Below are 72089 nucleotides of genomic sequence, written 5' to 3' on the forward strand. Positions count from 1 at the left end.
CCTTCCCGATCCTGACGGAGCTTTTCGTGTTGTTCAACGTCAGTTTACACAGCCGTATTAGTTTTGCGGGGATACCAAATTCAGACATCGCGGCATAAAGGCAGCTCCGTTTCGTGCTGTCGAAAGCAGCTTTGAAATCGACGAAGAGGTGGTGTGTGTCGATTCTCCTTTCACAGGTCTTTTCCAAGATTTGGCGCATGGTGAATATCTGGTCGGTTGTTGATTTTCCAGGTCTGAAGCCACACTGATACGGTCCAATCAGTTTGTTGACGGTGGGCTTTAATCTTTCACACAATACGCTCGATAAAACCTTATATGCGATGTTGAGGAGGCTAATCCCACGGTAGTTGGCGCAGATTGTGGGGTCTCCTTTTTTATGGATTGGGCATAGCACACTTAAATTCCAATCGTTGGGCATTCTCTCGTCCGACCATATTTTACAAAGAAGCTGATACATGCTCCCTATTAGTTCTTCACCGCCGTGTTTGAATAGCTCGGCCGGTAGTCCGTCGGCCCCTGCCGCTTTGTTGTTCTTGAGGCGGGCAATTGCTATTCGAACTTCTTCATGGTCGGGTAATGGAACGTCTGCTCCATCGTCATCGATTGGGGAATCGGGTTCTCCTTCTCCTGGTGTTGTGCGTTCACTGCCAATCAGCAGGCTGGAGAAGTGTTCCCTCCATAATTTAACTATGTTCTGGGCATCAGTGACTAGATCACCTTTGGGGGTTCTACAAAAGTATGCTCCGGTCTTGAAACCTTCTGTAAGCCGCCGCATTTTTTCGTAGAATTTTCGAGCATTACCACTGTCGGCCAGCTTATCAAGCTCTTCGTACTCACGCATTTCGGCCTCTTTCTTCTTCTGTCTGCAAATGCGTCTCGCTTCCCTCTTCAACTCTCGGTATCTATCCCATCCCGCACATGTAGTGGTCGATCGTAACGTTGCCAGGTAGGCAGCCTGTTTTCTCTCCGCTGCGACACGGCACTCCTCGTCGTACCAGCTGTTCTTTTGCTCTTTCCGAAAACCAATGGTTTCGGTTGCAGCTGTACGTAAGGAATTTGAAATGCCGTCCTACAGTTCCCTTATACCGAGTTGTTGACTAGTGCTCTCAGAGAGCAGGAGTGCAAGCCGAGTAGAAAATCGTTCGGCTATCTGTTGTGATTGCAGCTTCTCGACGTCGAACCTTCCTTGTGTTTATTGGCGTGCGTTTTTTGCTGCACAGAGGCGAGTGCGAATCTTAGCTGCAACAAGATAGTAGTCCGAGTCGATGTTAGGACCTCGGAGCGCACGCACATCTAAAACACTGGAGACGTGTCTTCCATCTATCACAACATGATCGATCTGGTTGGTAGTTTTTCGATCCGGAGACAGCCAGGTAGCTTGATGAATCTTCTTATGCTGGAATCTAGTACTACAAATAACCATATTTCGGGCCACGGCAAAGTCAATCAGCCTCAACCCATTTGGGGATGTTTCGTCGTGGAGGCTGAATTTACCGACCGTAGTGCCAAATATACCTTCTTTGCCCACCCTGGCGTTAAAGTCGCCAAGAACGATTTTGACATCGTGGCGGGGGCAGCTCTCATAAGCGTGCTCCAAGCGCTCATAGAAGGCATCTTTGGTCACATCGTCCTTCTCTTCCGTCGGGGCGTGGGCGCAAATCAGTGATACGTTGAAGAACCTCGCTTTAATGCCGATTGTGGCTAGACGTTCATTCACTGGAGTGAATGATAGTACTCGGCGACGGAGTCTCTCTCCCACCACGAATCCAATACCAAACTTGCGCTCCTTTATATGGCCACTGTAGTAAATGTCACAAGGACCTACTCGTCTCTGTCCTTGTCCCGTCTTTCTTGGACGGCGGTGATGTCAGCCTTTATTTTTGCGAGGACATCAACCAGCTGCGCAGCGGCACCTTCCCAATTAAGGGTCCGGACATTCCAGGTGCATGCCCTCAAATCGTAGTCCTTATTCCGTTTGCCATGGTCGTCATCAAAAGGGGGGTCTCTCATCCGAGGCTGTTTAAACTGTTTCATTGGTATTATTTTTTACGTGGCGGGTCCCAAGCCCAGCGCACAACCCTATGTAGGGAATGTTTCGCCTTCTCACATTAGCTCGCCTTCGAACGGATGTTCTTAGGCTACCCAGAGGATACTTGGTCAAAGACCGGAAGTAGTGAGCTGCTTGAGCCATGTATAAAAGAATCGTTTCTGGCCACTCCCAAGTGAATGGCGATCAGAGAACTTTCCTCACTTGCGTGAACTTCTACACATGACTCCATCCTCCCATTCCTGAGCATTGGCAAAGTATAATTCGCATAATTTCTGGTTTTTTTTGAGCGCAAATTATAGGAAGTCCATGTTTCTGCTATATTATGCTGCTTACGTATTCTAAGTGTGTTTGGATCGTCTCTAGAAATTTGTATCCACTTTGCAGTAGTTATTTTGCACAAAGGATTTCTATATAAATTTTTGACTAGCATCTCGAAGTTTTTAAATTCATATAGAGCCATTTGATGAATCTGGAATGGATCCGAAGGCCTTGCAAAATGAATCATATGACACACATCTGCTGGTATATAAAGTTGAGCTGTTTTTTTCTTTTTTTCGATAAGTGCAAAATCCCGGTCGCATGGCAGAAAGCTGTGCCCTGAAGTAAGAAATTTTTGATTCACTTCAGAAAAGTATTTGGTCAGAAGGCTGTGGCACAAAGCAATCATAGTCCAGTTGTTATTTTGTCCCACGCATCTATCGGACCATATAATCAATTTTCTAATTTGATCAGTTTCCAGAATACTGAATTTTGATGTAATGTGTTTCCAAATACATGAAGCTATTTTCAGCAGCTCCTCTTTTAGCAATCGTTTCGTGCCATGTGTACATATCGACCGTATTTTCTGCACACTCTCTCTCTTTTTCCGTTTGAAAGCACCAAAAATAAATAAATGTTGTATTTCGTATAGAACTCCCCTCTTCAACTCTTCTTCTTTTAGGCTCGCTCAATTCAAGAAGTGAGGATAGAAATAAACGTTGCTCGTTATAATTTTAGCTATAAAAGTTATCAAAAAGGTTCTTCATTTGTTCATTATCAAGTTTTGCACAATGGAAATTACAATGGCAATCAAAAACCTATTACAAAATAGTTCAAAATGTATATGAAATAAAAATTATGTACTTAAAACGTTTTTTCACTATACCTGCTTTGGGACATTTTTTGCTGGTATAACTTGTTTTTTTCTATTAATATAAGATTGCCCACTATTTCTTAGCTTTTTATTATTGAAATCTTTCCAATTTTCTAAATTTATTTTCCTTTTTGAGCCTCTAACACACTTATCAAGCACACGAGAACACTCACTTTTTGCAATTGTACACGCAATAAATAAGTCACTTGAAACGTTATTCCACTGAGTGCTTGTATTAAAATGCGATTTGAATACGAACAAGTGCAATGATATGCCTAATTTTGATTTGGATTGCTAAAAGAGAGCCATTATAACAGTAATCTGCAAAAAAACCGGTTTTGGAAAAATTGTCGCTTACAACGTTATTCGCGAACATGCTTCAATTGTTGGGTGTTTTAATTTAAAATGCTCAAAAATTCTTATTTTGATCGATCTGGCCATAATGGAAAATGTTATAAAAAACGCTTATTTTGCATTCAGCGATGAACATTAAGTTACGGAGAAATGTAATTGATTTTCTTCGCAACTTTTTATGCCCTTCCCTCCATAAACTGATATTCCCCTCATCTAGCCCTCGTGCGCACTTTGCTAACTTTGCGGGCTAAAAATGTGCCCATCCCTGTCTTAACGCGTTGCATGCGTTTACCATCTACCATAGTAAGTTGCAGTCTATGATTTATGAATATTTTTTTCTATTTTATTTTTAAATTACAACTCTTCTTCAACGGATAGTGTGGCGGCCTCCTTTTTAAATTGAATTCTGACTGACCTACATTGGCGTGTAGAAGATGATCTAGGATTTTTCCATATTATTTGGAGTTGCTCTCAGCTATGAGCTGAAGTGGGATATACTATGTTTCATATAGACACATCTCATCGTCATTACAGATTGTGTCCAGTACTGCCATCAAAACTCCATTTTATAAATAATGTTAAAGCTCCGTGCCATCAAGACAATTTTCAATTACAGTTTTTTGAATATCTTAAAGTCTTTAATTTGAGAATTTTCTCATAGCTTTGCTTGAAGCTTCACTATTTATGAATTCACGAATATGCAAGTATTGGTGTTTCGTTATTCGAGTCAACATTAAAAGCGATAATACGTTTTCGATATCTGCTTCGGATGACTTCAGTATCGGTGGAAAATCGAATGAGCGCAAAACATAAGTTGCAGACTCATCATGTTTTTCTAGCAGGGCTATCCGACGTTCGCCCTTTTTGAGGACTCAGCTCAATTTTGGGTCATCCACGCTCAGCACTTGAAACCTTTTGTTGGAGAGGTTCAATTATAATTGTTCCAATAGTATTCAGCTAATTGGTTTGATATTGTACAATTGAAATCTTAATGCGATTGTATGGGCTATAATTTTTTTCGCAAATGTAAGTAATACAATTCTTTAGTTTATTCATCCGAACTGGGTGGCCTTTGTTTTTAACCCTACAATACACGACTTTTTTTGTAATGAAATAAAAATATGTTGTCTGGTTCAAGTTGAGAAGGTAAGGAAAATAATAAAAAAAAAATCAAATTCAAATTGTTCATTAGAAAATTAACTTTTCATTTCTGTTCCACATGAGGTACATTGAGCGTAGACGCTACTTTTTGGCATAATGAGAAAATCAAATCATTTCAAATAATTTTACTTAGCATGATAAATTTATAAACATAATAATTATTGTTTATTGGTGAAAATTGCGGAAGCAATTGTTGCCTTTATTTAGGCAAAGCTCCACTTTGCATTTTTCGCAACTGATGAACCTGGGAATTTGCAGCGCTGCCGCTTTTGACCCCAAATGGGAAAATGTTCGTTGACATCACGAGGAGGTAATTTCGCTGCAATTGGATTTTTTCTTTTGTCTTCAATCTTTTCCTGCAATGATGATGGTCTACCTCTCTTCTTTGCAAACTGACAATTTGAAGTCTTTCAGTTTTAGTGGGGTTTGCGTTTGTTTTTGTTCTCCGACTCTCCTGTACAGCAACCAGCAATTTATAATAATAATATCTAGAAGATGATAAAATATACTTAGATACAATTTTCTAGTTCTAATTTTTATTTTATGTTTCCCCAGGAATGAGTCCAGCAAGTCGACTCTGCCAATATGTTGATTATACACCTTCACGATTTGAGGGCAATTTACGTGTACATATGTATAGTATTTGTTTTTTTCTTTCTTGCAATACCTCTTTACTAAATGAACTGGTTCTTATCCTACAAAAGAAGACAACAAAATGATAGGCTTGTTGTCGTACCACATTACAATCGCAATATCATTATCGTCATATCAACAGTGCAGAAAGTAGTTCAACACAAAGGAACTATGAACACCCCGGACCGACCGTGGTTATTTTTTTATCTTTATATCAAATAACATAAGATACAAAGAACATTTGTATTATTTTCTCTATATATGTTAAGCTTAGTACGCAGCTCTCAAGAAACGTAAAAACTTCATATATAAAAACGCTTAAGAAACGGTCAGGAAACTTTCCTGCGATAAATTTACTTGTGCTAGTACGCAGCTCTAAAGAAATCTAGTACTAATTTTTGATACTTTTTTTCAGTAAAATGTGAATATGGCAAACCTGATTTTGCGAAGAAACATGAAATCAACAATTGTTTCTTGAAGGAAATTCGAAATAATCGTCAAATTCATCCTAAATTAGTTGAAATCATTATTAAGAAGTATATTCCATTTTGAAATGTTGTATAAAACCTACCAATCATCAACAACATTTCTCAAATCTCAATGAAAATATTTATGTTTCCATACACATACACACATGCATATTACGTACAAAGTTTGTTTTCTTTGTTTATTCTCTCTTGCTCTTCTAATGTAGATCATTCACAATGCGTAACCAGCTGTCAAAATTACTTGAGAAATAATGTATTTTTTTTCTTGAGCAATTACTTGAGAGCTGCGTACGAACCTTTAAACAGAAAACTTGTTGATAATTTTTTCAAAACACAATATGTGGCAACACTGGTATTTGTCATGTCATGTAAAAAAAAAAAAAGGGAGCTGTCAGTTGACAGCTGGCAGATGTGGAGCATCGAAATTATTTTATACAAGTAATAGGTTAAAAAGTACAGATTATGACTGGAACTAAATATGGTACGCAATCAAAGAATACAATATTATGAATTTTTTGATATTTGATGACAGATGGTTTATTCAATAAACATTTATTTTCTTTATATACAAAATTTTATCCAAATATTTGTTTAAAATCACGTCAACTCAATTATATTCATTATTCATCAGTGACTTCCGTAATAGTTACATACATTCGAAGTTGCCTCTGACGATATTACTGTGACAATTGGTCGATGATAACTGAAGTTACAAATGTATTAGATATCACATTATCAAGATATCTAATAAATACAGCATTTATTGTTGTTCCATATCTAGTAGTACATTCTCTCGGATTGTTGTTTATTTCCAACTGAAATTCTTCTTGGAGGAACGATATTAATGGTATATACCCATATGTAGATATGAAAGTGTAAACACAATGACTGCGACAGACTGCAGCAGCACGACAGTGAACTGAAAACGTCGTTGTTCATCTTACTACATGTACATTTTGAGAAGCAACAACAACACAATGGCCGGCATGTACACAAAACAACGCAGTTGTCCATTTTGTATGTACACAATTTCGTTGTGGCCATACTAATTCCTTTCACTTCAATGAAATTTTAATATTTTGTTCAAAGTGAAATTTTGTATGCAAAAAATAAGTAAATGGGTCAATGTTTTTGCTTTAAATTATCAATTGTTATTACAAATGATATAATAGAGCTATAATATAGCTATTTTATGCTTTTATTTGTAAAATAACGTCAAGTTTGTTAGAGCTGTGAATAATTTTACATTTTACATATTAGTGGCATCACCACTCTACCTCCTCTTTCTATCTTCCATTCTACTGTCAACTCTACTGTGATAGTGAACCACATGTGTGGATACCAAATCTAGAGGAAAAGATAAGTACACATTGATTTTTTAATAACATAAATTTTCATTTGCACTTACCTTTCCGTTTTTTGGGCAAAATTTGGCAAATATAGCCTTTTCCCCTTCCAATAACGTGCATTTAATAATTTTTTGTTCTGCCGTTTTTTGTGTTGATCGATCAGCTGTTCCCCTCCTCGTGTTTTCGTTTTCCTTTTGGTTTGCAAATTGCCAACCATCGAAAACACAAATCAGCTGTTTTTTCTTTTGGTTTTGGCATTGCCAACCATCTTTTTTGTTTTTAATTTTTTTTTTAATTTTATTTAAGTAGTAAAGTTTGGGACAGAACATATATACCAAAGGGTGTTCCCAAACTATTCTTTCGCAGAGGATATGGCCTCTGAAAATAGTATTGGGCTAACACCGGAGAATCCTTTCCGAAGGAACTCCAAAATGATGAGAACGCCACCCAATGGTAAAAATGAGGAGTCCGCCGCTACTGGACCAAATAAGCGAGGAGATATTGCTGCCCAAGAAAGCAAAGGGGGCAAACCTGAGGAGTTTGAAAAAGATGAAACGGTTAGCATCTTTTGCAGCCTGAGTAAAAAAATTAAAGAACTAGAAATGATGATGGCCGGCCAAAGGCATATTAATCAAGCTATGCGCGAATTAGTAAGCAGCATAGTGATATTACATGCCAAAACGGAAAAATTGGGAAATCAAGCGAGAAGAGTTTTGATAGGGAAACCATCGCAAGTACCCACCAGTGGAAGAGATGAAAATACCCCTAAAAGAATGCGAGAGGCAACAGGCTATCTACCACCTACAAAAAAGCAAAAAAATGTAAACGAAAAGCCGCAATTGTTGTACAGTGGAGCAGCAAAATCAACCCAAGAGAATAATACGACTAGTCTAACCACAAGTGAAAGATGGGTAGACGTTGTAAAAAAGAAGAAACCTTTGGAAAGGAAAATCAGAACAAAACCAGATGCCATAATCATAACAAAGAAGGATGGTGCGTCATATGCAGATATTCTGCGAAAAATTAAAAGCGACAGCGGGCTTGAAGTACTGGGTTCAAATGTAACCCATATTCGTAAAACGCTAAAAGGAGATTTACTTATTGAACTAAAAAATCGTGCAGAGACGAAAGCCGAATCTTTCCAAAGCGCCCTGGAGGGGGTGGTTGGCGAAATGGCTAAGATACAGCCCAAGACCCACAACGTCACGATTACGTGCAAAGATCTCGATGAAATTACAACTCCTGAAGAAATCTGCGCAGCACTAAAAAGGGAGTGCGGAATCGAAAATCTGGAGATATCGAGTGTGAAAAGTCTGCGAAAAACGCGTAGTGGCACGCAAATAGCACTTGTATGCATGCGTGCTCAAGATGCCAAGGCCGCACTTAAAATAGGGAAAATAAAGATTGGGTGGTCGATCTGTCGGCTTCGAGAATATTCGCCTGTTCCCAGATGCTATAAGTGTTTCCACCTGGGTCACATGGCGCGAAATTGCTGCAGCTCGACAGACAGATCTTCCCATTGTACACGCTGTGGAACCGCGGGACATTTAGCGAAGGTATGCACAAACGTCCCGAGCTGCATGCTCTGCAAAGGGGAGCACTCAGTATTGAGCACGACTTGCCCAAAGTATCTCGAGATGATGAAGTCTCTAAGTAAATGAGGATACTACAGTTAAACCTTAACCATTGTGCAGCGGCCCAGGATTTGCTAGAACAGACAGTCATAGAAGAGAACATTGATGTCGCCATACTAAGTGAACAATACTCCCAGCGTCCGGAAAGCACATGGATTGCAGACAAATCTGGCAAAGCAGCAATATGGTCCTGCAAAGGTCAACCTTTTAAGACCTGCTCCAGAGAAGCTCATAACTGCTTCACATGGGCCAATATACATGGGATATATTTTGTAAGTTGCTATGCTCGTCCCAGCGCAGCAATCACCGAATTCGAAGATTTCCTTTTAAGACTTTCATTAGAAACCAGAGGCAAAACACCGATTATAATAGCGGGTGATTTTAATGCTTGGTCAACTGCATGGGGCAGCAGATGCACAAACCATCGAGGGCGGCTAATTCAAGAATACCTGAGTCAAACGCACCTAACAATAGTGAACACCGGAACACAAAATACGTACCAAAAAGGGAATAAAGGATCTATTATTGACATTATGTTTGCAAATGTTTCGCTTAGTAGGCACATTAAGTGGGCGGTGTCAAACATATACACAAACAGCGATCATATGGCAATTATGGCACAAATCTCGTACTCCCGAGAGCCCGAACTTCTTAGCAGAAACACTTTCCGAAAGCGAAGCTGGAAGCAACAGGAGTTCGACCCAGACTTGTTTGAGCTAGTCTGGAGTGCATCAAAAGTATCAGGTGACGACGCCGCCCACTTGGTATCGACAGTGCGAAAGGAACTGGTCGCAGCATGTGATGCAACAATGCGTAGAATCCCTGCGAACCACGGCTACCCGCTTGAGACAAAAATTCCAATACAACTACACATTTTTTCTCTATACACTAACACCAACGCACATTTTCGGGTTATTTTTTGTTTACCTAAATGCGATGAAAAAAAGTTTCTTTCATCTCTTGATTTATTTGAATGAGTGCGAAGGAGAAAACATTATTGGTGACAAAAGAAAATCCCAAAAAGGGTAATAAAAAAACGATTGAAAGAATGTCATTCGTGATCCATGCGTGAAGGTAATGAATGCTAAATAATTTGCAAATAATTACTTGATTTGTTTTTATAGCATTGGTAGCAGCAGCAATATCATCAGAAGCACCACATTTAAATTGTTAAGTAAGTATGTCAGAAAAAGTGTGTGTTGTTTGAAATTGAATTGCGCAGTTCAACATAATACGCAAAAATAATTACATACATATGTACATATGTAAGTATGTATTTTATGCGTTTAACGGCCTGCACAATCCAATATAATATGTGAAAACCAATGTTTGCCTTATATTTTAAATAATCAGATAATATTATTCTTTTATTTCAGATATTATGATTTTTATTTAATTATTCTTTCTTTTCAGATTTTATCACTATTTGTATTTAATATATTTTATTCTTCCAGATAATATTAATCTTTTTTTTCAGATATTATTATCATTTTATACAATTAATCTTTCTTCAATGTAATTATTATTTATTTTCAGGTATTAATAATCTTTATTTCATTTTCAGGTATTTGTCTTTTATAATATTTTTCCACTCTTTTATTTTCAGGTTTTAAAAGTTCTTTTCTTTATTTCATCTTTTTTTAAATATTAAATATTTTTTAAATTAAATATATTTTTATTTATATAAATTGTAATACATTTTTTGTAAACATATAAAAAATAAAATATAATAAAAATTTTGAAAATTAAAAAGTTTAGTTTGAAATTTTAAAAGTAGGAATCAAACAATGCAACCCTGCATCAGCTGTTTAAAATGCAACCCTGCATCAGCTATTTAAAAAGAGAAAATGCAACCCTGCATCAGCCGTCGATTGGGGATATTAGAGCAGGACAGATATCTGCTGAATGAGTCAAAGATGTATGATGTATACGTACGTGAGTAGGTAAAATATCTGCCAGCTTAAGAAACATTCTATATGCAACGTTTACCACCATGTTACCCGCTAATTATCTGGTGTTTTACCCGCTCATGGTTGGCAGGGATATCACATCGCAATAAGCGGCGGCCTGTGTATTGGTGGAATGAGGAAATTTCCACGCTGAGAAAGCTTTGTCACTAAGCCAGACGGCGTCTACAGCGTAACCGGAGTGAAGCGAACGAAAACCTCCTTAGAGATGAATATAAAAGCCACAAGAAGCTCCTAAAGTCGGCAATTACCCGGAGCAAAAAATCATGTTTTGAGAAGCTATGTGAGGAAGCAAACATTGACCCATGGGGAACTGCTTACAAAATCTGTATGTCGAGATTCAAAAATAAGCAGCAGCAACCTAAAGATGCCTCTTTTATGGGAAAAGTCGTCGAAACATTGTTCCCGAGACACGACCAGATTTCCTATGCTAAGCGACGAAACGAAGCTGCAGTTTCACCCCCGTTTGTCACGGAAGATGAGCTATTGGCCATAGCTAAGAAAATCAAAAACACCAAAGCGCCTGGGTTGGATGGGATACCCAACAGGGCCCTGAAGGAAGCTATAAGCTCAAAGCCTCAACTATTCGCTAAAATGTACAACGCATGCATAAAGGAAGAGATGTTCCCCGAGGCGTGGAAAATACAGCGATTGGTTCTGCTCCCAAAACCAAAGAAACCACCTGAAGAACCCTCATCGTACCGACCACTGTGTATGCTCGACACAATGGGTAAAGTGTACGAAAATATAATAAGAAACCGCTTGGAGTTAGCAATCCAGAAAGCCGGCGGACTATCAGAGAGACAATACGGCTTTATAAAAAAGAGATCCACTATTGACGCACTACGAGAAGTCGTTGATACTGCGAAATGTGCAGTAAGTGGCAAAAGATGGAAAGGTGGCACAAAAAAGTACTGCGCGCTGATTACCCTGGATGTCAAGAATGCGTTCAACTCGGCAAAATGGGCACACATAATCAAAGCCCTGGATGAAATACGCGCCCCTGAATACCTCATAAACATTATATTGAGCTATTTTAAAAACAGAAGGCTGCTTTTTGATACAGACGAAGGTACCAAGAGTTACTCTATCTCGAGTGGAGTACCTCAAGGGTCAGTGTTAGGCCCACTATTATGGAACCTCATGTATGACGGGGTGCTAAAAAGACAGCAACCAACAGACGTGAAGCTAATAGCGTATGCGGACGATCTCATGGTGGTAGCAGTGGCCAAACAATTAGCCGACCTAAGAAACAAATGCAATGAGTGCTTAAATGGTCTACGGCATTGGTTCTCTTCTGTGAGTCTGGAACTGGCGGAGCAAAAAACTGAAGTTTTGCTCATAAGCACCAGGAAGGTAGAAGAACAAATAGAGGTCACCATAGGGGAGTGCGAGATTACTTCGCAGCCGCAGCTGAAGTATCTGGGAGTAATATTAGATTCTAAATTAAAATTTAAAGAACACCTGGAGTATTCCTCCAGTAAAGCAAACAAAATTTACAATGCTCTATCGAGAATGATGACCAATACAGGCTGTGTGCGTTCCAGCCGGCGATTCTTAATAGCGAAAGCAATGAGCTCCGTAATACTGTACGCAGCACCAGTATGGATACAGGCAATGGATATAAAAGCGTATGCTAAACAAATAATTGCCGTGCATAGGCTTTCTGCAATTCGAGTAATAAGTGCTTTCCGGACAACATCAACCGACGCTGCTGAAGTATTAGCCAGCATGCCGCCCATTGACATCCAGGGAGATGAACTCGAGCGTTTATATCATCTATCAGCGCCTAAAACAGTATCGGCAAAGACAGAGGAGAGGAACAAAAGCATTAAAATGTGGCAGGAGCGGTGGAATTCCTCATCTAAAGGGCGTTGGACCCACCGACTGATACCGGACATCCACTCGTGGATAGACAGACGACATGGAGACCTAGACTTTTATCTGACTCAAATACTTAGTGGACATGGGTGCTTTAGAAGCTACCTTTTCAGATTCCACAATGACATTAGTCCGAACTGTCCGACATGTACAGAGCATATAGAAGACTCTGAGCATGTACTATTTTATTGCCCTCGATTTTCAAATACAAGGGAAAAACTAAAAACCACACTCGGTGGTGGTTTTACGGTCGATAATTTAACGACACTCATGTGTCAGTCGACTGATAATTGGAAAGCTGTCAGCGAAGCGTCAGCATCCATAATGACAAAACTGAGACTTTTTGAACAAATTAGGCGTCCGTCAGTCCGCACAATAGAGGAGACTTAAATGTCCTGTCCCTCCCACGAAGTAATCGAAAAGACGCTTGTGGGCAAAGGCTTGTACGGGAAGATGTGATAGTGTTTGTTTTTATGAATGAAGCAAACTTGCCTGTTGAAAGTGCGCTTTCGTTCATGAATGAAAATATTGTTGTTAGGTGTTTTTCTACATATTTGGGCATCGACTATTTGGCTGCCATATTGACTTGTGACGGTGCTGATGCTACTTGAAACGATTGTCGTTTTTGTAGAACAGTATTTGTAAATTTTGCGGATGACATATCTACATGTGAACGCATATAAGTATGTTGTTGTGTATGCATTATTTGTGTGGGAATGTCATACGCACATATTTACATGTGTACGCATATAAGTATGTATGATGCCATTTCAAACGATTGTTGTTTTTATAAAGCAATGTTTGTAGTTTTTGGGGGTGACATATTTGCATGCGTACACATATGTATACAAGTATGTTTTTTTTTGTGTTTTACGAGGAGGAAGCATCGAAAGCCTGGACCCCATGTCAGTGTGGAACTTTAATCCGAACTAAACCTCCTACCGTCCTGACCGTTTCCCCCGGTACCACCGTCAAGTATTACGTCGGGAGGATGGTTGAGTGACACTCATGCGTACGTAATGGTCAAAATGCATTCAGTTACAAGTTGCATTTACTTGGCCCCACCTCTGTTGGTCTAATAACCCCCCCTGTACATTGTTCGTCGCCAACCCTTCCCGTCACGTCAATGTTTGTGCGTTTGGGTCGGAGTTGTTCGTTGCATTTAACGGCTCTCTTCTCCGCCGCTGTTCGCTAGCACGTTGGGATTTCATAACCTTGGCTGCCACTTCGTAAGCAGCTTTCCACTTCTCTACAGATTCGACCATCTGGTTTACCAAGTTATCAGGAGTTGGGTCTACATCGAACGCATTTTTTAAGTGTTGCCTCTCATGATTTTATTTCGGGCAATAAAAGAATGTGTGTTCTACATTTTCGACGGTATCGCCTCCGCAATAATCGCATGTGTCGTTACTTTCGTGTCCGAATAGTTTCAGATATGCTTTGAACCAGCCATGCCCTGAGAGGATTTGAGTTAGGTGGAAATCTACCTCACTGTGCGGTCTGTTTAACCATGGTTCAACGTTGGGGATCAGTCGGAATGTCCACCGCCCATTTTCGCTTTCCTGCCAGCGTTTTTGCCAGTGATTCACTGTCTCTGCCCTTGCAATTTCTTTCCGTGTATTATGCCGTAAGCTGTCATTTGTAAGACATTGAATTCCTTTGGCCAAGAGGTTTAAAGGGTGTAGGCCCGAGATTATTAGGGCAGCATCTTCCGATACTGTACGGAACGCAGAGCATACTCTCAGCGCGCAAGTGGCATATATAGAAAAAAGGCCACGGCGATAAGATTTCATTTCGAGGGCTATTCCCCAAATCTGGACGCCGCACAGCGCGACTGTCTTCTAATTTGCTTTGACCCGCGGGTATTTAGCATTAACCGGGCAAGGCTCTGCACACTTTTGTAGCTTTTTCGCATGTGTACGCTAAGTGTTTCTTAAATGACATCCTTGCATCAAGGATGATTCCCAAGTACTTAATTGCCGGTTGTGTAGTGATGCTTACTCCCTTTGTGCTGAACGTGGCAACTTCTTTCTGCCAGTAATGAATACCGCCTCGGTCTTGCTCTCCGCTAAGTTCAGTCCGTTAGTTTCGAGCCAATCGCTTATTAACGTTATGGTCCTGTTGGTAATCGTAACTATATCGTGTATGTGCTTTGCTATAACCACCACAACAACCCACTGATGTGTACGTTTTCCGGTACTTTGAGTCGCAGTACTCCGTCATACATTATATTCCAGAGAAGGGGCCCGAGTACAGATCCCTGTGGCACTCCACCGGAGATTTTGTATTTTTTATCTTGCCTTCCTAAATCCAAATTGGTTTGGGGATAAACCGCCGGCGTCGTCAATGGCCTTACTTAGGCGTTGATAAATGATCCGCTCCAGAATTTTTCCCGCAGAGTCCAACATGCAGATAGGTCGGTAGTGGGACGGGTCTGTGAGAGGTTTGTTAGGTTTTGGCAGCAATATTAGGTGTTGCCTTTTCCATATTGTTGGGAAACAGCCATCCTGCATACATAAATTGAAAAGTGCTCTAAATGGGTATATGTTTTTGACGATCGCTGTTTTGAGCGCTATATTTGGGATGCCATCTGGCCCTGAGGCTTTACATGGGTCGAGCCGGTTGCATGCCTCTATAACCTCTTCGTTCGTTACTTCTGGTAACAACTCTCCTTGTTGCACCACCGTGATCTCTCGAGGTAGTTGGGGTCGGGTCGGGAAAAGGACTGAAACAATTCTGTCAAGGGTTGTAGAGGAAGTTGGCATTTGACCTCGAATGCGTAGTTTCCCCATTACGGTCTTGTATGCTAGCCCCCAGACATTGTTTTCAGCATCGTCACAGAGTTTCAGAAAACATTCCTGTTTACTTTTTTTGATAGTTCTTTTCGCAGTTTAGCATTAGAGTCATTCCACCAGTAAACGGAGGGATGATGATTGCGCCGTGGCAACTTCGACATTGATATGTCGCATGCACTCTTAATGCGGCTCATAATCAATGAAGTCGCCTGGTTGACCGACCGCAAGTTGTCAGGCAGAGTAGCGGGTCCAAAGGCTTCTTCGAAGAGGTCTGGGTCGAATGTTTTGGGTCGCCATGAACTTCTTGTTAGGGTCTGTAAGTGGAGCCATGTTTGCGGAGCATTTACCTCAAATATAATGGCATAGTGATCGCTGAAAGTGTACTGATCGCTAATTTGCCATTGCGATCTACGAACTAAGCTTGAGTTTACGAAAGTAAGGTCTATCACTGATTGTCGGCCGCCTTTGTTGAACCAGAGATCATAAAACGTAGAGAAGGTGCAGGTTCGACAGCGAACATTTGATAAAATTGCGACACGGAATCTCACCACACAAATACAGAACTCACGCTGTGAAATGTTAACATTTTTCACAGTTCTCCACATACTCAAACAGAGAATATGAAGAGAAATATATACGTACGGCTTATGAGGCCATAGCATGTATGCGCAATCAGGGAATATTGAAGAAAAATAAGTTCTTTGATATTCCATTTTTAACAGCGAAAAATGTGTACAAATACAGATCTTTCACATACTCAAGAATATGAAGAGACATAAATATGTATGCATGCTCCTTATGATACTCCCAACAACTTAAATTTTTGCTTTCGCAATGTATGCAAATATATATGTATGTATGCTTTTGCGTTTTGCCGTCGGCATTTACATATTGGCATGTAATAATTATCATATGAGTATAGTTTTGTATGAATGCATGCATAGTACTATTTACAGTCAATTTAGACTCGTATATTTAATAATTTAATTTGATTTTTACATAATATACTATACTAATAAATATTTTTGTATTATGTTTCTTAGTAATAGAAATTGAATTTATCTCAACAATATATAAATATATCGCCTATCATATTAATCTTATTGTCTGCCCATATGATTGCATGTACATATGTATACGCATGTGCGCATTCAGAAATTCAAATCATGATTTTATCACTTATCAATACACATTGTTACTTGTGCGCGGATTGATCTGCAAGTTCATATACATACATTCATTCATACTTATATGTACATATATTTGTATACACTTCCGAACAAATAATGCACAAGCTAAACATACATATGTATGCGTACACATTTGAATACGTCACCAACAAAAATTGAAGCATTGTTCTACAAAAACAACAATTGTCTAAATAGCAGAAGAGTCACAAGTCAATATGGAAGCCAATTGGCGAAGCCCAAATGTAGTAAATTTTACAACAAAAACGATTTCATTCATAAACGCAGGCGCAAATTCCACAAGCGACCTCGCTTCATTCATAAAAACAGACGCCGTAACATCTCCCCGAGCATGCCTTCGCCTACAAGCGTCTTTTCGCGATGATGGCAAAAGCTAAAAATCATAAATTGAACAACTTTCTGATGCTTCTTCACAGAAAGAAGTGACAAAAGTGGCAACTTAGCAGTTGTCGATTTACAATATTTGTCTAAAATATTTTTCCGTGACTCGCAAAAGTCTGCGTCGATATGTATTCATGCTAATACCCTGCCAACCATGAGCGGGTAAAAAACCAGATAATCAGTGGGTAAGAAAGTGGGTAATCCATAGGGTAATCATGTGTACTTTAAGATAGGCCGAGCGACAATTTTACCCAGTCACGTACGTATACATGTGATCATACATCTTTGTTGCGCTCATTCAGCAGTGTCATATAAAAAAGTATATCTGTCCTGCTCTAATATTCCCAATCGACGGCAGATGCAGGGTTGCATTTTCTCTTTTTAAATAGCTGATGCAGGGTTGCATTTTTTGATTCCTACTTTTAAAATTTCAAACTAAACCTTTTAATTTTCAAAATTTGTATTTTATTTTATTTTTTACATTTTTACATAAAATTTATTATAATTGATATACAAATAAATATATATTTAATTTAAAAAAATAATTAATATCTGAAAAGATTAATTAAAGAAAAGAATTATTACAACCTGAAAATAAAAGAGTGGAAAAATATTATAAAAGACAAATACCTGAAAATAAAATAAAGATTATTAATACGTGAAAATAAATAATAATTACATTGAAGAAAGATTAATTGTATAAAATGATAATAATATCTGAAAAGAAGATTAATATTATCTGAAAGAATAAATTATATTAAATACAAATAGGATTTACTCTGAAAGCAAGATTAATTAAATAAAAATAGTGTTAAAATCTGAAAAGATAGAATAATTAAATAAAAATCATAATAATATCTGAAATAAAAAAATAATATTATCTGATTATTTAAAATATAAGGCAAACATTTGTTTTCACATATTATTTTGGATTGTGCAGGCCGCCTTAAACGCATAAAATACATATGTACATATACGTATGCATGTATGTATTTATTTTTGCGTATTATATTGGACTGCGCAGTCCAATTTCAAAGTACACACACTTTTTTCACATACTTACTTAACAATTGATATTTGCCGCTTCTGATGATATAGCTGCTCTGCTACTTCCAATTTCCAATGCTATAAAAATAAATGAAGTAATTAGTTTCAAAATATTGTTAAAAAACCACATAAAATTCATTTACTTACCTTCTTGTCGTACGAGCCTCCTTTACGATGGTACGATCACGAACGACATGCGGCTATCAATCGTTTTTTTATTACCCTTTTTGGGATTTTCCATTGTCACTATTCACAATAATGTTTTCTCCTTCGCACTCATTCAAATAAATCAAGAGATGAAAGAAACTTTTTTTCATCGCATTTAGGTAAACAAAAAATAACCCGAAAATGTGCGTTGGTGTTAGTGTATAGAGAAAAAATGTGTAGTTGTATTGGAATATTTGTCTCAAGCGGGTAGCCGTGGTTGGCAGGGTACATATGTACGTATACATACATACATATTTGCGCTGGCTTGTAGGCGGAGCTGTACAGCGGCAAGGCAAGCGGTGACAATAGGCGGTCATTCGTTTATTTTTTTCGGCACAGCTTGGATTTATCATCACACAAGTGCTGAACACAATGAGCGCGACAGACTGCAAGCGACATTTGTCAAATATTAAAATACACACGTTCTTAGGGACACATTTATTGAGGCAGCTTCACAATTATATAAATGTGTCCATAAGAACGTGTGTATTCGCGCTCAATGTGTTCAGCACTTGACTCTTTGACAAAACGCCAGTTTCGGCCATTGGTTGACCGTGACAACGGAGATGCGAAAGATGCGTGCGACACTTGTTATTATGAATGTATGTACATATGTATGTGGCTCGCATTTGCTTTCGTAAACATACAGACAAATGTGCCAAAGAAATAATATATGTACATATGTATGTATATGCCATAGAAATTCTATTGGTACAAATATGGAAATGATAACGAAATAATGCGAATATGCATATTTCATGAAGGTCATCAATTTTCTTTGAAGAAATGAAGTTCATTTGATACATCTATACTTTGTAATAGTCGAAATAAATACAACTTTTCTGAAATAATTTAAAAATTAAAAAGTTTAATTAAATTATATTTTACCTAATTTATCACAATTTTGTAAATTTTGTTTTGTATTAAAATTTTTATCATTTTTCTGAAAAAAATGGTTCATATGATACAAGATAATCACGCATATGTGACTCAGAGAATGCTTCTTTACATTCTTTGTGTAAATTTGTACATTTTTCTTCTCTTTATTCATTCTCGTATGAATTCAGTCGCTTTACATATGTATATTTCTGCCATTGCACATGCTCAATTCTGCTAAATAGCAGCGAGAATGGTGAAATTCCGTGTCGCAATCTTATAAGCTCTGTTAGCCGTTCAATCGAACATCATACAGAATTCAATTTGCACCTTCTCTATGTTTTATGTTCTCTGGTTGAGGTCCTTTCCTTTTTTTAGTTGTAGAATCATTCAAATCATCTCGCGCTTGGTTCTGCATTTTAGCAGTTTCGCGAGCTAGAACTGTTGTTCCATAATTTACGAAATCTTTTCCTTTTTTGGTAAGATTAGGATTTGGCTCAACTAAAACATCTTTGCGCTTTTTCGGCAATTGTGTTGGTTTGTACAAAACTTGAACTTCTTCTTCCCTCTCATACGCTTCAGCATAATCTTCCAAAATGTGGTCGATTACTGCAGCTTCGTCCTTATCTTCAAACGATTTTACCTGGACTTCACCTTCCTACATTTCTTCAAAATGTGAGCCTGCCGGAAGAGATAAGTGCCAAGGTACCAATTCAGTTGGTTTTTTTTCAGTTATTGAAGGTTGATGTAATTCTTCAAAGAATTATTCTTCAATTTCATTTTCCTTTCTACCTTCCTCTATTACTTCTGTTATTTCTTCCTCAACAGAAGATAGAGGTGGTAATTGAACTGTTACGGATATAAGATTTTCGTCTTCTAGCTTTTGCACTTCATTGGTTAGGTTTGGTTTCATCGCAGTTGTAGATAATTTGGGAATAATTATTCTGTCCTCCAGCATTGTGAACATAATTCGCTGATCGTCATACTTTTGCATACTGCAGATTCATAATTTTTCGACGAAATTTGTAGATTCTGTATTACTTGTGCAGCTTCGCCTTTTAAGCATAGACGAAGACGCAGCATTTTTTCTGTGTTCGGCATCTGCTCGTTGTCATGTACCATAACTTGGAATACGTTGTAAAAATTGGCCCATTCTTTAATATCGGCATAAAATGTTGGTATTTTTATTATTTTTTTAATTCAAAGTTAGGGCGATAAGAAATTTTAGGCTCTTCTTTTTGTAACATTTTTCTTAAATTTTGAAGCTCTTCGTAATATTCGTCATTAATTTTTTGGAATAAGATTTCAATTTCTTCTTTGAAATCTCATTTGCTTTTTAGATTTTGAATATCTACGAATAAAAAGTTTAAACACTTTCAATGATCGTTGTTGATCATTAATTCAATAGTTAGATCATCCATTTTTCTTCAGTGGTTTTCAATTTTCCTCATGAATATAGAAGTTCTTCGATCTGGACTAATGTATGGTATTTGAACTGCTTCAATATTTGTTTTTCTTGATGGCTCTCCTGAGATAGTGTTGAACATATGTAACACCTTTTCGGAAAAATCCGCGTAGGCTTCAGGAATTTTCTTCCTGTTTATACCATGATTTTTTCGGCAACATTTATCGAATTTGTGTGACTGTTGGGTATTCTCCAAAAAAATCGTTGGAGGTATATTGATTTGGTCGCCTAGTTGACCTTGCTGTGCTATATGGTGCTCAGGCATGAACAATGACAACATCTGATAAGCGACGTTACGAGTTTTCGAAAGAAAGGTTCGGCGGATTGGTCACGGCAAATACCGCATTCGATGGAGCGATGAGCTGTATGAGATATACGACGACATTGACATAGCTCACCGAATTAAAAGACAGCGGCTACGCTGGATAGGTCATGTCGTCCGAATGGACGAAAACATTTCAATTCCGAAAGTGATCGGTGTAGCAGAGGAAGACCTCCACTCCATGGAAAAAAACAGGTGGAGAAGGACCTGGTTTCGTTTGGAATCGCCAACTGGCGCCACATTTCCAAAAGGAGAAAAGACTGGCGCGTTGCTGTTCACTCGGCTATAACCGCGTAGCGGCATAAAGTCAGCTCTTCGTGCTCTCAAAAGCTGCTTTAAAATCGACGAAGTGGTGCAAGTCTGGACTGCTACATTAGGAGATAATAAGTAATAAAAATTTGGTTGAGTTTTTTAACTAAATTTGTTTTGTGAACAAATTTTAATTGTTTTGGTTTTAATTTATAAAAAGAACTGTCGAATCTATAATAGTTGTATGCTTTTGTGGTAATTGTGCTAGTATATAAAAAATGTGGGTTAAACCACTTCTATGGATATCATATATTTTTTTATGAGGAAACAATGAATATAGTACAGAGTTGGAGTAATTTTTCACCTGGCTCATCATAATACACTACATTCCGGACTCTGTTGGAACAATTTGGGATATTATAGAAATTTTGTTATTGAAGAGATTACATTTTTACTAAGAATCCCTGATGGGTGAATGCAAATATGAGTGGTACTTATAACTTTTAGTTTTCCAGTATTGATTATTCTTATTCTCAGGCTATTCGCCGAAAATATGCGAAAGTAAAAATCAAAGGTGGAAATATTTGGAATTACAGTCTATAAAATGTCCGGTATAATCAATGAAAAATCTCGCTTCCGTTTCGAAAGTAATTCGCACGTAATAAGTAGAAACCATGATCCCGCCAAATACCCAGAAATTGGTATACATATAGCAAGGTTAGGAATGGCAAAACAATTTTTCAAAGTGTTGGATATTATTTTAATGGCATTTGTTAGAAAATTCGAAACTTAGTATGGCATAATTGAAAGGTGGAATAATTGTTAGTAATCAAATACGGCAAATAATAAAATAAACTGACTATCTTAAGGGTTTACTGTTCCGAAACATGAAGCTTGGAAAAGTTTTGCATTGATCGTTAACTGGAAAATTATAAAAGAGAAGCTCATCAAAGGCGTTTTATTGAAATATAATATATGTTTTCGACATTTGCTTTTCTGTTACTTATTTGCACCTTTATTTTTCAAAGCAAAACTAATATTTCGAAGATTACGGTTATTTTTCTTCATGTTTTCTGATTTTTGTAAAGTAAAATAAAAAACAAAGATTTGAAAGTAAACAAGAGCAAATATTGTAAAACCATTAATAAGTTTATGAACTTTGAGCATAAATATATCCAATACATATCTATCTTATACATAAGGTAACAAAACCACTGTAGATCAGTGTAATTAATATATTAGAAAAAGCTGTGATCGGGAAGCAATTAGCACTTGTAACAGTCACTGGCTATTGAAAATACTGAAAAATGACACTCTTCATTTGCTCTGTCGAATTATTTTCTGCTTTTAAACTTAATACGTTTCATTTCTTTAAATAATAATTAAAATATGGAATGTATGGAATTTTTGTTTACCAAAATAAAATACCTTTATTATCCAAGAATATTTTCTTTTAATTTCTTATGATGTTAAGATAATATATTACCTATAATTTGATCTATTAGTGTAATTTGAGAAATTATAAAGATATAATTATGAATTTATTACTGACTTATTGATTTTGAAGGAAATCCTTCTACATGTATAAATACTTCGTAGATACCTATAGACATGATCTTCTTTTAAGTTGAAATAATTTCTTTAAATTAAAAGTTTTAAAAATGTGTTGATTTGTGTCATCTTTAGGAAATATATTACTTGAGATTGAAAAAGTTGATTGACTATAGCTGCAGCTAAATGTAGAGTTAACTTATTTATTGTGTATTGATAACTTGTTTCTCTGAATTCCATCTAGGATCTTCAAGAAAGGCAGAAAGTTAAAAATATATTCATGATAATCGGTTTTAAAACTGGAGGCTAAAAACAATTCTTTAAATTCGGCTTTGGTAGTTGATGTTATAGTGTGTACTAATTCACTGTTGGCAACTATATTACCCATTACTTCCAATAAAGGACAATGAAATTTAATCCGCTCCATCCACACTTCTAAATTATAAATATTACAGTTATTAATCCTATGACAATATAAAAAACAATATAAAATAATACTGAAATCCAAATGGCAATTATGATCTAATATTAGAGTTCCCAACTCATTGAATAATGATAAAAAAAGATAAATTTTTAAAATGGTTACAGCTAAGGTCTAAAAAATGTTGTGTGTGCAGCAAATTTCGCTGCGATTAGTCGAGGTATTGTATGTAAATTTTCATATGCTAGAGATAGTCTTCCATTTTCATCGAAAATATTATCTCTCAAGTGATCGTTAACAAGGTAATTTGTTGATATATTTCCGCTGGCATTGAACTCATTAGATGAAATCATTTGTTTAGTAACATTTAAATTTATAGAATCATCGTCGTCATATCGCCATTGGTCCTCGTAAAATTCCAGGGTAAAACAATTTCCAATAAACTCAAATATTTTGTGGGTTTCACTAAAATTATAATACAAATATGAAAGATTAATGAAAGTAATATTCTTTTTCTGAAGAGAAACATTAAGATTTATAATATAAATAATGTTTACTAATAAAATTTTAATTTTTCGTCTTCTGAACTAACTATGGTTTGATGTTGTAAGTTCAAAAAAAAGAATATCAAAAATGGATGAAGAAAATATCTCAATCATCCATTTTTGATATTCTTTTTTTTGCACTTACAACTGCAAACCATAGTTAGTTTAGAAGACGAAAAATTAAAATAACTAGTTAGGAAGAGCTAAGAATCAAAGCCTGCGTCATACCTTAAGGTACAAAACATCAACCAGACGATCGGCATTCCAGCAATTTACATACATATATACATTTATATTATATATAATCAATATACTAACTGCCGTATTTGATATAATGTTTGTTAGGAAACCTGATCGACCTGATTTTATCTATAAACTATTATCATGCTACGTACCAAAAAATGTTCGCTTGATTTCATTAAGGTACTACACGTACCATCAGTAATGAATTTTATTTATTTTAGGCACAAATATACACTGTAATGAGTAAAATAAGCTCTGTAATTTTCATTGAGATAACTCAAATGTTGTATACTGCATATCCGATATATGCAGTATATAATCATCTTCTTTATTGGCGTAGGCACCACTTACCGCGGTTATAGCCGAGTTTACAACAGCGCACCAGTCGTTCTTCCTTTTCGCTGTTTGGTATCGAACGGCTCGGAGAGATTGTTCCCGATCCTATTGGAGCGTTTGGATTTACTCAACCGCATTGGCTTTGCGGGGATACCACATTCATACATCACGGCATAAGGGCAGATCCTTTTCGTGCTGTCAAATCGACGAAGAGGTGGTGTGTGTCGATCTCTTCTCACGAGTCTTTTCCAAGATTTGGCGCATGGTGAATATCTGGTCTGTTGTTGATTTTCCAGGCCTAAAGTCACACTGATAAGTTTCAATCAGTTTGTTGACGGTGTACTTTAATCTTTCACACAGTACGCTTGATAGAACTTTATATGTACATATGGGATGTTGAGGAGGCTTATCTCACGGTAGTTGGCGTAGATTGTGGGGTCTCCCTTTTTGTGAATTAGGCAGAGCGCACAAATTCCGATCGTCGGGCATGCTTTCGTCCGACCATATCCTACTAAGAAGCTGATGCATGCTCCTTATCAGTTCTTCGCCGATATATTTCAATAATTTTATAGGCTCTGCCGTCTGAAGAAGGCGGGTAATTGCTATTCGAGCACGCTGCAGAAGTGTTTACTCCATAATTTTAGTATGCTCTGGGCATCAGTCACTAGATCACCTCTGGTGGTTGTACAAGAGTAAGTTCCGGTCTTGAAACCTTCTGTTAGTCGCCGCATCTTTTTTTTTTATAATTTTCGAGTATTACTCCTGTCGACCGGCTTGTCAAGCCCTTCGTACTTACGCATGCGTTTCATTTCTCTTTTCAACTCTCGGCATCTATCCTATCCCGCACGTTATGTGGTCGATTGTAACGTTGCGAGGTAGGCAGTCTGCTTTCTCTCCACTGCGACACGGCACTCCTCATCGTACCAGCGGTTTGTTTGCCAGCCCCAATGAAAAGCAAACACAGAAAACAGCTACGACATATCCCTTATAGTGACCGATATTTTCGGTCAAAAGTCAACTATAGATACTGGTCCACATATTCGGTACCTAGGGGCTTGCACAGTTTTGGTTGGATTTGGGCAATTTTTGATCATAAGGTGACATACTTTAAACGAATTATTAGTGCAAAGTTGTATCCCGTTGTATCAGTTGCTTCTTGATTTGTGTACTGGAAAGTGAAAGAATGAAATGAAATTTAAAATTGCACTATATGAAAAGTAGACGTGGTTGTATTTTGATTTCGTTCATTTTCGCACTGTTACATAGGAATATCAGAAGAATGCCATGTACTAAATTTTGTTCAATTCGGTCGGACGGGTCCCGGGATATGTGATTTCACCAAAAAATGGGCGGTGCCATGCTCCTCGTCCAATTTTAACACCTTCTCGCGTAACTTTCTATCGTACCATCTCATAGAATTTAATGTCTCTGGTGTATTTAATTTCTGATTTAATGCGTTTTTAGTAGCTTTTAACAGAGCCCCTTGCTACTGCCATCGCCCCTGCTGAATTACAGTTTTACATACATATATCTTAATTTAGTGCTTAGCTATGGCACTTTATAAGTTTTCGGTTAATGGCGTTTTGTGAGCGTGGCAGTGGTTCCATATAAAGTAGATCGTTAACAACCCAACACTCTCGCAAGCACAAATTTCGTTGCCTGGACGATTCCCGCAAATTAAAGTCGATTCTGATTTGTAATGGAATTCTATCGACGAAATTAAGAATGAGTATGTTGATCCGTAGCGGAAAAGTATGCTGATAACGGAAATTAATCGATTTCAAAATTTTATTGTGATTCAAAGTGACCATTATTGGTAATCATGCTCTTTGACTGCGTTAAAGAAATATGTATCTTCTCAACTTTTTGCGTACGGCATATACGGCAATAAAATATATCTTAATATATAAAAATCACGTGTCACGTTGTTTGTTTTCGATGGACTCCTAAACTACTGAACCGATTTTAATGAAATTTTTAACACTGTGTGCAGTTTGGTCCAACTTGAAAGATAGGATAGTTTATAACTCTCCTTATAGACGCATTATTTATTTATTGCAAATTATTTGTTTATTATTAGCAAAGAGCTATCCACCAGTTGGTGGCGCTAACAGCGGTATTGAGTAAGTGCGGTATGTTACAGTAGATGGCGCCACATTTCTCTCGAAATTTTCATGGATTTAGGCTGTATAACAAAAGCTGCCACTTGCTAAAAACATTAAATGAAAATGCGTTGTTTGAAGTTTATATTATTTGTGGTAAAGTTATACGAATCTATGACTTCCAATATTCTAAATTTAAGAAAAAATCACATACAATCCGTGAAATAAATAAAGTTATGTACATATGTATGGTCAGACAAATAAGCAATGCTGCCACTCTTTTCCAGTAAATCTTCCTCGAATTTGGGAGATTTCAGAGGAATTTAGGAAATCGAAGAGTTGATTTCTGCATGTATTTCCTAAATGCAAAAAAAAATTTCATTTAGTTGCATTTAGGTATAGAATTTTGTATGGCTAATGCCCGGTTTCACAGTCCATACTTAAGTTGTGCCTAAATAAAATCTTAGCTAAGTATTGTTGCAAACTGAGTGGTCGTTCGCGTTTCACAGTCAATGCTCAATTTCTATAAAATTTTATTATGATATATGGCAGCGTTATGGGCAACATATGTTTTACAAATGTCATTCATAAAAATATGTTTGAAATATTTAAATTATAACAGACAATACATAAATTTGCGAGGAAAATTATATCAAAAATTGATGAAAACAACAAAAGAACCCCAAATTTCATCACTAGCGAGTCGGAGCACCTATGGGAACTGAAGGAAAAGTATAAGCTGTTATTGAGTGCAAATGAACGGACATTTGCCCTACGCTACGAAATATGTCGCTGAAAATTCAAAGCAAATTCAAAACAAAAATCACCTGTTATTTAAGCATTGCTTAAGCCTCCCATTTTCAGTGCTAAAGCATAACCTAAGTATGAACTGTAAAACACTATTTTCCTGTTTTATCTTAAGCACAACATAAGTATGGAGTACATTTGGAGTTAAATTTAGAGCTATATGTGCTATTGCAGTAGATGGCGCTACATGAGGATACATTTATTGACACTTATTTGTGATACTAACGGCTGACGTTGTAAGGTAATTGAATAAGTGCGCTGTATTAGGCTAGATGGCGCTATAGAAGCAGATGCTGTTATATTAAAAGTCCAAACGTTTATTTCAGCTAAAATTTATTAAACGTAAAACGTGTGTTTAAAATTTACCATTTATTAAACGTAAAATGTGTGTTTAAAATTTATCAGACTCGGCCACGCTTTGCTTTCTTTTTATTATTTAAAACTCTTTAAACGAATTAAATAAAAGTAAGTATTATTAACTTGCTTTTCATTTTATTTAATAAATCTTATTTTGAACTTTGAAGTAATATTTTCAATAAAATGCCACCAAAAAAATCGAACCTCAATAATGCACGGAGTAGAGCGGCACAACGCCAAAGATTTCAAAGACTTCAGCAGTCTGCAGAACAAATCGCAGCAAGAAACTCAGCTCAAAGAATCAGGACAGCAGAGAGTCGTGTACAAGAATCCCAAGAACAGCGTGATAGACGTCTGCGACAAACTGTTACCAGAACAAGAGCGGCGCGTGAACAACACATAGCTACAGCACGATTACGAGATGGACAGAGACAGCGGACCAGCCGCTCATTAACACGTTCAACATTTGTTCGTCTTGCGTTCGAATATGAAGCAGATATTGATTACTCTGCGCATTCAAAAATTGCTATCGGGAAATGGATAAACTATGTCCATATTGTCATGCATTAAAATTTCGCAATGAAACACCAGGCATGTGTTGTGCATCAGGAAAAGTTCTGCTGCCACCTCTTCCCACTCCGTCGGAACCTTTAATATCGCTTCTTGCTGGACAGAGTTCAAAAAGCGTTTTAACTATTTCAAATAAAAATTGGGCGGGGCGAAGTTCGCCGGGTCAGCTAGTATAATATAAATTAATCTTGCATTACGTCGATCCATCCTTCTCTGTATGACAAAAGTATAATGGAGTACCAAAATCGATTGGCTTATGAAAAATCTACCGAAGTTGCAGCAGAAACTGTTCTACATACTTGTGTTGCCGAGTAAAGGGTAAATGAGTTTTAATTAGAAATTGAAAACTTGGATAATGAGAGTTAGAAATAAAAGTAGTGTATAACTATAAAAAATGGGACTTTTATTTAATAATACAGTAATTTAACTAAATTTGAAATTCAATGTAAACGATTTATCGAGTAAATCGGGACAATATAAAATATTTAAAATTTTCGTATTTTAAAATAAAGAACTGTCAAAGTAATCAGATATGTTATCAATATACTTACCAAAAACACCACGAAAAGATTTATACAGAAAATGTTAAAAACTATGAAATTTATTTCAGTCTAGAAATAAATTATGTCTAGTGTGGTTTGCGTGTCGAAAACATATTTGAACCATAATTTTACAAGATTGAAGATATGGTAGATACAACTTACACATCTGTGTATGTGTTTGCGACAAAATTGTAAACGCGACAGTTTGGTTACCTACGTTAGTATTTAGCACAATACGTCTACGTATTAAATGTTTGCACCGAATGGTACAGGAATATGTATATTCAACGCGTGGAATCATTAGCTTGCTGAGACGAAATTTTGTTGACCAAACACAATAAATAAGTCATAATGACCAACTGGCTCTATGTAATATTATATGTATCTCTTGGATTGTAGTTTTTGTCATTCCGACAACTATGTTGTTGTACTACTCTCTTCCTTAGTACTCTAAAACCTTTATCAGAATACTATGAAGTGACATAGAATTGTATACAATTGTTCTCACCAATCATTTGGTTGCACAATGACACTTCATATTTGGTGTTTTGAGAATTATAAAATTTATTTAAAATTTTACATTCCTCAACAATTTAACGTCAAAATATGTATTTAAGTAAAATGACAGCTAGCACAGTGTTGCAATTATTTTTTTACGTGTCATTGCACGATAGGTTTTGGTATGTTACAGCCCTTTCAAATATTTTTATACTCTCGCAACAATGTTGCTAAGGAGAGTATTGTAGTTTTGTTCACATAACGGTTGTTTGTAAGTCCTAAAACTAAAAGAGTCAGATATAGGGTTATATATACCAAAGTGATCAGGGTGACGAGTAGAGTCGAAATCCGGATGTCTGTCTGTCCGTCCGTCCGTCTGTCCGTCCGTCCGTCCGTGCAAGCTGTAACTTGAGTAAAAATTGAGATATCATGATGAAACTTGGTACACATATTCCTTGGCTCCATAAGAAGGTTAAGTTCGAAGATGGGCAAAATCGGCCAACTGCCACGCCCCCAAAATGGCGGAAACCGAAAACCAATAAAGTGTCATAACTAAGCCATAAACAAAGATATTAAAGTGAAATTTGGCACCAAGGATCGCATTAGGGAGGGGCATATTTGGACGCAATTTTTTTGGAAAAGTGGGCGTGGCACCGCCCCCTATTAAGTTTTTTGTACGTATTTCGGAAACTACTATAGCTATGTCAACCAAACTCTACAGAGTCGTTTTCTTCAGGCATTTCCATATACAGTTCAAAAATGGAAGAAATCGGATAATAACCACTCCCACCTCCCATACAAAGGTTATGTTGAATATCACTAAAAGTGCGTTAACGGACTAACAAAAAACGTCAGAAACACTAAATTTTACGGAAGGAATTACAGAAGGAAGCTGCACCCAGGCTTTTTTTTTTAAATTGAAAATGGACGTGGCCTCGCCCACTTATGGACCAAAAACCATATCTCAGGAACTACTACACCGATTTTAATGAAATTCGGTATATAATATTTTCTTAATACCCTGATGACATGTACGAAATATAGGTGAAATCGGTTCACAACCACGCCTTCTTCCAATATAACGCTATTTTGAATTCCATCTGATGCCTTCTCTGTATAATATATGCACACATTAGGAACCAATGATGATAGCGGAATAAAACTTTGCAAAAATACGGTATTTGAAAAATATGTAAATGACGAATAATGAAATCTCGATTATCACTTTATCATGCGAGAGTATAAAATGTTCGGTGACACCCGAACTTAGCCCTTCCTTACTTGTTTTGCGTGTGTTTGTTGTTGTGCCGTTGCATTAGGTGGAAAAATCTGCAATTCGTGCACCGTGCAAGGGTTTTGCATGAGCAAGAGAGTACCCCTATTGTTTCATGGTGGGAAATATTACTGTTGAAGCAAATGTATGAAGCGTTTATACATAAGTATATCAATGCAATTGTTTCATCACAAAATTAATATTTTCAATTGGAAAATATACTTCCAGTACGCGTTTCACGGTAGTTTTGACTTTTTAGACACGCACTATAAACTATCAAATTAAGTTTATTTCACAAACTAACAAAAGTGTTTAACAATTTACATACTTGAAAGTTTTGCTATGCTTATTCCTCTTATTTTATAAGTATTAAGTCACATGATTAGATTTGCTTGAATCAATGAAAAATGTAACGTTGAAAGATGCTGTTACTCTTTTATCTGTCGCATGGGATCGGGTCAGCACAGAAACTCTTGCCAATTGTTGGAAAAACATTTTAAGTTCAATGGGAAACGAGGAGGACCCTGAATATAACATTCCATTAAATATCCTGAAAGACAAATGGAGTGCAGAAATAAACTCTTTAATACGAATGTCAGTTGATCTTCTTCAGGACTTGAGTCCTCAGGTAGAAGTTTTACGACTCACTTTGATATCATTATTACTTTTTTTCTATTTTAGGTTGAGTTTACATTGCCAATGATTCCCTTGTGTTGATGATGCCACCGAAATCCATAAAATCACCGAAATCCATGAAATTGAAGAAAGTGACGATGATGATTGTATTGCCGAAGACCCCATAAAGAAAATTGCCGCAAGTGAGGCAGTTGAAATCTTTAACAAGGCATTGCAATGGGCTGGAGATGGAATGGTTGATCAAAGCGACATGAGTGTACTTAGACGCTTAAGGGAGAAAGCAGTATTTCAGCTATTAGAAAGGAAAAACCAGCAAAAAAAGATAACGGATTTTTTTAATGAATAAATCTAATGTGAAATTTTATTCGCAATTTAATATGTATGTTCATACAATTTGAAGTTATTTTGCGTCTTCAAATTCGACAATCGCTAACGTGAACATTTTCACTAACGTGAACTCCCTTGGTTTTAATTAGTTCACGTTACCGCGAGTGCACTGTATTACCTTTTGCTTTGGATTATAATATCAGTCGCATCAGACTAATACTTAATAGCTCAACGACAACACTCAGTTATATTTAGATACCGTTACACAATCTCCATAAAATAAACAAAAACTTTTTACAAAAAAAAGTGGATAAAGTTTTAGAATCTAATTTCAGTAAAACTGTAGAAATTTTTTGTTAAAGTTTAAATATGTGCAGATATAAACTAAATATGACAGAAAATATCACTTTCTTTATTGCTGACAGTTCATAGATAATTGTTCTCGCGACATGGCTCAAATGCTGCAGAAGCCTATATATACTGATTTAATAACATACAAAACGTCAACAAGTCGTAAATAACAGTGTACTAATCATATCTACTACACAAATTATATATTTACATGCATGTATACATATGGCTGTAAATAACAAATACTACGGACGTACACGAGCCATATGTTCTTATCATAAATATGAACTCATTCTCTTCTAGCTTATCTTCCCATTTGGGGAATAATAACAATAACGTCATTAGGGGGATTCTGTTCTTGCATGCAAGAATGACATGATACGAACCTCTCATTTTTCCTAAGTTTTCTCTCAGTGTGTATGTCCGACTCACGTTTTCTGACTCATGAGTCATGAACGCAATATGCGACACCAAAAAAGAATTTGCCGATAATGAGCGAAAAAAGAGTCCCCATGTGAACGCCGTCAAAGAACCCATTCCCAGATTATATTAGTAGCGAAGAAGGTCAGGGTATTTTGAATAGATAAATCTGCTAAAAGTAACTGACAAAATCAGTGCGAAAGGAATTTGTAAAGAACGATACAATTAATATTGAATTACAAACAATGCAAACAAAGCTTTAAGAAATAATTAAAGTAATATTTGAATTATTTTTTTCTTTGTAATCCAAAATACGGGATTTTAATCCCACATACCGGATTAAAACAAAAAAAATTTAAATTAAGGGAAATTTCCCCTTCCTTGGAACCGCAGAACCTGAAAGTTTCACTTGTTTGCTAGAAAAATATTCTCAGCAATAAAAAAATGAAAATACAACAGTGACATTCTTCTCACCAAATACACTATGGAAATCACAACAAGATACTATCATAAATTGCTTTATATGACCTGTCTAAACTTATTTAACCCTTTTCTGGGCGACTCACAGCGGAAGTACTAAATTCTGAATTGAGAAAGAGTCGAAGTCTTGAGTACAGTATGAGACATATATGCCCCAAAGATATATAGAATTAATGCGGCGTTCGATACTCGCAAGCGGCATGGTGTCTATATGTTTTTCGTAGTTCGTGGTGTCACCTAGCGTCAGTTGACACCATGAACCACAAAAAACATATAGACATGATGCCGCTTGCGACTATCGAATGCCCCATAGGTTCGATATCTCTGCGGGCATACTCGTTTATGTCTCATACTGTACAGTTGGTACTATTGAGTATAAAAACATTCGACGCATGGTGACGTTTCATTTAAATCCGTTTATCTCGCCAAAAATGCCAAGTTGAGGCATTTGTCCAATAGAATCACGCTATGCCCAGCTGAGCGGAATCATCTATATAGTAACCATAAGTTGCCCAAGTTACCCATTTCATTTTCGTCAATTTCTGTGAAGTTATACCTTATTCTGGAAAATAAAGTGCCCAATTTTGAATATCTAAAATGGTAAGTATCGATGTTGTTTCGATTTTACTCTTCATTTTTGTGCGTGGTGAAATTTCACTGACATTCAAACGAGTGTTTACATAAAAACTGAGGTCAGGTTTGTTTATTCAACAACAGTAGTAGCCAATTTTGCATATAGAACCCGAGTTTTAACTTGCCCTCGTCCTCGGAACCCGGCGATTCACGACGATAACAGCTGGTCCGGAAACGCCTGGAAATAAGGCACGGAAATTTTCGGGTTCTGTGGGAAATGTTCCCGATTTTTATTCACATTTTGTAGAAAAAAAATATTCGGCCGGGTTCGAACTCTGGGCTGCGCAAGTGACCTGCCAGCTTAACCACTACGCCACGGGCGACTTTGAAATGTAGATCTCAAATATGATAGACCTTCGCTAAGCTGTTAAACCGGTTTGACAAACAATGAAGAAAATGAATCTCCGAATGGTGAAATGCACTACGATAGGGACTGATGGATGTGCGGTCATGCTGTCAGATATCGGAGCAATCAACGAAATTCGGAGAGAAGCAAAAAATTCTGTCATGACTCCGTGTTTCTCGCACAAACTCAACAACAGTATTTCAAAGTCAGTGAAAGTACGATTAATCGAAAACGTTGCCAGTGGCATACGAGAAGTCGACAAATTCTTCAAGAACTCATTTCCAAAACGTGTGACTGTATTAGCAAAGATACTTGGTGAAAAAATTGTCCAGTTGTGTAAAACAAGATGGGTAGAGAGGCACAATGCTGTCCTTCAGTTACCAATTGAGTGAGTTGCTCCCAGAAAAAACAAGTCTTTTAAAAGAAAACGAAATCGATGATCTAATCGGATGCTTGATAGAAAGATTCGGGAATCTTCTGGATGATGAAAAAAGCGTACAAAAATTGAAATTCAAAGGTGAATTAAGTTACTGGCAATGTCACTGGCAGCAGCAACAAAAAATTGAAGTCAGCGAAATTCCAACTTCTGCACTGGAAACAATAAGAAAATGTGATGCAGACATATTCCCAACAATCCACACCTATCTCCGAGTATTCTGTACACTTCCTGTAACAAACGCGACGCTTAGGACGACCATGCTCCAAGAAAGACTAGTTGGATTAGCATATTCATTCATATGCATCATGACATCGAAATCACTGCCGAAGAAGTCATCGAAAGATTCGCAAAACTTGGCAGTCATCGTTTTGCGTTATGAAACATGCAATGTAAAAGAATTTTTCTATTTGAATTTTTAATAAATCGAGCCACTATGTAATGCATGCATATGGGTGACTTTTCGATTATAACCACTTTGTTTACCCAAAAATTGGAATTGATAATTTTTGTTTCATAATTTGTACTATATTTCTCTCGCAGTAATAAGTTTGAAACCCAAATCGAAGGATAAATTCAATTTCCCCCCCAAGAATCGTCTCTGGATCCGCCACTGAGTTACATACATATGGTTATTCCCACGTTACAGTGCAAAATTGGGCAAAATATATAATCTACATATATATCCGAATAAATCTTTGACCGAATATTGCCTATGAGTTATGCCACCTTATGACTAAAAATTGGTCAAATCGAATTATAACTACTTAATTTATTCAATTGGTAAGGTGCGAGATATATAATTGAAATTAAGGGAGAATTTGCTAATAAGAGTATGTTTATATGTTAAAAATGGCTTGAATCAGGTCAATTCGCCCACCACCCAAGAGAAATATTTTGAAATTTTCGGCTGACTTTATACCCCCCTACTGTTACCGAATTGGATAAAATCGGGTGATAACTTGTCCTAGAACCCATATAACTAATATCAGGATTTTCAAACATCTGGTTGACTCATCGAACAAATGACGAAGAGTAGCGGGAAGTTCAATTATTAATTTACGAAGGTGAGAATCTCAACTAACAATGAAAGCGAGGTAAAGCCGGGGAAGATCCCCAAGAGGAGTGTTCTTCGCGGTCTGAGCTGGCGGACGGCGTTTAAAAAATTAACATTGAGAGTGAGAGCTCTTTAGCGACTCTTAGGAAGGGGCAGATAAAACAATTGTTAATGCGTCTTCTAGCTTCAGTAGCTCTAATTAACCGCGTGTCAATAGAACAGCGTGACTGTTTCGTTATTCAGAAGCCATGGGTTAATGGCGAGTCGTATATGGGGACTGAGGATACCGAACTAAAAGTTATATACGGCTAATTGCGAAGGTAATGGTAGGGGCCATGTATAATGGCAAAGAAAAACCTTTATCGTTTTTATGTTACATCTTTAAAGCAACCAAAACACCTAATAATGGATACCCACCAGAGACCTGCACGAGTAATTAAAAAAGTAACATGTTAGCAAGCGGCGATGCCGATGCGGCGTGTACACGCTACGTAACGGTACTTTGGCATCGTGGGTATCGGCATCGTGGGTATCGGCATCGCGGCATCGCCGGTTACTAACATGTTACTCAATTAGTATTGTGCGCGAAGAAAAGAACTGGCATTTTCGCATTAGCAAAGTTTATGCATTTGTGCAATTATTTAAATCTATATAATGGAAATTTTACAACGTATTAAAAGTGGTGTTTATAAAATTAGTGATGCATCGGGTTCAAGTGACATCTGGAAGTTTTACAATAAAATTGTGGATATCAAGACGGGGGAGAATGTATCCTATGTTATATATTCACTTGTATGTTGTACATATGTATGTACTTCGTTTCATTTGCCATTGACGATACCAGATAGTAATCGTACGATGCCACGATGCCGCGATGCCGATGCGCAATGTTACCTTCGCATCGTGGTAATCGTCAGAAGTGTTACTTAGTAACGTAATCGTACGATGCCTACCTTAATCGTGTAGGTCTCTGATACCCACTTCCCAGTTAGCTCTGAAAATCATACAGTTGAGAGTGCACAATATAGTGGAGTAGGGATAGATTCCATTCCATCAGAAAACAATGTATATTGGGCGATAAAAAGTTTCAAGCCCTTAAAATCACCGGGACCAGACGGCTTATCCCCGTTTCAGAGATAGTATAGCTGGTAACCTTTCTTAATTGCTTAATTGCTGCAATTAAACTATTTTCCTACGTTATGAAGGAAAGTCAAAGTTGAATATGTATTTATCAAAGCCGGGCTAAAAATCTGATACCAGTTCAAAGTATTTCATTCCCCTTAAAAACGTTGGAGACTAATAGAAATACACAGAAACAAATTAAATTCAAAAAACTGGTAGTTTTGTTGCTTGCGTATTCTAAAGGAAAATTCACAGAAACAGCACTAAGCTCAATGTTAGCAGTTATTGAAATCTGTGGAGGTAAAATAATTCTTATAATTCTTGAATAGTTTTTGAATGGCAGCGTTCTAAACAGCGACCGCTCAGAGGTGCAAACATATCCATACATATGTATAAGTGAAACTTTAAACGCGTTTTTCTCGAAACGAAATTTTTCAAAATTGCTGACGTCATTACTCAACGAGAAATTGACCGATCGACTTCAAATTAAAACTAGGTATAGTTGAATACATTTGCTAAAATTGTCAATTTGGCTTTAAAAAAACGACCATTTTTTTTCGTAAAAATCGATTTTTTTTTTTTTCAAAATTACGCCATTTTCTTTATATTTGATATTTTTCAAAGATCGTAGTTCATTGTATAGAAAATATATTTAAGTTTAATAAACATTTTGAATTTTTTTGTTTCAGCTACTCATTCGACCGGAATCATGCCTGCAGTTGAGGCACTTTTTTTCGACACTTCCGCAGACAGCCCATTACTCCATTATTTTTCAAAATTTTTGTAAAAAAAAAATTTTAATCCTGACACGCCGCACGCAAAGCACATCAGCTCTCGAAGTTTTAAAATATATTAAAGGACTTCGAACATATTTTTATTCAGAAAAAAATGGTTTTTTGTGAATTAGGGAATATAGAATCACATGTGATTTCACGTAGAATGAACAATATACTTACATAAAATACATAAAAAATTATAAACTTCTTCATTTAACATTTCCAAAATGTAAATTTGTTGCATGTATACAATAATATGAACTGTTTTTTCTTTCATTTATTTTATGTATATTTAAACTCTTGCAACATGTTGCTACAGAGTTTAATATTTTTGTGCACCTAACGGTCCTTTGTATCACCTACAAATAACGAAGTTAGATACGAGGTATTTACATATTTATAAATAATCAGGATGACGAGGAGAGCTGAATTCCGAATGAATGTCTGTCTGTTCGTTTCTGCAAGCAATACTTTGAGTAAGAATTCAGATATCTTAATGAAACCTTGTACACGTGTTCCTTGGTAAAAAACTTAGAGTGAGTTCATAGATGGGCGTAATCAGACAACTGCCTTGCCCACAAAACGCCTTTAAACGAAAACCTATAAAGTGCCATAAACAAGCACTAAAACAATATGTAGAACTCTAATTTGCACAAGGGATTGCAGTGGCAAAGGGCACCTGTGTGACTTTTTACTGAAAATATTGGTTAATGTATCCGATTTATATTTGAAATTCAGAGAGAATTTCTTCCTGATGGGGGTATATCTGTGTGCTACAAATGTGTTTAATCAGGTTAATACTTCCATTAGCACTTATATACCTAATATAAAGATTTTCAAACTTCCGGGTGACTTTATATCGCATATATAGGCCAATATGTGAGTTATCTTAATAAAATAGAGATAGAGTTTTTTTCTTATAAATTACGCTTATTTGTATCTAAAATGGATAAAATTGAACTAAGCTCTTCCTTCTTCTTCTTCGTTACGGGTGTAGACACCACTTACGCGATTATAGCCGAGTTAACAACAACGCGCCAGTCACGAAGTTTGTAACACCCAGAAGGAATCGTCGGAGGCCCTATAAAGTATATATATAAATGATTAGTATGTCGAGCTGAGTCGATTTAGCCATGTCCGTCTGTCTGTCTGTCTGTATATATACGAACTAGTCCCTCAGTTTTTAAGATATCGTTTTGAAATTTTGCAAACGTCATTTTCTCTTCAAGAAGCTGCTCATTTGTCGGAACAGCGATACCGGACCACTAAAACATATAGCTGCCATACAAACTGAACGATCGGAATCAAATGCTTGTATGGAAAACTTTCACATTTGACACGATATATTCACGAAATTTGGTATATACATATTATTTTCTAATGCAACAATGTAATCTCCAGAGAAATTGTTCAGATCGGTTAACTATAGCATATAGCTGCCATACAAACTGAACGATCGGAATCAAGTTCTTGTATGGAAAACATTCACATTAACCTTAAGTCCAGGAGCAGACTTTTCGCTTTTAGAAATGAATGTTTTGTTTGGCATTCTCTTCCAAAAGAGTGCAGTTTCGTCTGCATTAAATACTTGCTCAGGTTTGTATCCTCCATCAGCTACTAGGTTTGCAAAATCTTCTGGATATCGTCCGGCTGCAGCAGTGCTGCTTCTCCAACGATTTTGATGTTTTGCAATGATTGTCTCATCTTAAATTTATTGAACCAACCTTATGATGCTTGAAATCCTCCATCTGTACGTTCACCACTAAAACTAGTGGAGTGGAGGTCTTCCTCTTCCTCTGCTTCCCTGCAACGAATACTTTCAGAGCTGGAGTGTTTTCGTCCATCCGAACAACATGACCTAGCCAGCGTAGCCGCTGTCTTTTAATTCGCTGAACTATGTCAATGTCGTCGTATATCTCGTACAGCTCATCGTTCCATCGAATGCGATATTCGCCGTGGCCAATGCGCAAAGGACCATAAATCTTTCGCAGAATTTTTCTCTCGAAAACTCGTAACGTCGACTCATCGGTTGTTGTCATCGCCCAAGTCTCTGCACCATATAGCAGAACGGGAATTATGAGCGATTTATAGAGTTTAGCTTTTGTTCGTCGAGAGAGGACTTTACTTTTCAATTGCCTACTCAGTCCGAAGTAGCACCTGTTGGCAAGAGCAATCCTGCGTTGGATTTCCAGGCTGACATTATTAGTGGTGTTAATGCTGGTTCCAAGCCAAGTCGCGAGGGCGACGACTGTTTGTTTGATGACAGGAGATATTTCGTTTTGCTTGCCCTCGTTCACTGCCAGACCCATTTGTTTTGCTTCCTTGTCCAGCCTGGAGAAAGCAGAACTAACAGCGCGGGTGTTGAAGCCGATGATATCAATATCATCGGCATACGCCAGCAGATGTATCTTATAGAAGATGGTACCTTCTCTATTTAGTTCTTCAGCTCGAACTATTTTCTCCAGAAGCAGGTTGAAGAAGTCGCACGATAGGAAGTCGCCTTGTCTGAAACCTCGTTTGGTATCGAACGGCTCGGAGAGGTCCTTCCCGATCCTGACGGAGTTTTCGGTGTTACTCAACGTCAGTTTACACAGCCGTATTAGTTTTGCGGCGATACCAAATTCAGACATCGCGGCATAAAGGCAACTCCTTTTCGTGCTGTCGAAAGCAGCTTTGAAATCGACGAAGAGGTGGTATGTGTCGATTCTTCTTTCACGGGTCTTTTCCAAGATTTGGCGCATGGTGAATATCTGGTCGGTTGTTGATTTTCCAGGTCTGAAGCCACACTGATAAGGTCCAGTCAGTTTGTTGACGGTGGGCTTTAATATTTCTCACAATACGCTCGATAGAACCTTATATGCGATGTTGAGGAGGCTGATCCCACGGTAGTTGGCGCAGATTTTGGGGTCTCCTTTTTTATGGATTGGGCATAGCACACTTAAATTCCAATCGTTGGGCATGCTTCCGTCCGACCATATTTTACAAAGAAGCTGATGCATGCTCCTTATCAGTTCTTTGCCGCCGTGTTTCAATAGCTCGGCCGGCAATCTGTCGGCCCCTGCCGCTTTGTTGTTCTTCAGGCGGGGAATTGCTATTCGAACTTCTTCATGGTCGGGCAATGGAATAGGCTCGAGAAGTGTTCCCTCCATAATTTAAGTATGCTCTGGGCATCGGTCACTAGATCACCTTTGGGGGTTCTACAAGAGTATGCTCCGGTCTTGAAACCTTCTGTAAGTCGCCGCATTTTTTCATAGAATTTTCGAGCAACCCCTGTCAGCCAGCTCATCAAGCTCTTCGTACTCACGCATTTCAGCGTCTTTCTTTTTCTGTCTACAAATGTGTCTCGCTTACCTCTTCAACTCTCGGTTTCTATCCCATCCCGCACGTGTTGTGGTCGATCGTAACGTTGCGAGGTAGGCAGCCTGTTTTCTCTCCGCTGCGACACGGCACTCCTCGTCGTATCAGCTGTTCTTCTGCACTTTCCGAAAACCAATGGCTTCGGTATCAGCTGTACGTAAGGAATTTGAAATGCCACAGTTCCCATATACCGAGTTGTTGACGAGTGCTCTCCGTCTATCACCACATGATCGATCTGGTTGGTAGTTTTCGATCCGGAGACAGCCAGGTAGCTTGATGAATCTTCTTATGCTGGAATCTAGTACTACAGATAACCATATTTCGGGACCCGGCGAAGTCAATCAGCCTCAACCCAGTTGGGGAAGTTTCGTCGTGGAGGCTGAATTTACCGACCGTAGTGCCAAAGATACCTTCTTTGCTCACCTTGGCGTTAAAGTCGCTAAGCACGATTTTGACATCGTGGCGGGGGCAGCTCTCATAAGCGCGCTTCAAGCGCTCATAGAAGGCATCTTTGGTCACCTCGTCTTTCTCTTCCGTCGGGGCGTGGGCGCAAATCAGCGATGTGTTGAAGAACCTCGCTTTGATGCGGATTGTGACTAGACGTTCATTCACTGGAGTGAATGATAATACTCGGCGACGGAGTCTCTCTCCCACCACGAATCCAACACCAAACTTCCGCTCCTTTATATGGCCACTGTAGTAAATGTCACAAGGACCTACTCTTCTCTGTCCTTGTCCCGTCCATCACATTTCTTGGACGGCGGTGATGTCAGCCTTTATTTTCGCGAGGACATCAACCAGCTGGGCAGCGGCACCTTCCCAATTAAGGGTCCGCACATTCCAGGTGCATGCCCTCAAATCGTAGTCCTTATTTCGTTTGCCATGGTCGTCATCAAAAGGGGGGTCTCTCATCCGAGGCTTGTTGCTTCCTTTCATTGGGGGTGTTTTTTTACGTCGCGGGTCCCAAACCCAGCGCACAACCCTATGTAGGGGATGTTTCGCCTTCTCACATTATCTCGCCTTTGAACGGATGTTCTTGGGCTACCCAGAGGATACTTGGTCAAAGACCGGAAGTAGTGAGCTGCTTGAGCCATGTGTAAAAGAATCGTTTCTGGCCACTCCCAAGTGAATGGCGATCAGAGAACTTTCCTCACTTGCGTGAACTTCTACACATAACTCCATCCTCCAAACTACCATCAGGTTCTTTAAAATGAGCGTAAAGAGACGCTTTGCCTTCTCCCGGACCATTGGACCACTCAGGGGCACCCCTTTTTGGTTGCGGTCTTCGATCCATAATGACAACGCCTCTTCCATTTTTTCTGTTGCTGGATCACGAACAATTTTAGCTGACAGTGAAGTTGAAGCTACAGACGACCTTATTTTATCTTCGGATTTTTTATCAATCGTACAGTTGATTCGTTGACATTGAATGAGCGTCATATGGATGCAAATGACTCTCCAAGGCGTAAACGATCAAGCATTTCTATTTTCACTTTAAACGGTAACACAGTTTTTTTTCGTGTCGAAACTCGTTTCTCATTTTTTTTAGTTGACATTATGAACTAGGAAGAGTGCAGTAGAGACGTGTTACTCGATCACATTTTTTGTAACTAATATGAAAGACAAAACAATAAAACACGCAAAGCGGCTTTTACTATAAACAGAACAACAACATTTAAAAATTTATTTTAATTTTTTCGCCAACCACGATACTTATTTCTCTGAATATGATCTTAGCAACTTCCCAATATATAACGGAACTTTTTTGCATATCGTTATACAAATGAACAGATAATTCGGTGAATTTATTTTCAGAAACGTAGGTTTGCTATGCAGTGGCTTAATTACGTGAGCACAAGTGTACTTTATTTATTGAGGTACATATAAGGTTGCTTTCATTCAACCGATCGCGGCGAAGGCGGCTTGTGTCAAAGTCCTCGGCGATATCATTTAACAACATTACTTTAGGCTAACTTGTAATAAGATCTATTTTACTTTTTTATTAGTCCATTTGACAAGAATATTGGGTTGGATACCTATTGGAATAATTGTATTATTATGTACATACAGTATAGAGCATAAGTCTTGATACCCTTTCATTTTTATACTCTCGCAACAATGTTGCTAAGGAGAGTATTATAGTTTTGTTCACATAACGGTTGTTTGTAAGTCCTAAAACTAAAAGAGTCAGATATAGGGTTATATATACCAAAGTGATCAGGGTGACGAGTAGAGTCGAAATCCGGATGTCTGTCTGTCCGTCCGTCCGTCCGTGTCCGTGCAAGCTGTAACTTGAGTAAAAATTGAGATATCATGATGAAACTTGGTACACGTATTCCTTGGCTCCATAAGAAGGTTAAGTTCGAAGATGGGCAAAATCGGCCCACTGCCACGCCCACAAAATGGCGGAAACCGAAACCCTATAAGGTGTCATAACTAAGCCATAAATAAAGATATTAAAGTGAAATTTGGCACAAAGGATCGCATTAGGGAGGGGCATATGTGGACGCAATTTTTTTGGAAAAGTGGGCGTGGCCCCGCCCCCTACTAAGCTTTTTGTACATATCTCGGAAACTACTATAGCAATGTCAACCAAACTCTACAGAGTCGTTTTCTTCAGGCATTTCCATATACAGTTCAAAAATGGAAGATATCGGATAATAACCACGCCCACCTCCCATACAAAGGTTATGTTGAAAATCACTAAAAGTGCGTTAACCGACTAACAAAAAACGTCAGAAACACTAAATTTTACGGAAGAAATTGCAGAAGGAAGCTGCACCCAGGCTTTTTTTAAAAATTGAAAATGGGAGTGGCCTCGCCGACTTATGGACCAAAAACCATATCTCAGGAACTACTCCACCGATTTCAATGAAATTCGGTATATAATATTTTCTTAACATCCTGATGACATGTACGAAATATGGGTGAAATCGGTTCACAACCAAGCCTTCTTCCAACATAACGCTATTTTGAATTCCAACTGATGCCTTTTCTGTATAATACGAGTATATACATTAGGAACCAATGGTGATAGCGGAATAAAACTTTACAAAAATACGGTATTTGAAAAATATGTAAATGACGTATAATGAAATCTCGATTATCACTTTATTGTGCGAGAGTATAAAATGTTCGGTGACACCCGAACTTAGCCCTTCCTTACTTGTTCAGTTTATTTTTAAGATATTTCAAACAAATTTAAATAGTTTAGGCAACTTTGGCAATAATTAAAAAATCTACATTGTACTCATTCATAATCGAAGGGAAACAGCAAAATTTGACTGCTGCATCAATAACGGTAGTCAAAAACGTGACTGTAAGTATTAAGTTGATACAGCAAAAGTGTTGATACGCACGAGCCCCGATGTAGCTAGCGCGCAAAATAACGGTATATTTGACTTGTGATGTGTGGGAAAAACATATTGTTTGCAGACCATATTCAGTATAACTTCATACGTTCATTTATTCGCATCGAAGTAAAACATTTTTCGTGTGCAATCATGTTTCGAAAAGAATTGACATTAGAGGAGAGACAAATTGTGGTACGTATGCATAAAGATGGAAAATCATATGCCGAAATCGGAAAAAACATCGACAGAAGTAAGGCAACGGTTCAAAACGTAATACAACGTTTCAAAAAGGAGAAAAGGGTCGAAAATAAGCACAGATCAGGGCGCCCTAGGAAGCTTAATGAGAGAGATGAACGATTTATTAAGAGAAAAATAGATAAAAATCCATTCGAAAGTGCTCCGAATATAGCAACTGTATTGGAAACATCTTTAAATACCATTGTTTCATCGGATACAGTTCGCAGATCAATAAATAGAAATGGATTTAAGACATGCATTGCTAGAAAGAAGCCTTTTGTCAGTGACGTCAATAGAAATAAACGGCTGGATTTTGCAAAAACGTATAAACTCAAAGAATTTGACTTCTGGGATAATATTATTTTTTCCGACGAATCAAAATACAATATTTTTGGATATGACGGGCGACTTAAAGTGTGGAGGAAGCCAAACGAAGAGTTAAACCCAAAAAATACAATTAAGACGGTCAAGCATGGAGGTGGAGGTGTCATGGTATGGGGCTGCATGTCCACATCGGGTGTTGGCAACCTTGTTTTTATTACGATTACCCTCCTCCCGCCCAACCGACGCGAGGGGCGCAATCCGCGAACGAGCGGAATTAGCCGAGTCATAAAAGGCAAGAGAGTTATAAGCGTTGCGATCTTAAGCTGCTCAGCTACAGAAACAAAAATTTCAACAGCCGAAATTAAGAATTAGATTAAAGTTTATAATTATTAAATGTTACTTGTTAAGAGTAGATAAAATAATTTTTTTAATGGTAAAGAGTGAGTCTGTTAGATCGAATGTGCTGGAATGAAAATTGAAATCATGACATATACGGCGGAATGGTTCGTTTAACTCAAAATTTGTTCTAGAAAATTTTAAAAGTAAGGGTCTAAACTGCCTGGTAGGGCGAGCGGGAACGTTAAAATTTATATCAGATAAGAGAGATGGGCTACAGACTGACCCATTCATGAGTTTTACAAGAAATATTATACCAAGCATCTGCCTACGACTAGCGAGTGTCGGGAGATTTATAAGTTTTAAACGGTTAATGTAAGGGGGAAGATTTAAACTGGAATCCCAATGCAAATGATTTAAGGCAAAAAGTAAAACAGACAAGACACATATGACAAAAGAAGTACATATATTTGAAAGTTCTTCAAGAAAATTTATTACAAAGTGCGGAAAAAATGGGATTGTCTGGCGGATTTTATTTCCAGCAAGACAACGATCCCAAACATACTGCTCACATAGTGAAGATGTGGTTAATACACAAGGTACCCCATTTGTTATTAACACCTCCACAGAGTCCGGATCTCAATCCCATCGAGCATTTATGGGATCATTTACAAAACCGCTTAAGGAAACACCATATTACTTCAAAAAATCAATTTAAAAGTTTGCTCCAAGTTGAATGGCAAAATATCAGTTCAGATTACACAAAAAAATTGATTCACTCCATGCCTGACCGATTAAAAGAAGTCATTCGATTACGAGGATACCCCACTAAGTATTAAAGGTATTTTTAGTCAACTTATTATTAAGCTTTTTTTTATACATTTCCTCCTTTTTTGCAGGAGTATCAACACTTTTGCTGTGCGAATTTTAGAATATCCTTGGTTTTTTGATTTTTTTTTAAATAATGAAATACTTTTTAATCTAATTTTTTATATTTTTCACATGAGAGAAAATGCATTTATTTAATTTTAAATAATAAATGGAAATATTCAAGAAATTTTGTGATATATTTTATAAAATGTCTTCGAAGTGGTAGGGTATCAAGACTTTTGCTTTACACTGTATGTACTTATTAGATCCGCGAATAAAAAAATTTTTAGTCGCGAATATAGAAATTGGGTCTCATTTTTTTAATCCGCGAATAGTGAAAACGCGTATAAAGGAAGCGCGAATAAGGAGCTTTTACTGTATATGATAACACACACCCTATGTGGTGTGCAGTATATACCAACATACACATATGTATATTTAATTAGATACCTAAGATTTCCAAAATAGTGCATAAGACTTACAAATATCAAAATAAATTCTTATTTGAGTTTATCATTTGACCATACAAAACAAGCAGTTTGATATTACAATTCAAACATTTGGTCCTTCGAGGCGGATAAGTAGCTCGAACCAAAATTGTAAGACCTGTATGAATAAAATACAGGTTTTGATCCTAACTTTCCAAGAAAGTTGTGGCAGACGTAAAAGTTCTGTTATATACATATGTATGTACTTATGTATATAGGCAATATACATACATATATGCTCTGTAACTTACACAGGCAAATTAATAAGAAAATTGTAAGACGGGTGCCAGTTTCCGCTAAATGCTGTGTAAAGACTGTTATTAAAAAAACACATGACATGGTAGGAAGCGAGTAAAGAAGCAGCTCAAAATGGAACTTGCATCCAAAGAGATGAACCTAGGAGCAAGGGCAAATAGCCCAACTGATAAAATAATAGACCTCTTAGAGCATGCAAAGAGAAAAGAGCGGAAAACAAGTAAGGAAGGGCTAAGTTCGGGTGTCACCGAACATTTTATACTCTCGCATGATAAAGGGATAATCGAGATTTCATTATTCGTCATTTACATATTTTTCAAATACCGAATTTTTGTAAAGTTTTATTCCGCTATCATCATTGGTTCCTAATGTACATATATACTCGTATTATACAGAAAAGGCATCAGATGGAATTCAAAATAGCGTTATATTGGAAGAAGGCGTGGTTGTGAACCGATTTCACCCATATTTCGTACATGTCATCAGGGTGTTAAGAAAATATTATATACCGAATTTCATTGAAATCGGTCTAGTAGTTCCTGAGATATGGTTTTTGGTCCATAAGTGGGCGAGGCCACGCCCATTTTCAATTTTAAAAAAAAGCCTGGATGCGGCTTCCTTCCGCAATTTCTTCCGTAAAATTTAGTGTTTCTGACGTTTTTTGTTAGTCGGTTAACGCACTTTTAGTGATTTTCAACATAACCTTTGTATGGGAGGTGGGCGTGGTTATTATCCGATTTCTTTCATTTTGAAACTGTATATGGAAATGCCTGAAGGAAACGACTCTATAGAGTTTGGTTGACATAGCTATAGTAGTTTCCCAGATATGTACAAAAAACTTAGTAGGAGGCGGGGCCACGCCCACTTTTCCAAAGAAATCGCGTCCAAATATGCCCCTCCCTAATGCGATCCTTTGTGCCAAATTTCACTTTAATATATTTATTTATGGCCTAGTTATGACACTTTATAGCTTTTCGGTTTCCGCCATTTTGTGGGCGTGGCAGTAGGTCGATTTTGCCCATCTTCGAACTTAACCTTCTTATGAAGCCAAGGAATACGTGTACCAAGTTTCATCATGATATCTCAATTTTTACTCAAGTTACAGCTTGCACGGACGGACGGACAGACAGACATCCGGATTTCGACTCTACTCGTCACCCTGATCACTTTGGTATATATAACCCTATATCTGACTCTTTTAGTTTTAGGACTTACAAGCAACCGTTATGTGAACAAAACTATAATACTCTCCTTAGCAACATTGTTGCGAGAGTATAAAAATCGATTTACAATTGCAGAGGCAAAAATAAAAATGTATACTGCCGACGAAGATGAACTTGAAAGATTGAAGATCGTTTTAAGAATTTATGGTGTAACATGGAAAGAAATTTCCACGAATTGACTCCAATACAACAATTCATTTATTAATGTTGAGATATAAGATCTATCTTTTGATGTCACTGACATTATGAAAAGATTAAAAAAACAAAAACGCAATTTAAACAAGTAAGGAAGTGCTAAGTTCGGGTGTCACCGAACATTTTATACTCTCGCATGGTAAAGTGATAATCGAGATTTCATTATTCGTCATTTAAATATTTTTCAAATACCGTATTTTTGTAAAGTTTTATTCCGCTATCATCATTGGTTCCTAATGTTTATACTCGTATTATACAGAGAAGGCATCAGATGGAATTCAAAATAGCTTTATATTAGAAGAAGGCGTGGTTGTGAACCGATTTCACCCATATTTCGTACATGTCATCAGGGTGTTAAGAAAACATTATATACCGAATTTCATTGAAATCGGTCTAGTAGTTCCTGAGATATGGTTCTTGGTCCATAAGTGCGCGGCGCCACGCCCATTTTCAATTTAAAAAAAAAGCCTGGATGCAGCTTCCTTCTGCCACTTCTTCCGTAAAATTTAGTGTTTCTGACGTTTTTTGTTAGTCGGTTAACGCACTTTTAGTGATTTTCAACATAACCTTTGTATGGGAGGTGGGCGTGGTTATTATCCGATTTCTTCCATTTTTGAACTGTATATGGAAATGCCTGAAGGAAACGACTCTTTAGAGTTCGGTTGACATAGCTATATTAGTTTCTGAGATACGTACAAAAAACTTAGTAGGGGGCGGGGCCACTCCCACTTTTCCAAAAAAATTACGTCCAAATATGCCCCTCTCTAATGCGATCCTTTGTGCCAAATTTCACTTTAATATCTTTATTTATGGCTTAGTTATGACACTTTATAGGTTTTCGGTTTCCGCCATTTTGTGGGCGTGGCAGTGGGTCGATTTGGCCCATCTTCGAACTTAACCTTCTTATGGAGCCAAGGAATACGTGTACCAAGTTTCATCATGATATCTCAATTTTTACTCAAGTTACAGCTTGCACGGACGGACGGACAGACGGACGGACGGACGGACAGACGGACGGACGGACGGACGGACGGACGGACAGACGGACGGACAGACAGACATCCGGATTTCGACTCTACTCGTCGCCCTGATCACTTTGGTATATATAACCCTATATCTGACTCTTTTAGTTTTAGGACTTACAAACAACCGTTATGTGAACAAAACTATAATACTCTCGTTAGCAACATTGTTGCGAGAGTATAAAAATAGAGAAGATGAGCTATACGTAGAAGATATTACCTTTGGCAAGCTGGGCGTGGAGGATATAACCTTTGAGAAGTCTCGCATAGATGACATATCGAAGGAAAGCAAGCTGGGAAGATACAGCCTTCGAAAAGCCTCGCATAGATGACATATCGAAGGAAGGCAAGCTGCGCGTAGAAGATATAACCTTCGAGAAGCCTCGTATAGATGACATATCGAAGGAAGACAAGCTGCGTGTAGAGGAAATTACTTTTGAGGAACAATGCACATTTAATGATGTCAACAATAAAATGTCTTCTATGGAAATTGAGGAGAATGGAAAAGATGAGATACAAAATTTTGCAGAAAGAGATCTTGAAGTTGATGACACAACGGAAGAGCACAACTCAATGGTAGCTGATAACAAGTCGACAATTCAATGTGACCAGAAACTACGCAGGATAGCAGAAGCAAAGAAAAAGGAAGTGAGAAGTGTAGAGGAAACGAAGGGAACAACAAAATCATTGGACAAAGACTTGAAACTAGGTATTACAAATAACAGAGTCCACCAGAACCGTCTCAAGAAGGAAATTCTATCCAATGATGGAATCTTCTTCAAGAAATGAAATGGCAATTTTGGAAGATTAGGAAAGAAGAATATCTGCATACCTTAGAATGAAAGATTTCTCAGCTCTAATAAGTCTTTATTTTTCCCCCACCGGCGGTAAGAACTTAAAGATTCTTATTTGAGTTAAACGTTTGATCATACAAATCAAACAGTATGTTATTGCAATTCAAACAATTAAATGTTTAAATGTTATGTTGTTATTTTTAATAATACTAATAAATAGGGGATCTTGATCAAACAACAAACTTAACTGAAGTAAGTAATTTATGAGTAAAGTGTTCGTAACCCTAAAAAAAAACAAATCGACAGCGGACAGTTTAGCCTTAGTACAAATGGTGCGTTACATGATAGAACAACGTGTCTTCATCGACCCAATTTTATTTATTTGTGAAAATAATTCATACCATTAACATGCCACATATTATTAAAATGTTCCCTGGGTTTTATTAAGGCACCTCACATACCATCATCAATTGAATATTATAAAGTCAGCCGAATGTTCGAGAATCTTGATGTTAGTTATAGGGGGCTATACCAAGAATTAACTGCCTCCCTCCCTCATTTCGATTGAGATAACTCACATATTGGGCAATATACACGGTTTAAGGTCAAACGGAACTTAGAAGATCATATATTAGGTATAAGGCGCCTTAGGGAAGTATTGACTCGATTGAAGCATAATTGTGTCTGAATTGCAATCATATATTGTGACAAAAAAAAAACCCAAAAATCGTAAATAAAACGCAAAATATTTAATTATTCATCAATATATAATTTGCTGCCTTCAAAATAATACCTGCCAGATTTTTCCAGTTCTCGGAAGACTTTTCATAAGCACTTTTTGCTATGGCCCTCAACTCTTTCATCGAATTTGGTTTTATCTCTTCGATCGACTGCAAACGGGTTCCATTCCAATAATTGTTGACATGTTTGAATGCCAAACTCAAAAATCCATATTTCATCGGAAATTATAATGCTATCCATGAAAACGGGGTCGGATTTCGCAAGATCAGGCATGTCTTAAGAGATACACATAGCCCATAAAGTCTGCGTTCACCGGACACATTTTTTTAAGAGAAGTAAAAACTCAATATTAATAATTATGTTTAAATTTTTTACATGTATTTCTTCTTTACATTCTTCAGTTCAACATACAAAAACAAAAATGTATATTCCTATTTTCATTTTTAAGATAACGGGATTTTAGTGTAACAACAAGTAAATATAAGCACCATAAAGTCTGCGTTCAGTTTTAAAATTAGTTACAAAAGCATTAAGAATTATAAAAAAAATTAAGTTCAATATTTTGTTGGATAGCCACGTTGTTTTAAAACCTCTCGCAATCGATTTGGCATTGATCCTACCAACTTATCTGTTTCCTCAGCTGTAATCCGGGACCATTCTGCCTGCATAACACTTCGTAAAGCCTCTTTACTTGTTATCGTATGCTGACGAATTCTTTTTTCCAATAGATCCCATAGATGCTCAATAGGATTGAGGTCAGGTGATTGAGGGGGCGTTTTAAGCTGTCTAGGAGCATTGTATAAGAGCCAAAGTCTGACAATTTCAGCAGTATGTTTCGGATCATTATCTTGTTGGAACCAAAACGTCGAAGATAATCCAAGATTCTCTGCACTTTGTTTCAAATTATTTTTTAGAATGGTCAAATAACCCCATTTATCCATTGTAGATTCAATAAATTCAAGCTGACCCACACCACCAGCCGCCATGCAACCCCACACCATAATACCACCACCACCGTGTTTCACTGTACCAACAAGATTTTGTGTTTTAAGGGCAGTTCCTGATTTACGCCACACAATTTGTCGACCTTTAATGTCAAAAATACAAAATTTACTTTCATCCGAAAATATCACTTGATTCCAGAATTCCGGAGACTTATTTATATGATTATGAGCAAATTCAATGCGCTTTCGCCTGTTTACAAGTGAAATATATGGTTTTTTTCGAGCGACTCTGCCATGATATCCAGCTTTGCGCAAAACTTTTCTAGCAGTATCGGCACAAATTGTTTTCTTAAAGTTTATATTTACGTTTTCATATTTATTATTTTGCGTTCTTCCCGGACTGATAATATTTTTGGACGGCCAGATCGCGGCTTTGACGTTAAAATTCCGGTTTTTTTGAAATTGTTTACTACACGCTGGACCGAGGAATACGTTCTTCCAATAGTTTGTCCAATTTTTCTGAAACTTTCACCATCTTTCCACAACTTAATGATAATTTTTCTTTCCGACAGACTAATTTCTTTTCCTTTGCTTTCCATTTTTTTTAATATTATTAAAACGCGTCACGAGCTCTTTAAACGATTAATTATATTAAAACGCAATAGAACCTACGCAAAAAGAAGAAACAAATTCGTGAAAATTAACGGTATTTCCAATTTAAGCAAACTGAACGCAGACTTTGTGGTGCCTATGTTTACTTGTTGTTACACTAAAATCCCGTTATCACAAAAATGAAAATAGGAATACATATTTTTGTTTTTGCATTTGGAACCTAAGAATATAAGGAAGAAATACATGTAAACAATTTAAACTGAATTATTTATAAATATTGAGTTTCTACTTCTCTTAAAAAAATGTGTCCGGTGAACGCAGACTTTATGGGCTATGTGTATGTTCGATCGATTCCCACAATAGCCAGTTCTATGTACCGAAATAACTCAAAAATGTCACGGTATAGCTTTCCGGTCAGGCTATGTCGAGCTGAAAATATTCAATATATATGTACATCCTAAGCTATTTTAACGCTCATCACGATCTGCATTCATGCCTGTAAAATAATCATAGGGAGATGGAGCTGACAGAACAGATAGACGATTGGAAATTCTGCACACTGAATTACGAAGCCCCCACCAGAATTATGGGCACCTGTAATAGTTCGCCCGATATTACCATTGCACTATGGCCGAAATTGGGATTTTAGCGGCAAAAAATACTTCCTGGCAAGCTAGCTTCACCAAATTTGGTGTGTAGACTTCTAATGATAAAAAAATCGATTTGAGAACAAAATGGGCGGGCCACGCCCCCTTTTTTCAAAGTAGTGGCAAAACGTACTTCCTGGTACTAAAAAGCAACTTGAGAAAAAATTGAACGGTCCACGCCCTCTTTTTCCTATATCCAAAACCCATATTGTCGTCAAAAATACTTACCAAAACGCTGGCTTCATCAAATTTTGAAAACGGACTTCTTCTGACAAAAAAAGCTTTAGAAAAAATGGGGGCCGCCCACTATTAAAAAAATATTGAATGCTACCAAGAAATTAATTTATTTTTTAATTCATAAATTTATAATTTTAAAGAAGTTGTAAATGCTTATGGATTAATCTTAATCTTCGTTTTCAGCGGCTTCTAATTCCAATGAATAATTATTTATCGACTCTAAACTTACATCGGAATCATAACTATAATTGCAGCTGGATTTTTCTTGAGATGTTGAAGGTAATAACAATTCTGGTGGCAATTCAGGCATTTTAAAAAGATCAATGACTTCTCGAGGAAAAGGAAGTTTTTTTGAACTATTTGTACGTTCTTGCAAACATAAACTTGAAATATATGGGTCAGAGCTATCCATAGCTCTATGGTACATGTCAAGTATGTTGTGCACTCTTGAATCTTTTCGAGCGTGACCAGTTCGATCTTTTTTATAAAATTACCTACGGGTACTACTGAAGCCTCAATTATTTGTGACGAATGCACTAATATTTTGTGTATTGTGGCAGACATAGAGTACCATTCGTAGTTTTGGAAAAATATTTCACTGGTTTTAATGCAATAATTACGAAACCTTTGAGCATCAATTTCAAATTCAGAGAGAGAGCAATTAAGATTATGTGTAAATGTTTCAAAAAATCAATATTTATACCAGTAATAGATGCTAAAAGGTTCGTGCGAGAAAATGCTCTTCTAGCTGTGTTGCCATCGTTGGTGTTGCCGCTGCCATTTGCTTTCGGCTTATCGACATGAAGCCCCATTTGAAGCAAAAACTCTTTTTGAATTTTTTGTTTCTTTTCTGCCAGGATTCTCTTCTCTTCTGCTCCACGAACTTGCCATTTTTTCAAATCTAGCTTGTATGAAAGTTTTAAAACAAACTCGAAACTACGAATCCACGCATGCAAAGGGCTTAATCCATATTTCAAAGCGTAGGTCTTCGGTTCAAAATAAGGAGAATCAAAGTTTCTTATAGTTCGAAATTCCTTTGGACCGGCATAACAGATGGGACATTGCTGTGCACTTTTAGTTTTTGTCAACACATTTAAGACTTTCCCATCTATTAATGTCATATATAAATTATATTTTACTTTAATTTTTTTCCCATTACTTAGTGTGTATTGTAGTGGTTTCAACTCCTCAATCTGTTTCTTTATGTTGTGGTTTTCAGTTAAAATGTGCTCTTTTGATTCTTTAACAAACTCCACTTTTAAAGGTCTACAAAAGCGTACTGACTGAGGTGTACGGTTTACCCAAATGTTATACCCTGCTGATGAAATTATTTTTATTGGAATGACTGATGTCACAAAAAGGGAATGATCGAAACTTTCCGAAGTATTTTCCACAAATTTTTGTTTAAACAAGCTGTGACCGGTAGAACCATCAAACCCGTAGCTCGAAATTAGGATCGATTCTTCAACATCCATTGTACACAATACTTCATCATTCAAGAATTCTTTTAGCTGTGTGGTCTAACAAATTTTGCAACGACACTTCGACAGAGCTTTCATTCGCTTTGATTTCATCCGGTCTACATTTCAATTTGCTTTCATAAACTTTATCATAAGTCGGATAAATACTACAATTGTGTTTTATGTTTAATTGCCTCATATTTGAGTACACCTTTTTAGTTAATCCGTTTTCTAACACAAATATTAGAGCTTCATCAGGTGATACTGGCGTAACTTCTTTATGGCTAGTATTAAGAACTTCTCGAATTTTGGATGGGCGATTTGGAGATGTAGCAACTTGCTGTAGGACAAATTTCAAATCCGTTGCGTGGGATTTTTTGGCAGATATAGAGGCAGCATGAACTAATAATTGCGCATTGTCTCCTTGCTGGGAAGCTAATTCGGAAGCTAATCTCCTTTTATTTCTTTCGCAGCTATCATCATACGTCAGTTTTGGTCGCCCAATAGTATTAATCTTTTTCGGTATTACAAAAATTATTTCTCCACTCAACCATTTCTTATTATATTTTCTAAATGCATTCTCATTTCTGGATTGTTTATTCCATTTAAGTTTAATAAAATTAGATAAGTTCCGAGCTTTAGTACATATCAATTTACTTAATTCACTGTCAATTTCGTATGAAATCTTTCCTTTTATGTAATTCGAAAATTCCTGTTGTTTCTCAACCAAAACTCAAATAGTTCAGAATTTTTGAACCTGAGTGTTCTACAAAAGTATTAAAAATTCGTTCATTAGCAATCAAATGCATACACTTTTACCATGACATAAAACTTGAGTTTTCTACAAACAATCACATGTAAATAGTTCCAATGACACTTCAAAACATTTTTAGTTTTACTCCACGAAAAACGATAAAACTCTTCACAATTTCACAAAAAAATACATACAAAAAACCACCAAAATAAGTACGAAATAAAAACATTTAGCAAACTATATTTGTATATAGTAAAATTACTCACCTCGAGTAATAGAACTCATATTTACAAAGTTTTTTTACAAGAATATGTTATTAAAAAACAATTTTTAATTTTATAAACATTTTGCTGCTTCACTTGTATTAACACGTACTAAAAAATTTGTAAACATTACCAGCTGTTTGTACATAAACAGGGTTGCCAACAGCAATTTTTTTTTTTAAATTTTTTCTTATCAATATCTTGGGTATTGAACACCATCAAAATAATTGCAAAAATTTAAATTTGAAAAATTGACTTTTTGCCGCTAAAATCGCAATTTCGGCTATAGTGCATTGCTGGTGGTGGTCTGATAAATTGCATAATCTGACGACCTATGCTTACTCTGGCATCAGACCATCTATCCATAATTATCTCGATCTATAAACCTCTCTTAATTTCCATACCTTCGTAAACTTTAACAAAGCTATCAGTGTCGGCTTCACAAATTTACTGAGAGCACCTTCACCACTTTATCCATTCCTACGGACGTAATCGTTGGCGAACGTCAATTCAGCAAGGTGATCGCAGCATCTACTGCTCGTTTCATCCCGGCTGGAAGAACCGAGAACTCCGCCCTAACCGACACCTTCCGTCATGCCGACGAGCTTTTGACACAGTTAACCACACAACTCTACTTGAGGGCATCGAAAAAACTATACTCCCTCCAGGATTGAAGAGGTGAACCATGACCACCTGAGCAGTCATCAATCATAGTACGGACGGTCGAGGTAAAAACTCAAAACAGAGAAGAATTAATCCCTTAAAACCCGATGTTGCTTATAGGCAACATTGTACATATGTATATGCTTCTAAGTCCCGTTATTTCAATTTTGTTGACGCGCTGTTTTTTGCATTATATAATCTGGTGTATTGTGTAAGCTTACAGTGAATTGTTCTATTGTAAGCTTTGCAAGGGTTCATTTAGTATGCGTTTTTCGTAAAGTGAAATTTTCAAGATCGAAAAAGGCGTTTACACAAAAAGTGTTTAAACAAATTAAAATAGCTGTTTTATTGTAAAACCAAGGGAACAACATAAATAAATAAAGGTAAGACAGTTATTAAAAAAAATAGTCATTGGAAAAGTGTTTAGTTTGTTTACAATAATTTTGTAAAAGTGCTGTTGCCTATACGCAACATCCTGTAACTAACGAACCAGGACACTAAGGACTTTGAAATTTTTATCACTTCATATTTGAGTTAAGACTAACATATATCTGTTCTAAAAAATGTTTTCGCTGCGCCCATTTTAGTTCGGGAATGAGAGAGTTAAACAAGGGGTTCCACAGGTATGTGTCCTCTCCCCGTTATTTTTTAACTTATACCTCTCGAAACTCCCGCAACCACCAGAGTGAATCGTACGTTGATGATTGCACGATAATGACGTCGGGCAATGGAAACGATGGAATAACTAACTAACTAAATCGCTAACTTAACATTCTCCACCAACTAAATCCACAGCTACCATATTCATAAACTGGACGAAGGAGTACTGACTTGATCTTAATATTGCAGTCGATGGGGTTAATATTGCGGTGTGACTTTTGACAGTCTGTGCTGCTTCACCCTTCATACGTCCGCTGCACTCCGAACTACGACAGGTTGCCTCTTGATGTCTCCTATCGGACACCTGCATAGCGAGGCCCGTATGCTCTCAGTTAAGAAGCACAATAAACTTCTCGCTTAATAGTTCCTGCTGAGGTGCTTTCGCAGAAAACATCCTTGCAGTCACCTGCTGCGAGCAGAACCGCCTCCTAGGAGCATCAAGACGTTATTTCTCAACTACGTCGACGACTTCAAAAACAATACACCGACCTGACTCCGAATGCAACTAACTTCTGACAAGCACTCTCCACCATTCACAGTGAAGCCATCAACACCTCCATCAACTCATTCTCAGTGAATAGGATACTTGGAGTCAAACCACCACCCATTGAAGATGAATAGCTCGAGTTGCCGCGAGAAACTACAGTGACTCTTGCGCATCTTCGTTCTGAATACTGTAGCTGGTTAAACTCCTACCTATCCTGAATAGACCCCTACATACCATCCTTACAGAGATTAGGTTTTAGTTACAACAACAACAACAACACAGACCTGTTTAACGTAGTCTTTTAGAAAAAAAAAAAGGTAGCTTTAATGGGACGGCTTGAATAAGAACGCGTTGTATATTCAAAATATCCTCCAAAATCATTCGAACGGACTCGCGAAAGATATTGAGCTATCTTGCCATCTATCTAACACTTGCCGGACGATTTCAAGCACCATATTCTTCACTTTTTAATATTTTCTTTAGTTGAAGAGGTCGAAGGTCGTCCAGAATCAGGCATGTCTTCAACGATCTCTAGACCGTTTTTGAAGGCTTTGTACCACTAGTAGGCTTTTGTTTTTGATAAAACTGAATCAGCGAGCCTTTTCCGAAATTCGTACGAAATTTGGCTAGAAATACAAAATTTTAGACAAATTCTTTGTTCGATACTTTTATCCAATGTAAAAATCGCAACGCATTACTGAGGTGAACCGACATAAAAAGCTGCTGTAAACAAACTGGTTGGCAGATCGCGTTCAAATTTTTTTGTAATATGGATTGTATGGAAGTGGACAAGATATAAACTTCGAGTGGAGTTAGTGGGAATAGAAATAAAACACGTGTTCAAATTTGCTTTGGCCAAAAGGGGTTTGCTGACTTGTAAGATCGAATATGTCAGCCATCGAACCTAACCTAATCTAACCTAACCGTTATATACTAAGTCTATATGCTAGATTGAAATAATACTAGTATACATTGATTGTTTTCACATAATTTCCTAACTTTTCAAATCGCCTTAAAAATTATTATAACTTTACTTTGCTCTCAAAAAATTAAATATGACTCAAATGACCCGTATCATATTAATGCACTGAAGTTTTTTTTAAATTTCAGCTAAACCTTTTAATCTCGTAAGGCCAGGGAAATATTTTAGATTTTTGCAGATCTTTATATTAAATAAGTAAGGAAAACAAAGTTCAAATGTAACGAAATATTTCACATTTTAGTAATGTTGTGTAAAAATGCAACATTATGTATTACATCAATTTTTGGTATTTTAATAACTTATGAGACTCAGACTCGTTCAGTTCAATATCTATGTATGTATATTTTACTTCGTGCCTGCCATATTGGTATTCAAATCAACTTAATAAACTCAAATGAGTTAGTATGTATTTACTTATATGATATAGATTAATCCAAGGAAGCTTAATTAAATTAGACCATTTCAAAATATCAAACATATTTTGCGATATATTAAACGATTGAAAGTAAGATGAAAAGAAGAAATCACTGTATCGGGTATACTATGTATTGCTAGGGGAAGATCCGCAATGACTTTTAGCATTACTCAAGTATACTCGAGAAGATGTTTCCACGTAATTTTATGAATATGACTCACATACTGATCGATATATTCGGCAAAAAAGTATATACCCGATTTGACCCATGTTTGACATCACGATTATATCAGAAACATATACTCTTTATTTTCATTAAGATACCTAAGGGATGGTCCGATAAAGGTATAAAGTTAACCGGATGTTTGAATATACTTATATTAGGTTCATGGGAACTACGATTCTCAGTTTTAGGCACACTATTATCAGAATTCAACTCGTCATTCTGACCAACTATATATACTACATATGTATATATTTTAGCTTATATCATAAATATTTATATTATAATCAATCGGTCCGTCCGTTCACCTAAACTTGGGCGGTGCTACGTCTTCATTTAATTTTTAATACGCCAGAGACACATTTAGTCATTCATTTATCGTTACATACCGTTATATGGGGAGTAAGCGGCGTTATTCTCCGATTTTATCCATTTTCGCACTGTCAATAGAAGTTCTTATAAGTTATGTACTCAGAAAATTAGGTTATAGTAGCATAAACAGCTTAGGAGATACATATGTACATTAAACTTTTTAGAGGGCGAGGCCATGCCCATCTTTTCAAAAGATTTTGCCCACTGGTGCCCCTTGGTACAGAATTACAGCTTTAAATCTTAATTTAGTACTTAGTTATGGCACTTTATATGTTTTCGGTTAAAGGAAATTTGTGGGCGTGGCAGTAATCCGATTACGCCCATCTACGAATCGAATGAAGAAACGCAAGTACCAAGTTTCATCGAGATATGTATCTCAATTTTTACTCACAGACAGTCAACCGGATTTCAAGTTTTCTCATCATCCGGATCATTTATGTATATATCGGGTGATTTTTTAAGAGCTTGATAACTTTTTAAAAAAAAAAACGCATAAAATTTGCAAAATCTCATCGGTTCTTTATTTGAAACGTTAGATTGGTTCATGACATTTACTTTTTGAAGATAATTTCATTTAAATGTTGACCGCGGCTGCGTCTTAGGTGGTCCATTCGGAAAGTCCAATTTTGGGCAACTTTTTCGAGCATTTCGGCCGGAATAGCCCGAATTTCTTCGGAAATGTTGTCTTCCAAAGCTGGAATAGTTGCTGGCTTATTTCTGTAGACTTTAGACTTGACGTAGCCCCACAAAAAAGTCTAAAGGCGTTAAATCGCATGATCTTGGTGGCCAACTTACGGGTCCATTTCCTCCGAAGTTTTCCCTCAAAATGGCCATAGAATCGCGAGCTGTGTGGCATGTAAGAAACCACATGTCAACCAAGTTCAGTTCTTCCATTTTTGGCAACAAAAAGTTTGTTAGCACCGAAACGTTGCGTCCAACAGCATCTTTGAAAAAATACGGTCCAATGATTCCACCAGCGTACAAACCACACCAAACAGTGCATTTTTCGGGAGTTCTTGAACGGCTTCTGGTTGCTCTTCACCCCAAATGCGGCAATTTTGCTTATTTACGTAGCTACGTCAAGTCTAAAGTCTACAGAATAAGCCAGCAACTATTCCAGCTTTGGAAGACAACATTTCCGAAGAAATTCGGGCTATTCCGATCGAAATGCTCGAAAAAGTTGCCCAAAATTGGACTTTCCGAATGGACCACCTAAGACGCAGCCGCGGTCAACATTTAAATGAAATTATCTTCAAAAAGTAAATGTCATGAACCAATCTAACGTTTCAAATAAAGAACCGATGAGATTTTGCAAATTTTATGCGTTTTTTTTTTTAAAAAAGTTCAAGCTCTTAAAAAATCACCCGATATGTACATCAGAGATCTGCAACAAGTAACTTTTTCAAGCTTCAAGCCAACACGTTGTAAAGCATTTCATAGGTATGAGTTGCACTCCTCTAAGGCAAACAAGCCAAGCCATATATGTTTCATACCAAGCTGTTCGATAGGACAGCTTGTGTTAAATATACGCATCAATGATTCTGTTCGAAAGAAATGTACACATCAATGAGTTGAACATTAAGCAGAAAAGTACGTATGACTTGTTCGATGTACGTACTTTCAATTCATATCAATCTGTATACATACATAGTTAGAAGGTATGTACATATGTGATACAATTTATGGATGAAAATAATAATAATAAAATAAAACTTTTGTAAAGTTTTCGGTTTATCATGTTCATGCAACCTTTTCGTTTATTTAATTTTGGAAATTATTCATTTATATAAATATATTGATAAGTGTTAAATAAGAAATGCTTATATAAATACAGAATATTACCATATAAATATATATGTATGTGCTTATTATTTGGACAGGAACATTTTCTACGCATATTATTTGCTTAGTTATTTTCATTTTTTAAAACAGAATTTAAAAATAAGATATTATCCACAATCTTAGGAGTTAGGTGATTGCGTTTCTCTACTATTATATTACCTGCAAGTGAAAAAGTGCGCTCACTGGCTGCACTGCTAGCTGGAATTGATAATATTTTAAATGCGAAGCTAGAAAGAGTTGGAAACTCAATTTTATTGCTTTCCCACCATTGATAAAACGTTATTAGAAGGCGGATAGAGAAATACTGCGACCTTATGCCGGATGTCTAGGTTAGGCGTCCATTTGTTATCTATTTCTTGCAAAATATTTGATTTTAAAACTGAAATAGGAACAGGGTCCTGCTGGTTTTGTTCGCAAATTTTTCTAAGACGAGTTATTGACAGATAAACGTAAGGGATTGTCACGTATTTTTAGCATTGAAGTTTTTTCGAAATAATTTCAAAGTTATCACACAGCTTCACTAATGATTGTAACATATTAAAATTAATATTTGACTCCAGTTATCATAAACTGATTTAAACATATAATAGTTTGAGTTCCAGCGTGTTACACAAAAATTTTTCAATGTTGTATCTAAAAATATTTGTAAATTTACCTTTTTAAAATATTTAACCATCTTTTTACTATCTTCTATTAATAACTTTAATTCTGCAATTGAATTAAAGGCAGCTTGCAAAACATTAGCAAATAAATGGTTGCAGCAGTTAAGCCGCGTATTATTTTCTAACGCTTTCTTCATATTTGAGCATCTGTCTGTTATAAAAGTAATTTCATCATAGCTTGTAATGCCAAACTCCAAAAATATGCTTTCAAGCTTGTTTCGAATATTTCTCCCAGTCGACTTTTCAAAATCAAGAGTTTTCGCGCCTAGAACAAACTCTTCAAATTTGCCATTGTAAAAAAAGTGTATGGTATGAAATTTCTGTTCGTGCCTCACACCACATATCCGCAACGGAAGCACGCCCAGCGTTTACAATACTTTGAAGTTTGCTCTAAAGTGTATGGTTGCACATAAGAAATTTCTGTTCGTAAAAGCCTCACACCACATATCCGCAGTTACGGAAGCACGCCCAGCGTTTACAATACTTTGAAGTTTGCTCTGCATTTCTAATTTCTTTTCAGTTGCGACCTGAGTTATCTGCCGGGAGACTGTTGTTGGATGAGGAATCAAATCGTTAACGTCTATGAGTTCTCCGAACTTGTGCCCTATTTTAATGAGGTGTCGCGCTACATTCTTAAATCCATCACCACCTAACGTTGCAAATGGTCTGCAGTCTGCTACCATCCAATTTACACATTCTTGCAAGAAATCTGTTAAAAAAAAGATATTTACTAACGACTTATGTATGTACTTACATTTTTTTGGGTTTACCCTTTTTTTGTTCTTGCCCTACTTGTACACAGGGAATTTCTTGAGTTTTCCTTATGAAGCACTTATCACGGCGTAAGTTAGATGTTTGCGTTCCATTATGCCGAAAAATGGCTTCACATTTACGGCAGCATACAAATTCATTAACAGTGCATCCACTATCATCTTGAAGTTCGCAAAGAACTGACCATACTTCACTACGTCCATTTCTTTTAAATGATTTTCTTAGAATACCACTTCTAAGTTTTTCAGTCACGTCAGAATGTTGCAATAAAAACACTGGAATGATATCGAACTGTTTTCGTTGTCATGAGTTGGTAAAAATCGAACAAGTCATTTGTACAGAACAAGTCTCGACTGTACATGCAACGATTTGAATCGTTTCAAACTGTACATGTGTATGATTCGAACAAGCAAACCTGATCACTGTGTTGATTAGGTATGAAATGGGACAAGCAAGTTGCGACTTGTATGTTTGACGTTTTTCAAGTAACAAGTCATACATACATTGATGTTGTACAAGTTAACACCAAATTCAAGTAACTCCTTGCAGATCTCTGATATACATATGACTCTATATCTATCTCGCTTAGCTTTAGGTGATACGTACAACCGTTAGGTGAACAAAACTAAAACAATGGTAGGAAGTTAAGAATGAGTCATAAAATAGCAGATGTTAAATTTGTAATTTCTTTTGTCATTTGTTACTGTATGTGTGTATCTTTTATGTATGTATGTATGTATTTTATTGTAACTATAGTTCCTTCTAAATAATATACATAAATAAATAAAGCTCGACGGTCGCTTATAGAGGTATACTTAGGTAAGTAGCAGTCGCACTTACTTAGGTTCATGAGGGAAAAACGACTCTCGCTTACAAAGGTTTCTGTTTCTCGCTAATAGAGGTTTTGGGAGCTTAAAATGACGGGTTTGGCTATAACTTTCACTTATAGAGTTTTCTTACTTATCCGGTTCTCATTTACCCAGGTTTGACTGTATTTGAAAACTTATAGCTTTAAACTTGAAATAATAAATAGACTAAAATAAGCGTTTCTTTGAAAAGATTTAAATTAAACTTTCATATTTTACATATGTACATATGTATACAAAATGTTACGTTTCGTGCTGGAAGAGATCACAATAACAATATATTCGATCGAATAAATATGAAAATATCAATATACATACATTTACATACATATGTGCATATTAGGGCGGGTCGATTTAAAAATCGCCCATTGCTCTATGAAAATCATATTCTAGGGATCAAAATAAGATACTTTGCCGAAGGAACCATACCTCTAAAACGAATTTTGGTGTCCCCCAATTTGGGTCGAACCTTTGGGTAGGGGCAAATTTTGACAATCCCACTTTGACCCATTTAGAGTGCTCCAATCGAGTCCAAATGTATGACTTTAATTAATTAATTTAATTAATTTTTATACTCTCGCAACAATGTTGCTAACGAGAGTATTATAGTTTTGTTCACATAACGGTTGTTTGTAAGTCCTAAAACTAAAAGAGTCAGATATAGGGTTATATATACCAAAGTGATCAGGGCGACGAGTAGAGTCGAAATCCGGATGTCTGTCTGTCCGTCCGTCTGTCCGTCCGTCTGTCCGTCCGTCTGTCCGTCCGTCCGTCCGTCTGTCCGTCCGTCCGTCCGTCTGTCCGTCCGTCCGTCCGTCTGTCCGTCCGTCCGTGCAAGCTGTAACTTGAGTAAAAATTGAGATATCATGATGAAACTTGGTACACGTATTCCTTGGCTCCATAAGAAGGTTAAGTTCGAAGATGGGCCAAATCGACCCACTGCCACGCCCACAAAATGGCGGAAACCGAAAAGCTATAAATTGTCATAACTAAGCCATAAATAAAGATATTAAAGTGAAATTTGGCACAAAGGATCGCATTAGGGAGGGGCATATTTGGACCCAATTGTTTTGGAAAAGTGGGCGTGGCCCCGCCCCCTACTAAGTTTTTTGTACATATCTCGGAAACTACTATAGCTATGTCAACCAAACTCTACAGAGCCGTTTTTTTAAGGCATTTCCATATACAGTTCAAAAATGGAAGAAATCGGATAATAACCACGCCCACCTCCCATACAAAGGTTATGTTGAAAATCACTAAAAGTGCGTTAACCGACTAACAAAAAAACGTCAGAAACACTAAATTTTACGGAAGAAGTGGCAGAAGGAAGCTGCATCCAGGCTTTTTTTTAAAATTGAAAATGGGCGTGGCGCCGCCCACTTATGGACCAAGAACCATATCTCAGGAACTACTAGACCGATTTCAATGAAATTCGGTATATAATGTTTTCTTAACACCCTGATGACATGTACGAAATATGGGTGAAATCGGTTCACAACCACGCCTTCTTCTAATATAAAGCTATTTTGAATTCCATCTGATGCCTTCTCTGTATAATACGAGTATAAACATTAGGAACCAATGATGATAGCGGAATAAAACTTTACAAAAATACGGTATTTGAAAAATATTTAAATGACGAATAATGAAATCTCGATTATCACTTTACCATGCGAGAGTATAAAATGTTCGGTGACACCCGAACTTAGCCCTTCCTTACTTGTTTTAATTTACATATGTTCTGACTAAATAAATTTCTTAAGGGAAAAAATAGATATTATTATAAATAAATAAAGAAAAATAAAGAAAAAGAAAAAACACAGCATTTTAGCTGATTTTTTCATGTAAATCACCAAAAATGGTGATTTTTTGAAATGATTGTATGGGGAACCCCCCAGGGGAGTTCCAGGGAGTGTGCCACTGGCATGGGTGGATCGGCCGTCCAAAGTTAGTGGGGGTCGGTCATACATTTGGACTCGATTGGAGCACTCTAAATGGGTCAAAGTGGGATTTTTCAAAATTTGCCCCTACCCAATGGTACGACTCAAATAGGGGGACATCAAAATTCGTTTTAATGGTATGGTTCCTTCGGCAAAGTATCTTATTTCGATCCCTAGAATATGATTTTCATAGAGCAATGGGCGATTTTTTTGCCTCCCCACAAATCGACCCGGCCTAGTGCATATGTATCCAGTGCAGTTAACATAGTAGTAAAATAACACTTTGCCTAAAGTTCTCATTTTATAATAAATATGCAAATCAATACAATTTTTCTACTTTATTGGAACTTTGAATTTCATTTTTCAAAATTTGACTTTCCATTTGGCAGAGCAATACATACATATGTATATAAAATTTGTTTACAACATAGTTTCTTTTTTTCATCCCAACTCATCTAGGAGAAATTTGTTACTAATTGATACACAGAGCCATAGAACTCGAATTAGCTGAATTAGGTTCAAATGAAAACATTTTCCTGCAAGGAATGGAATGTGTATGTACTATATGTATATTAATACATATTATATATAGTTTGTATTGAAGTGAGAGGGTTGTCGCATATAAAGCTACTAGTAAGTGTATGTAATGTTGATGAACAGTAGACGGGCGGTTCGAATTCGAAGTGGGGCGAAAGCATAAAAATGAGCTTTGAATTTGGGTATAGATGAAATGGTCAATAGGCTCGCTCGGTAGTTGCACTCTGCAGACGCGTTCGTCTAGTACGTTTAATCGTTCGCTTATTAATGAATTTTTATTTCGTTTATTGTTTTTGTTATTTGCTACGTATATGTAGTTAATGGGAGTTTTCAATGTATGAATAATAAATTCGTATGGAGTAAGTACGCTTAGTTCGACGCGTGTGAATTTTCATTTGTGTTATTGTAGACAATGTACATACATACATATGTATGTTTCTATCTTATTATTTAAAATTTTGTTATTGAAATGGTTATGTCATATATTACGCCCAATCAATACATATTGTGTGTTGTAAACGTGTATGAATTTTGAAAAGATAAATGTATATAAAGTGTTTCACCATAATAACAAACTGTGAAGCATATACCCTTACAGGCATATAATAACTATTGATTTTACTAATGTCTTATCCATTTCCATTCATTAGTTAGAATACCGAAATGAGTATATCATTAAAACTTCGAAATTTGTAAACTTCAATCTAAATACACTTACATAAGTACATATGTACATACATATGTATATGTATACTACATATATATACGTTATATACTTATACTATATTGTATTTTGATTAAAATTACAACTATTTTTCAATGTTTACTAAACTTTGAAAGGAAATTTTGACAGTGGAAAATATGTACATACATATGTGCATACCTAAGTAAACCAAGTTTAAAATAATTGGAGAGTTCATATCAGCTTTATTGAAATAAAGAACTAACGATATTCTCTCAATAAAATTGGATGCGATAGTATTAATGTTTACCATTAATTTCTTACTGTAGATTTCCTTTCCGTCGTTTTATTTACGAGATGGAATGATAAGTGAGTTTGAGATAGTGATGTGGCAATACTTTTATACAATTTAATACTAGTAACAGTGAATCGATGAAAAGTGTGAAATCATCAAAAAAAAAATTTGAAGAAAGGGAAAAGGTGCCGAAATATATATCTACTATAAAATACGCGAAGTATAAATTAAAAATTCACCTTTCAATTTGATCACAATGGTATATACATATGTACATATACATATATACAAAACTCAATCAAATGTACTAAAACATCTTATAACAATAACCAACGTAGTAGTTTTAGTACATTTGATTAAGGTTTGTATTAATGTATTGTTGCTTAAATATTTTATTTATTTCATTTTAGTATGTTTAATTTAATGCGAAATATAAGTACTGTGTCAAGCAACGAAAGTTAAAAAAAAATCGCGAAATAAATTCCAGATTTTCATTGTAGAGGATAGTAGCGCCTTGCCTTCTTGTTAGGGACACTCATACTACTTTGAACATAACTGTATGTAAGTATATTTAATAATGTAAAATATGGTGGTCATAGTCCGATGTTTTTCAATATAATATTTCGTAAAAATCATTGCATCTCATATACCCATATCTAGCGTGTGTATTCTTTGTCGTATGTACCTAGGTACATACATATGTACATACATATACGAAAGTGAGACGGAAAAATACTCACCATGTTAGTTCTCCTAATAAAAATGTATGTACATATGTACATATATTGTGTTCGTACTTGTGATTGAGTGGACTTTTATACAGAATCGTTAGCTTTCTTACTCTTTCTACAACTTTGCTTGTTTTTTACTCAGACAAAAATAGTACAATTGTTATCGTAGGTTAATCATGTTTGTCTGACTCTCTATCCGTTTTAATGACTCTCTTAACGAATTTAAGGTTGAAAACTATTGTACATACGTACATTGATACGAAGTAAGCAAGTTAAACTTAACCATATAAAATTAATTAAAATTTAGGAACTTTATTTCATGGATAACTTGATAAAAAACTCTTTGATTCGAGAGAGCGTTGTCAAAGTTCACATATTTTATAACACTTGCCAATGATGCCACTGTTGAAAAATATGTTAGGGAATTTTTATCAAATTTTTTTGGAGTTTGTAATACGAATACCAATGCTAAGGTGTACAAAAGGCGCGATACCGAAGTTATTTTTCGGTACTTAGTTCCTCCGTAGGCCTATATCATCCACACAATTAAAAAAAAATCACATTAACTTTTAAAATTCAAAAGCAACAATATAAAAATGTAACAAATACTTCATTCAAAAAAAACGTAAAACCTTAGAAACAAAATTTCTCAATTCATATAATATAAACTGTTAGACAGCAATCATTAGTAAAAAGTCACGCCTAATATTTACATATATTAAAAATAACCTACATATATCCAGTTTTCAGTGAGTATAATTTAATTATTAATCTGACCAAAAAATTAAAATAAATCGCCAACATTTTCGCGCGATTATTTTTTACAACCTTCGACATGAATTATTTTAGCAACAGTGCATCGATGAACTTATAGAGCAATTCTGTAAGCAGTCTCTAGCAGTTTGAGACATTTTGAAGTAAAGTCTCCATTTGTGACAAGTTACTATTCACAACAGTCCCTAGTCTTTAGTCACAAAATATTGTCACCTGCTAACTATCAGGTCACAAAACTAAAAATAACTCTTTTTTGCCATTTTGAATATAGAGACTTATAGAGATCATCATAGATATTAATCGATTGCCATTCTTTCATATTTTGCAAATAACTCAAACACGAAAAATAAATCTATTATACTATAGGAATAAATTTCATAAATATTCTAAAACAAAGTGAACATATATTTTTTAATGATAATTATGCTTTTTGACTATGTTATAGCAGATTTAACATTTGTTTTCGACATATTTACTTTCATTCAAGTTTTTAGACCTGTTCATTTTGTTCAAAATTGAGAGGTTTTTTATGACTCTCACGTAATTCAGTACGTCTCAACTCACAAAAATTGTCTCTAATTTAAAATCTCAATTTTAGAGACTTGTGACTGTATCACAGTACAGAATTATTAATTATTAATTCAACTTTTGGGTACAAAGGTCCATCAAAGACCAGTTTTTATCGATGGTATGGTGAATCCAATTGAGCTCGTAGACCACTCCAAGACGAATTTCGGGGAGGTTATCCAAAATCCTTCTTGTTCTGGACCAGTCTTTCCCAAAGTGGGCGATAACCTACCTTGTGGGCGCTGCAGGTGTCAAGGGGGCGGTAAGATACCCAGAAAGAAAATGGGGGCGTTGTGTAGAGGCCTGGGGGTGATTTGTAATTTTATTTAGCTAGAAGGCCTCTTAGACAACGACTGCATGAGCTCTCGACTCTCAACAACTTGTGAACATCAACTAATATGAATTAAAATATTGCTCAAACTCTGTTCTATATTTCTCTCTGCGTAGTTCATATACATACATATCTGTCCTATTTTATTGAACATAGAAAAAATGAAAATCATGTCAATCGGTCGCTCCGTTTCATAATGAAAGTAGACACAAACAAGCAAATAAAAAGGCAACAGACACACTTTCGCATTTTAATAGTTATTAGTACTCGTAGATATCTATCATGTTTTAACAAGTTTTTGTAAAATAACTCAAATTGTGCTTTCCCGTATCAATCGGCTGGTGCATTAAATACTTTTTCGGACTTTTTCTGTACGATTGAGCGTCGAATGAGATAAACGAGTTTATGCATGTTTGTTTTATTCCTGTCGGTGCGTGCTGCTTAAGCATTCCTATATAAACAATGTAATATTTATTTTATTGTCATTTGTAATTTTGCGCGCAATAGATGAGCAGTACTTACGCCTCCTTTACACTACTCGCGAAGTTGAACGTATTTCTCAAAGAAAAACAATGTCGGAAGTAAAAAAGAAGAGACGGCAATACTGTGCGGAATATATTGAATTCGGATTCATTGAAAATCCCACAAAACCATCTTCGCCTTTGTGTCTTCTATATCTAAAAACATTTTCGGATGAAGCCTTCAAGACTGCAAGATCATTTGAATAAAATGCATCCAGATAAGAAAGACAAGAATGTAGCATATTTTCAAGACCTAGAGAAGAAGCATAATAATCAGCCAAGTGTAGCAAAACTATTTTCGGCGGCTGCTAAGCTAGATGACGATGGACTTCGAGCTTCGTACAATATCTCTTTGTTAATTGCTCAAAAAGGCAAACCACATAACATCGCAGAAGAGTTAATATTGCCAGCAATAAATGAAGTAATAACTACCGTGCTTCATAAACCGGCCACAGATATTATCCGAAAAATTCCTTTGAGTAATAATTCTGTGCAAAGACGAATTGATGAAATGGCTGAAAACATTGAAGAATCATTGTGCGATCACCTGAGGACAAGCCAATTCTCAATTCAGCTCGATGAGTCCACTTTACCAACTAATGAAGCATTGTTGTTGTCGTACGTGAGGTTTATTAAAGATGAGAAAATATGTGAAGAACTATTATTTGCTAGAAATTTAGAGACCGATACAAAAGGCAAAACCATATTCAATACATTGGAAACGTTTTGCGATGAGAAAGAGATTCCTTTGAAAAATATTATTTCAGTTGCTACGGATGGTGCTCCGGCTATGACAGGGTGCCATAAAGGCTTCATAGCGTACTTAAAAAATAAAATTCCAGATGTCCTTGGTTTACATTGCGTTATTCATAGACAACATTTAGTTGCTAGAAACTTAAGTGAAAAACTATTTCAATCACTGCAATATGCCATCAAAGCAGTCAATAAAATCCGCAACAGCTCTTTGAATGATAGATTATTTCATCAGCTTTGTGTTACTAATGACGAGGATTTCAATCGTGTGTTGTGTTCATACTGAAGTTCGTTGGCTATCAAGAGGCAATTGTCTGACTCGATTTTACAACCTGTTTGACTCTGTTATAGAATTCTTGGAAACTAAAGATACAGAATTTCAAGACAAGCTCATAACATCAAAGAATGATATAGCTTACATGACAGACCTGTATAAATTGTTCAAAGACATGAATCTCCAACTGCAAGGCGATAAACTAAATTTAATTAAAACAAAAAACGTCGTTGCTGCTTTCGCAGCCAAACTGCTTCTACATAAAAAGAATCTGGGCAGACGTGAGTTTCACAATTTTCCCAATTTATCAGAATCATGCAGTAACGACGAATTGTTTGCCTACTGCCAACATTTGGAAAACCTCCACATTGATTTCACCGAACGATACCAGGACATTTTGAACTTGAAAATACCAGACTGGGTGTTGGATCCGTTTTCAAATGTCAACACAGCAATGTCACCTCAGCTGGAAGAAGAACTTATCAAGTTACGTGGCGCCAATTGAATATTCCAAGCGAAGCCAGGTCCTTCTCCACTTGGTCCTTCCAACGGAGTGGAGGTCTTCCTCTTCCTCTGCTTCCCCCGGCGGGTACTACGTCGAATACTTTCAGAGCTGGAGTGTTTTCGTCCATCCGGACAACGTGACCTAGCCAGCGTAGGCGCTGTGTTTAATGGTTTCACGAATATTAAATTAAATGCAATGTGATAAATAATATGAAAAAATGCATATGGTGAAATAATTGTAGAAAAGGTAACGGTACTATTTGTATATTAAGTCATACATACAGTTACTCACAAAAATGAGTATACACAAGAGTTCGTAAAAGAAATACACATACTATGGAAAATTTAGTGGATAGATATGAATTTTTTTGATGCACATTTGGAAATAGAAATCATAGTAACTATAATTCTACATGAAATTACTTTTTTCTTTAACATTAACCAAATACTTAAACAAAAAACTAAATTTATTGATAAAATTGGGTCACAAAATTGAGTATACATTTGCATTTTATATGTGGCATCTCTAGTTATCTTTTTACAGTTATGTGATCACGCTCGTATTTAAATACGATTCAAAGTTTTTGTGACCATTGAAATAAGGGAACTAATGATAAAATTGTGCTGTGAAGGTAAATCGTACAGACAAATTGGTCAAATTATTGGTAGACCCCAATGCACAGTCCAAAAAATTATAAATAAATGGAGATATGAAGGAACATTGCGAAATTCCGGTGGGAGAGGCAGAAAAAAATTTTGACTGATGTTGATGAGCGTAATATTGTACGTAAAGTGGAATTAAACCCAAAGATAAGTGTTCCCAAATTAACGGTTGAAGTGTCGAAAACAATAAATAAAGAAATATCAACTGAAACAGTTCGTCGTGTTCTTCGGAAAAATAATTGACATGGTCGGATAGCACGTAAAAAGCCATTTATCTCTATCGTAAATAAGAAAAAAAGGCTTGAATTTGCTAAAGCTCATGTTGATAAGCCTTTAAGTTTCTGGGAAAGTGTAATGTTCACTGACGAAACAAAAATTAACATTTGGGGATCTGATGGACGACAAATTGTATGGAGAAAGCCAAACACGGAGCT

At 36.5% G+C, this 72089-nt stretch overlaps 1 protein-coding gene and 2 pseudogenes across 10 annotated transcripts in view; 2 read left to right on the top strand and 1 right to left on the bottom strand.

Annotated features, from left to right (window-relative positions):
- Window positions 1–22711: 22711 nt before the first annotated feature.
- LOC126763971 (uncharacterized) lies at window positions 22712–23629 on the bottom strand (annotated as a pseudogene).
- Window positions 23630–30646: 7017 nt separating this feature from the next.
- On the top strand, window positions 30647–31647 carry LOC126763954 (uncharacterized; annotated as a pseudogene).
- A 34115-nt stretch (window positions 31648–65762) lies between these two features.
- The window catches only part of LOC126763961 (uncharacterized), a 74483-nt gene continuing 68156 nt past the window's right edge, over window positions 65763–72089 (top strand). For 2 of the 10 annotated variants that reach the window (XM_050481739.1, XM_050481738.1), the window contains exons 1-2: window positions 65764–65919; window positions 66948–67098. Coding sequence is in view for 5 of the 10 variants with exons in the window: in XM_050481735.1 (XP_050337692.1) it covers window positions 65898–65919; window positions 66572–66611 (62 nt within the window). In the remaining 5 variants the exon portion in view is untranslated. Of the gene's footprint in view, window positions 65991–66571; window positions 66612–66947; window positions 67099–72089 lie in introns of all 10 variants that reach the window. The other 8 variants (XM_050481736.1, XM_050481734.1, XM_050481735.1 and 5 more) reach the window with 7 other exon arrangements.

The sequence above is a fragment of the Bactrocera neohumeralis genome, unplaced genomic scaffold (assembly GCF_024586455.1).
Source record: "Bactrocera neohumeralis isolate Rockhampton unplaced genomic scaffold, APGP_CSIRO_Bneo_wtdbg2-racon-allhic-juicebox.fasta_v2 cluster09, whole genome shotgun sequence".
NCBI classification, from domain to species: domain Eukaryota; kingdom Metazoa; phylum Arthropoda; class Insecta; order Diptera; family Tephritidae; genus Bactrocera; species Bactrocera neohumeralis.